The following is a 70,332-nucleotide window of genomic DNA, read 5'->3' on the forward strand; positions in this document are numbered from 1 at the left end:
TGAATCTTTGCCAACTTGCTCCAAAGCTCCTTGGCATCCTTGAAATCTCCAACTTTAGCCAAAATATTGCTTGGTAATAAATTGACCAAAAGCTTGGTCACTTTATCATTTGCCTTGCTCCTTTGAACTTGTTCTTGGCTCAATTTGCTCTTCTTTAGAACTTTGCCCTTGGAATTTGTTGGAGCCTCAAAACCTTCCATTAGAGCAAACCATTGTTCTATCTCCATCATCAAGAAATTCTCGATCCTTGATTTCCAAAGATCGAAGCTTGTTGAAATAAATGATGGAGGCACCCTTGTATCGAAACCAAGTCCGTCTTGGAATTCCATTGAAGTTGAGCTTGATAAAATCTTTGAATTGAAGAATTTTGCTCCAACTTCTTCACCCTCTAGCTCTTTTCCCTTTCCGGCGATGATTCCGGTGAAGAGCAACCTTGCTCTGATACCACTTGTTGGAACCGATTATGTAGCTAGAGGGGGGGTGAATAGCTCAGTGCGCTCGTCTTGCTCCTCGTTGCTTATTTCTTCAAAGATATGCAGCGGAAAATACAAAGGAAACAAACACAACGCTAAGACTAAGGATTTACTTGGTATCCACCTCAAGAAGAGGTGACTAGTCCAAGGATCCACACACTCACGCACCCTCCACTAATAAACCACTCATTTTCGGTAACTACCGAAGGCGGAGAAGCCCTACAAGTTCACACTACAAGAAGAAAGAAAAGGGTACAAAATACAAGCAAGAGCTTACAAGTTTGCACAAGGAAACCCTAACCCTAACTTTCTTCTTCAGCTGTAGATCCGCCTCTTGACTTGGAAAAACCTCCCAGAACCTTCAAGAACTGGCGATCTGAAATTTTTGGAGAGCTGCTGTGAAGATCCGGAGTGAACAGTGCAAGCCAATTGCGAAGGAATCGCATGCCAACGGCTTTATCCAGCGCCAACGGTCTGATCCCGATCGATTGGATTGCTCCCAATCGATCGGGGAGGCTTTGGATCGATCTGCTGATCGATCCAGAGCGCCTCTATGCTCTCAGGAATTGCCTGGATCGATCGGCTGATCGATCTAGGGCTTATCGTGCGAAATCGCAGCTCCCAATCGATCCACTGATCGATTGGGGACTCTGGATCGATCGACCGATCGATCCAGCGCTGTTCTGTGCGATCGCACACTCGTCCCAATCGATCCACTGATCGATTGGGAGGAGGCTTGTCGCGAAGACTTGCCCAATCGATCGGCCGATCGATTGGCTCACGATCGATTGGGCATGAGCCAATCGATCGACTGATCGATCCAGCTCATGATTTCTCCCTAAAATCAAGTCTAAAGCCTCCTAAACCAACATCTGGTCAACCATGACTTGTTGGTCCATCGTGCCTAGCATCCGGTCACCCTTGACCTGCTAGGACACCCTCACCAAGTGTCCGGTCAATCCCTTTGACCCACTTGGACTTTTCTCCTCGTGCCAAGTATCCGGTCAATCCCTTTGACCTACTTGGACTTTCCTCCTCGTGCCAAGTATCCAGTCAATCCCTTTGATTTACTTGGACTTTTCCAACACCAGATGTTCGATCAGCCTTGATCCATCTAGATTTCCTCGCCTGGCTTCACTCACCAGGACTTCCCTTCTGCCTAGCTTCACTCACTAGGACTTTCTATCTGCCTGACTTCACTCACCAGGACTTTCTTCTGCCTAGCTTCACTCACTAGGTCTTTCACCTGGCTTCACTCACCAGGACTTTCTTCTGCCTAGCTTCACTCACTAGGTCTTTCACCTGGCTTCACTCACCAGGATTTCCTTCTGCCTAGCTTCACTCACTAGGTCTTTCACCTGGCTTCACTCACCAGGATTTCCTTCTGCCTAGCTTCACTCACTAGGTCTTTCACCTGACTTCACTCACCAAGATTTCCTTCTGCCTAGCTTCACTCACTAGGTCTTTCCATCTGCCTAGCTTCACTCACCAGGACTTTCACCTAGCTTCACTCACTAGGATTTCCTTCTGCCTAACTTCCCAGTTAGGACTTTCACCTGGCTTCACTCACCAGGACTTTCCAGTCAAGTATCCAGTCAATCTTGACCTACTTGACTCTTCTTCACACATGAACAATTTCACCTGCAATCTTCATGTATTGACTACATGTATTGTCAAACATCGAAACCACAACATCAAGACTCGAGCTTGACTCAATTTAAGCTCAGTCAACACGATCAACCTTGACCTAGGAAATATTGCACCAACAGATTTCCCATTAATTTGGATCTAAACCTACTTTGGAATTACTCTAGATTAAGAGTGTCAAAAATAAATTTGACCCCTTGAATCCCTCGATCATAAGAGTATTAGGTTCAAATAAGAGATTTTTTATTTTGAATTGAAAGATTTTTAGATTATATTAAGATTGTTAGGATTGACCGAGATTGATCCAAATTTAAGATTTAATAGATTAACATCAAGATTAGTATTATAATAATAAAATATTAAGATAAAAATGAAAAATTATTTTAAAAAATCAAAAAAAAATCTTTTTAATCAAATTGACCGGGTTTAGGATTTTCATATAGTGTTTGAGTGCATCCTTGCTTCAACTCCATTTGAACCATCCAAATTGACATCCCTATTTCATTGTCGGCCGAGTGATCAAAAAGGAAGAGCGTCCATGGGTTGTTTTAGCGGCCCTACATCGCTTGGAATTGGATCCTTCCAACCTCACACTAGGCCTAAGATACCAGCCAACATTCTTGTTTGTTCCTGGTGTATTCCTTTCGAGAAACTAGCAAGTTTAGGCCTTTTGACAAACTTGTTTTATGTGCTATGTGAAAATGGCGTGTATTAGGATGGTAGAAGATCCAACTACCCTTTGTTCTTTGCTTGATTTCGTATGACCACCAGTGGCGGTCGGGCGGATCTAGACAAAAAAGAAAAATGGTACTCAAAGAAAGAAGCTGGAGCTTGTCTTCCTTCTCATTGCCCCTCGGACTGGAGCATACTGGTGGAATTTTCCGGGAGCAAGGAGGTGCTCAAGCACACCCCCGCTCCCTCCTAGATCCGCCACTGATGACCACCTCTTTACTTCTCCATGGCATTTCTTCAGGCGAAGGCCTTCGGACGATAGCTCCTTCAAGAATGGCGAGCATGCTCAGGTTCAGAAAGATGTCGATGAGGCAGACACGGCGCGATATAGAAAAACACCTTACCTAGCACAAAGAGAGATTGTTAAAATAGTTTTGAAAGGGAGGAGAAGGTCTAAGCTAATGACCTTTCCTCACCACCAACTTTCTACCAAAATTGAGTATCAATGATAAAAAAAAAAAAACATATAAATGAACTAGATACAATTCCAGAAGGAAGCATACCATATCAATAGGAGGAACCAAAAGGAACCATCAAGCATAATGAATTTTCTTTTAACAATGATTTTCCTTGGATCCTTTTTGAACAAAACAGACACTGTCTTATTCCTCTTATCATGTCTCTAAGTCCAACTCTATTGTTTGGTGAATTCTAGAGCACACTGAGGGTCTTCTCCTTTCCCTAAAACACTCACTTGTAAGTCTCTAATCTTTTAATATGCCCTGTTCAATCGTTTTACAAGTATCTTCCAGCATAGAAGTTGTCGGCTGTTGCAGCATTAAATCCACTGGCGTTAATGGCGTCATCGAACATTGAATGCCTTGGAGCCTTCATGGCCAGAGAGTGAGGCAAGCTCCATGATTAATTGCAGTTGTTGGCACTGGTGAGCTCGTAGAAGCCACAGCCCACCACATTAATTTGCCCTGGCATTGCGCGGAGGTCGTTGAGAAGGTTTGCTTTGCGAGCGTCCCTTCCCTCCACCATTTTATCTACTTCGCATTTTTTTTTCCTTCTCATTTCATAAGCAGAATTAAATTCCTTGAGAGCCTGCTCATGAATGCCCACCCACTGGAAGCAATTCATTACTCCATGAGAGTTAATACACTGTAGTTTCACAAGTATGCAGCTGACCTGGAGAAATTAAATCACTATGAGATGCAGATCATTAGCTTGAATCTTACATAGATCTCAAATTTTGGTGAGCATGGAAGAGTAAGATTTTGGTGGTTCGTACATGGGATGAACTGAGCATGCAGCATGGGATCCTCTCCAACTCTGATTCTATCTGTAAAAAATTCATGTCCCAAAGTTGAATAGGTGGTAAACGAGCCAAACCGAGCCAAGCTTCGTGGTATTCAAATTTGTTTGATAAGATAACCGAGCTAAACCAAACTGAGCTTAAAATGAACCAAGTCGTTGAAATGGTTGTTCAAGCTTGACTTAGTTTCCTTTTTACAAGCGAACTCTCAGTTCAAATTTGGTTTAACTGTTTGATTGATTATTAAGCTTGATAATACAAGTTTATTTGTTCATTTAAAAAGTTTTTTTTATTTACCATATTAATGAGAGTTTTATTGATGAACATTGTTCACAAACTTTGTTTACGAATAGTTCACTATCCTTGTTCATGAATATTAATGAGCTGAACACATATGTATTCAAGCTTGTTCATTTAGTTTAATGAACTATTCGAACTTGTTCAATTAATTAACTTTATGTGTATTGAACGAACATAAACAAGTTCTTACTAAATAGAACATCAAACTTACTCATGAACATTTGGTTCATTTACGGCCCTAAAGTCGATCTCAATATACGCAACAGCTCAAGTACAATTATTGAAGATGATCCCGTATCTAGTGGGCGTTCGTACAGGGAGGTCTTAAATGGAGAGGTTTGAAGCAATTTAAGGTGACCTTCCAGTCTACAGTCTACTTTAAATGCACAGGGCTGCTCTCCTCTTAATGGCGTTGGATGAATCCACTTTAAGAACCCTATTTACTCTCCACACACGACCTTGCATGATCCCATCAATCAATCTTTGCGCACTATCTGTTCCTCCAAGTTTACCATCTCACCCACTCAATCTCTATATATATATCGTCCACACTAAGTATATGAACACATGAAAGCTTAAGAGTGAAGGAGGAGGAAGAGGTATTACTTGGATCAAACTGGCCATGGAGCACACAGAGCTTTCACTTGGCCCACCTCGATCGATGTCGCGAAAGGAATTGGATCTGAGAAAGCAACAACTGACATGGAGTAGTGATCCAGTGAGCCAAAGTAGCAACATTGATCTCCAGCTCAATGATCCTCTGCCACTGGATTGGGAGCAGTGCTTGGACTTGCAAGTGAGTTAGTTTGAGTTCAAAACTTCTTGAGTACATGAAATAGGATATAGCAAGTATATCTAACTTTGTGCAAGTCAATCAATCTGTGGCAGTCAGGGAAGATGTATTACCTGAACAGGAAGACGATGAAGAAGACCTGGGAGAGGCCCAAGGAGCGAAGCATGGAGTTGGATCTCAATGTTTTGGCGTTTCCGGGCTCGGAAGGGAAGGTCAATTGCGCAGCTCCGGAGATGAAGCAGTGCAGTTCGAGCGGTAACATGGTGGCATTAGTTTGTGTGAATTGCCATCTTCTTGTCATGCTGTGCAAGTCGTCACCATTGTGTCCAAATTGCAAGTACCTGCACATGCTGCCACCACAAGATGCACCTACTTACCACAACCTGGATCAGACTTCCAAGTCCTTGGAAACCCTCAGCCTCCTCCATTGATTGAGTTTAGACACTGTAAAACTATGTAACATGTTGCGAGCATGAATCCAAAACTATGCATGTAGGTAGTAAGTAGTTAAGAAGATGAATGTAGTAGTCCAAATTGCAACAATTCACAGTTGTTGAGTAGAATTCAGGAGATATATTCATCATAGGCAAGCTAAAAGCTAATTCTATTTGTCTAACTGAAGATAACTTATAAAAGAACAATCTTAGGTTGCAATGATAACTATTCTATGCATTTGCTTGAAACAATACTTGATTTTTTTTTTTGTAAATCAAGTTGGTTTCATCATTTGGCATAGTATATCAGTACAATACAGAACTTGTCCTAGGATAAACCCTCATTTTCTTGAAGAATAATTTCCTGTAAAATAAAAAAAAATGATAAAATTTTATGTGTGCTATTTCACTTACCAATTTTATGGAAAATGAACTGAAAGATGGAACACTAGAAATGTTTCCTGTAAACAAACACAACCAATACCTGATCACTTTAGCAACATAAACCTACAAATTTCTTTGAAATCCTCATGAAACATAAGACTTCTCACAAGCCAAGACCAAAAACTAAAGTCAATTAAGAATAATAAAAGCTTATTCTTCTAGTAGACCTCAGAAACTCTAATGTTAAACAAGAAGTTAAATAGGAGTCAAAGCAAAATATAATCTGAAACTAATTCTCTGTGAAGACATTTGACAGACACTGATATTTTTCCCCTTCTACATGAGAAAATCTCTAGGATCAGCAACGTATCCAGTCAAAGCTGAAGATGCAGCAGTATACGGCGAAGCTAGGTATATCTGCCCTTCCTTATGGCCCATCCTGCCGGGGAAATTTCTGTTTGTGGTGGATACGCAAATCTGCATAAACCAAACCAAAAAAAAAAAAAAAGTTGAAAATCATCAGCAGCACAATACCAAGCATGAAGCTGATAATTACTAGTGAAGATCAACATGAAACTTGAGGTCATGTCTAACTTGCCTGTGGCTCATTCATCCGTGCATATGTATCTCGAGGACCACCCAAGCAAGCTCCACAACTGGGACTAGTTGGAGTATCACAACCAGCCTCCTCAAATATCTGAGAACAAGTCTTCCCCCCAGATCCAGGTACAGGGAGGCTATAAATGTCCATCCATACCTGTAGAAGTTTATACGATGAGCAACTAATGTAAGCCCCCTAATCTTGATTGATGCAATAATGCTACCTTTTGTGTGGCAGGAACAAGGAACGTTGGAACTTTAACCTTTTTCCCCTGCAAATAAATATTACAAGAATCAGTGTACAACAACCAGACATCACAGCTTAGGTTTTCAAAAAAGAATAGACAATCTAAGACGGCAGTGAGATACCCAAATTCTAGTACAATACTAGAGATATTCGAAGCAGTATAAGGAGAATTTTATGCTTAATATTTATGGAGTATTTTCTGCCTCTAAACCACAACTTTTTAAGCATTTGACTTGGCAGGATGTCTTCTTTTTAGGAAACTTAACAAGTTATATCATGACACAATCAAAGTTGGTGCATCAACTTCAACATCATGGACCATGATTTTAGCACAAAGGCAGACATATTTGAAGTTTTAAATTGATATTAAAGGTTCAAGCAAAATCTCTCTTCACAACATGAGCTATCATTCTTTTTAGCTCAATATTAAATCAAGGTCAGAAGTCCTGAATCCAAATAGAAGTATTCATTTAAATTGTCACTATAACTCTAAAGCCATCCAACTGAAAACGAACAATTTTGTTGTATATGAACAATAACAGCTCTGTTTCAGGTATTTGAAGAGTCAGTAACAATGGGGGTTAAATGTTATCAACTGGAAAGACTACAAATTTGAAGATGATGAAATGTTCAATCAATATAATGTCTTTGTAAATATTTCTTGCAAGCAGAAGTCGTTCTCTCTTGAAATATGGCTGCAGATACAACTCAAAACTTATTGTTTCATGGCTAACCCCAGTTCCATAAAATAAGATCAGAAATGATTATTGATAGCAGATGTAAATATCAAGCAAAAATTCATAATTCTCTTTAGCCATCATGCTTGGCACTTGAAAACAAACTTCTAAAAAATGGTTATCCCAATTCAAGCTTTTCTTTCCAAATAGTTTTGTCTTAGTTTACCTCTAACTAGTTTCTAAATGGAAAAAAAAATAATAATAAACAGTACAACACTGTTGCCAATAAGCCATAATAACAATCCCAAGCAGCTCATCTTAGAACAAAGTTACAGTTTGCAAAGACAACGAAAGCCTAATCCCATAATATGTTTGCTTTCTCCAATTTACATATTCATATTTAAAGTAATTCATTGGCTATTAATGATTATTAAAGAGTTAATGTCTAACGAACATCCAAAAGTGAAGTGATACTGACCGTTTTGTAGATGAAAGATAACAAGTTTTCTAACTGAAGAAAAATAAATAGCCAGATATGTAGAAGCAGAATTAGTCTAAAATAGTGAATAAAACCAGTTCTTTTAAGATAAAAAGTATAATTTCGCATGCAAATCAAAAGGTAAAACTTGCTTGTACAATGTGTCAGTCCTGTTTCACGCATGGGACAGTTTACTTGGTTCAGAGTTATCTAACTGGATTTCTAAGAAGTTGATTGAAGTCAGACATAATTCATTTCTGATTTCTGAGTGTCCAAATTGGAAAAGAACCATCATAAGAACATGTGATCTAAAGCAGAGAAAGACAACTTTATCATTTTGTTAAATGACATTTTTCCAAGAAAAAAAAAAAAAGTTCCTCAGTGCATGAAGCTCTCGCCAATACGGGTCCCGGAGAAGGGTACATTGTATGCAACCTTACCTTGCACTACAAGATGTTGTTTCCGCAACTCAAATATGTGACTACAAGTCACACGACAACAACTTTACCGTTGCGCCAAGGCCCCTTCTAAATGACATTTTTCACAACCAATTAAAATTAAATAGAGAAGCTAAACAAAATTCCCCTTACTGAAGCTAGGAACACTTTAGCTGCAGCTAAGAAGTCCTCTGTCTTTCCCCCTGTGCAAGAGCCTATGTAGACTCTATCAATTTTCACATCCTTGCATTCTCTTGCTAAAGCACGATTGTCAGGAGAATGTGGCTGGATATTAGCAGCATAAGATTAAGAATAATTAGTTGGCTGAAAATGGTAAATTAACACTACAGAAGTATCAAGATTCTTGTTATGGAGAGATTTGAAATCTATGTCAAAATTAACCATGAGAAACAAAGAAAATGGACAATAGTATGTTAACTACACACCTTTGCAACCAACGGTTCCACCTTGGAGACATCAATTCTATATTCTCCAATAAATCTGTAAAGACATTTGGAAGTATATCTTACAACATAAAATTAATGCAACAATAACTGCATGTTTCAAATTAACCCAAAGTACCAAAATAACAGATACAAAATTAAGTCACTTGGGTATTTAAGGTCATGATAGTGTTTATTACAGCAGCTTCTAAGGAATATCAGTATCTATATATATATATATATATATAACTGCATGTTTCAAATTAACCCAAAGTACCAAAATAACAGATAAAAATTAAGTCACTGGGGTATTTAAGGTCATGATAGTATTTATTTCAGCAGTTTCTAAGAATTGGAATATCAGTGTGTGTGGGTACATGGAGCATCATGTTTTAAAGGACAAAATAAAGACTGGAATAAATAATTACCTGGCATTGTCATCACTGTACACTGGTTCATAGTTCTCGGAAGTTTTATCCTATGAAGTTAATAACAAGTGAGGAAAACTATACTTCAACCAAATGATTTTTGAAGTTTGAACATGCACAACTTGAATAACATGGTGGTGGTATGCATATATAAACATCCCAAAGAACAAAAGGCAAAAAAAAAATCTTCATCACAATCAACTCACTAAGAGCAATTAAGTAATTGACTTGAAACACCAAGCATAAAAAGAGTAAACTTCAAAACCTCGAGATACTTGAATGTAACTTCATCAGCAGGGACAACCCCGTTCTTACCACCAGCTTCAACAGCCATATTGCACAATGTCATTCTCTCTTCCATCTTGATGGGGAAAAAATAGATTCATCACTTCCACTCAGAATCTGTTACTATGTGAATTAGCACTTACATTTAGTCCTTGGATAGTAGAACCAACAAATTCCATTGATTTATATGTTGCACCAGCAACAGTTATTTCACCAATTATCTGGACATCAATAAGAAGGTTCAAAAGAACAGACATGCACCAATCAAGATGAAAAGTAATTTAACTTACTTGTAGAATCAAATCCTTGGCAAGTAAGTAGTTTGGCATTTCTCCATCCAGTACAAACCTCAAAGTAGGAGGAACCTAAAACTAACCAGTCAATAACAAGATAATGTCGAGGAATCATTAAGCAATTCTTCCAATTGTATTAATATGGAAAATCATAATGGGCAAAGGAAACATTGCCTAGATGAAGAACATTACACAAGAATTTAATCAAACAAAGCATTTATAAGAGGACTCAGTTCTAGGCATCAACTTGTGGCATCATGAAGGAATGATGCTCCTGACCCTGCTTATTCATGAGAGCATCTCCAATGGGGGATATTTCTCTAAATATCCCCTCCTTTCAAATATCCTCCATTGGAGGGGATATTTGTTAAGTGATTAGAAATCACCGGACACAAGTTTGTGCCCGGTGATTTCCTTCTTGTGGGGCCCACCAAAATGATGGGTTACCATTTTTCTTGTTTTTTAATTTTTTTTTAAAATTTAATTAAACTGAAAAATTAAAAAAACACGAACGTTCCAAAAATGGAACGTTACAAAAACAAACGTTGGAAAAGCAAATTAAAAAACAGGAACGTTGGGAAAAAAAAATAAAAAATGAACGTTGGAAAAAAAAAATCAACCGAATGTTAATCAACGTTCATTTTTTCGAACGTTATTTGATTGTGAAGTTGGGGATATTTGAGAGTGAGATATTTGATGGGTGAGACCCATAAATATTTGATTGGTGAGATATTTCATTATGAGATTTGGGATATTTGAATAATAGGATATTTGAAGAGTGACGTGAAAGTGGGGACCATAAATATTTGGAAGAAATATTTCCAACCATTGTGGATGCTCTAATAAACTATCAGTGGTGGTTTACCAAGCTATGTAGGAATGATGCTCATGACCTACTTATTCATAATAAACTGACAGTGGCGGTTTCTTCATGAAGTTCATGAACTTGTGGCATCAAGCAGGAATGATGCTCACGACCTTACTTATTCATAATAAGCTGACAGTGGTGGTTTACCAAGGTTAAAGAAGCCATAATGCATGTATCAGAAACATATAGGCTTAGTTAGGTGATCTGGGTTTCCTACAATTCCAAACAAGTCTGCAGGTTCTTTGCCGATTGAAGGTTTGAATCCATCATCAGAACACTCGACTGCTTTGAAATGGGAAGGGCTGTAAAGAAGGATAGAACTGCCTCACTACATCTCAGAGAGAATTGAAAAGTGCTGTGGTTTGTTTGCATGAAGAAAGGAGGGTGCAAAGTTTCTCATTAGTTTCACTTAAAAAATAGGCAGCACTCACACTTTGTAGATAAAGCATTATCAAATACTAAGTTGATGGGTCTCTATGAATAAAATAAACATATCGTGTATCAAATCTTCCTTATATGTCTAGGTGATTCATTCAATAGTAGGTAATTCCTTTTTTCTCTCTAGTTATCATAATCATAAGCAAGTATTAATTAAATAAAGCTTTTATTAATATCAGAACAAACTAAGATGGAAATTTGCTTTTGCAAATTAAGTCATTTTTATAGCCCTCATATGGAGCCCTTGTATTATTGCCTAATCAACCTATACTCCAGTTCACGTGAATCAGATTCAATCTCAACATCGCAGGAATATCATCAGATAATATCAGAATGACTAATTAGAACTTGGTACAGGGTTTGTGCAGTTAAACTACAAAAACATTAAGTTCCTAATGGGCGCTTATGATCAGCTGCACATTAGAGAAAGCAAATGTTGTTATGTGGCTGAACTCAAGTAACAGAAAGGATCAAGGATTTCTGATACAGACGTCATTTCTCTAAGCTTAGGCTTCATTTCTCTTGGCAATATAAAAAAAAAAAAATCCTAATGAACACATAATATGAACTTCATAATTCACATCAGGAGAATAAAGAATAATGATTTTTGTTGGTACCCAAGAACAATAGCTGCCTGTAATATCAATAGTTGTGAATAATGGTGCGAAAAAGGAAAAAGGAAAATCAGATTTTTTTTTCAAAATTTTGCATCCCAATTTATATGGTTAAAATGCAGAATAAAGAATTGATTGAACCAAACATACCAACAAGAACGATATGTAAAATACTTGGACAATATACAATTTTAGCTCAGCAGAAAAAAAAAAAAAAAAATTCCAGGCCATTATCAATGTTCCCTTAAGCTGCATTTTTATTCAGAAAACAAAAGGCTCAAATATCCATATCATAACAGAAAATAAATACACTGGACAACATTAAATATAATTTCTGAAAACTAATATGTAATCCAGTAAAAGAGTTTTGATACCTTCAATAGAAGTTTTCCAGTTCCCATCACAAAACCTGCATCAGTATTACCAATTCCAGTAGCGAATTGCCCAAAAGCACCAGCATTACATGTGTGGGAGTCTGTGCCGAGTAAAACCTGTGAATCTAATGATTTTAGAGTAGAAAGACACAAATTTATCAACTGCTTATCCAATGGATATTTAAAAAGTAATGCACACCTCTCCGGGCCTGCAATGACCCTCTTGTGCAAGTGCAATATGACACACACCCTTATAATCTGGATTAGCCTTCATGTTTGAATAGAAGCATAAATATAGGAGCAAGCTTAGAGGCAAAGAGTTGAGATTCAACAAATATGTGAAGATAGCTCTACCTTAAAGTTACTGAGACCTTTGATATCATAAAAATATTTAATATTCTGCTCCAAACAAAAGTCCCTCAAGATATCCACATTTCTGTTTGCACGCTCGTCACTAGTAAATATGTAGTGATCTGGTATTATAACAATCTTTTCATGATCCCAAACCTAAGAATGACATTTCAACCAGCGTTAAAATGAGAGGATATGTATCATCACAAATAAGAAAAAAGAATTGAGCAATGAACACTATCATTGTGTCATATGCCTAGCATAAAAAGGGAAAACAATAAAACTTTCAAAATTCTCATGATATATTTTCTGAACCATATAATGAGAAAAAAAGTCTGGAATTTTTCAAGCAATATTGACTGCTACTGAAAGAATTGAAGCATACAAAAAAAGAAAAGAAAAAGTTGTAACATGCAATTATGCAATTTCTAGTAGTCTGATGTCATCAACTATTATGTCAATGTCTTCATATCATGCACAAGATTATAAGAAAAAAATTTACAGGAAAGAAGGATGACATACCAATGAAGTTGATAATAAATTGACAGAATCCACGTTACCAAGAAATCATGTGTACTGCCCGCTGAATGTTTGCTCAGGTTGCAGGAAAGGGATGTCAGGTCAAGAATCTTTGTGCCCTTAAAGTTTGTTGTTTAATGTTTCGGTTCAAGTATAACAGGCACAGTTAATAAATTATTTGCTTTATTTAAAGAGTAGGAAGGCACTTCAGGGCAGGGGCTCTAAATCAGATACAGGGGAAAAAAATTCTTTTATGGCTCTCCTATGGAAAGAAAAATAAAATACCTATGATAATATCAAAGATCTCTTGGAAATAAGATGACCTGGGAAACCTAGGAAGATGAAGGAAATCACTTTGTTTGGTCCCGTATAAATAAGATAGACTGTGGCTAGCATTCAGGTTGGTGTTCACAATCAGACTATTCCAATAACAATTATCCACCTTAGTCCCTATACAACACACTATGGCTTCTATCAAGATTCAAGGTCAAAGACAACAAAAATGTTGAATGGTTGTATAAGCAGTAATTATTCTCATAAAAGCACCACTTTGTTTCATTGACATATATTTCATAAGGAGATAAACTTCCTAATACTCAATGCTTCATGCTTATGATAACAATATCAAGAGGCTTTTATAAATTACAATAGCTTACAAATATTTGGTTCACAAATGTGCCTTTGAAAGAATGATATGCAATATGGAAACTAGTTAACATCCTTCTTTGGATGTCCATATCTAATGAAGCAAATTTACTTGACTAAACGCAACGGCAAACTATAATTTTAGCAGAACGGATACCCTGGTACTTGCGTGGTTAACACAAATCATCATGGGAGGAGATCTTATATCATCACTTATTCCTTTACCAAACAGAAGAATAAAGCATATAAAAAAATATAAGTCATCTTACCCGTGCATTCTGACCAAATTCTTTCTTAAAGATCCCAATTGTCCCGGGGCCACCGACATCATGAGTCATCAAGACATCAACATTCACCCAAACATTCTCTCCAGGTTCCAAATGCGACTTCTCTGATACTCGTGCAAGGATCTTCTCCGTCATCGTCATTGCATGCTTAACCTGAATAGACGAATGTGACGAAATAAGAAATCTTCACCGCGATAAAAGCAAAAGAGGACCAGAAGAACTCAGTCGTCCAAAGTGTAAGAAGCAAATTCCCAACTGAACCGCTGGCCGAGGGAGCTCCGGGAGATCGGGCCGGCGCCACAACTGCAAGGACTTTGTTCAACGCGCGCCTTGGGAGACGATGCCTCATAATCGAAGGCGAAGAGCACGGCGCAAAGCCAAATTCCTTCTGCATATCGAAGAAAAAAGTAGTATATCATATACTAGGAAGCTCCCACCAGAATGCAACTTGAACCAGTGGAGAAAAAAATTTACCTTTGCTCCAAAAATCGCAGGGTTGGAAGCCATAACCGGCGACGCCATCTCCAAAAATCAAAATTTCTGCTTCCAACGACGAACTACCGAGAAATAATAACACAGAATCAATCGGAAAAAATGCAATTGACGAATAAAACACTACTCGATGAAGCGCAAAGAAAAAACACTTGACCTGGACGATTTCGGCGGCGGATTGGATCGATTCGATAGAGCGATGAGATGAAACAACGAAAGTGAAAGGAGAAGGAAGAGCAGTGTGTTGTGCTGGTCGCTAGCACGACGCCCACGTGTTTACGGATTCCGAGACGGGCGGGAGCCCCTCGGATCCGCTTCGAAGTTAGTTGGTAGAAGCTCAGGTGGACCCAATAACCATATCCGACCCAATAACCCGGCATCAAACTTGCGTCTGTTTACTAGAATAGTAGAATGGGATACGGGCGTTAATTCACTTTCTTTTGTCATTGGTAAAAAAAAAAAAAAAAACAAACTCAAAACGGATGTCCTGTACCTTAGTTCAGATCCTTTGTTTCTATTTTTCTCTATTCTCATATTTCACTATCGATTGAATGAACCAGATTACATCTTAATATATCATGATATCTTTAAGATGTATACAATATCCTCGTGATGTGCAAGACATTCTTCAGATGTAATCTGACCCGTCCGATCGACAGTGGGACATGGGGATAGAGAGAAATGGGGACAGAGGATCCGAACTACCTATATCCCTAGAGAAATGGTGTAACGGTGCGATGTCTTTCTAATTTTTAAATATTTAAGGATTAAATCTTAGTTTAATAAATTAGTAGATAATTTTTTTTTTAATAGATGGTTGATATAAGAATATTGAGTTGAAAGATCTTTCCAAGTACTTTATGATCGATGAAAATTTTTTATAGGATTGAATCGATCATCTCTAAAATTAATCGACATAAGTACTTGGGCAACTAAAACAAAAATTTGAAGTTATATAAATCATAAAAGGGTACTATCTCGTATCTAATTTTATTTTTGCTGCCACAATGGTAAGAAATTGCTAAGTAAATGTTATAATTATTTGGAAGTAATTTTGATTGATTTTAGTAAAATTTAAATAATTTTGACCCGTTAGTAAAAAAATATTTTTATATAATAATATTAAAGTTTAGAATTTATTGTTCAAGATTTAAAGATTCAGGATTTAACCATAATGTATAGAAGTTATTCTGTAGCTACTATGATATATGAATACTACTTGATAACTGTTATTGTTGGTGCAATCGATTTCTAGAGTTTTGATATTTAACAACGTACCTAAATATGGTCAGGTTAATTAATGGGTTAATTTAAACCAAACTTGATATTTGGAAGAGAGAAGTCTAGTCAGCATTAGATGACTAGTAAGGGTAAGTTCTAACTGAATGTTAGGCAAGTGAGAAGTCTACTAAGTGACTAGTCATAATTGGAAGTTAGGTAAAGGAAAATCCTAATAAGTGAAAACAGACTCTAATGAGTGAAGATAGGTGGTTGAAATCTTGGTAAGTGAAGTCAGTCCCTAGTGAATAAAGTTAGGTGGTTGAAGTTCTGGTGAGTGAAGCTAGATGGTGAAATATATGGTGAGTGAAGACAGACAACGGAAATCCTAGTGAGTGAAGCTAGACCATAGTAAATGAAACTAGGTGATGGATGTAATATACTAAAAATATAATAAAGATTTAAATATAATTTAAATGTGACATAATTAAATTATTTTAAGGGGAAATAAATATATTTTAGTAGACAATATATCAAAAAATAAGTTAATATGAATTTATAGAATTTTATGGAAATTTTTCAAAATTTAAATGAGTTATTTTTATATTTTATGAGGATAAAAAAGTAATATAAAAGTCTGTTTCAGATATCTATTTAAGTTAGAAATTGATTGAAATAAACTTAGGTTTTATTTTAATCAAAACCTATGTTCTTTAATTCTCCTCTCCGCCATTTTTTTCTCTCTCGCGCACATGCGTTGTTCGTTGCGCGTGATCAACAGCCAGCGATCGACCACCGTTGTTGCCCGCTGTCCTCGCAAGCAGCCAAGGCCGGTGCTCCACCTCTTGTCCTCCTCCCCTTCCATCGCTCCAACCCTGTGCACGCATGTGTTCCCTCACTGCACGATCAACCAGCGCTGCCGCAACGCTAGCAGCCATCGTCGCGTCATTCCCCGATGCCTCAGTCGGCCTTCGTCGGTTGTCATTAAGTCCAAGCAGCCGGATACAGTTGCCTTCCACCCGTGCATCTGTGTGTGAGGTCGCTGACTGCTGCGACCTCTGTTGTCGCACTTGTTTTGGTTTTTCTGTTGGAAATTAAACTTTATTTTAGATGTTGATAAAATTTGTGAAGATAAAAGGATGAGGTGGCAAGTTTGATTAGATTTCATGAAAGGATAAAATTGTTGAGTTGTCATGATAAGGATAAGAGTTTCGTAGAGATATAATTTTTTTTTTTAAAAAATATTATTAGTGTTTATCCAATAAGTCTATAAATATGTACCTCTTTTCAATGAATGAAGCAAGTTGAGTTTGTTTGTTTTATTCTCCTCCTCTTCCACGTAAAGTGAATTCTTCTCCCATAAGTCTTTTATTTTCTTCTCCATAATTTCTTTTTCCAACAAACTGGTATCAGAGTCATGGATAATGGAGGTATGGTTCCCTTCCAAGTTCCAGTACTCAAAGCGAGTAATTATGACAATTGGAGTATAAATATGAAAGTGCTTCTTGGAGCTCATGATGTTTGGGAGGTTGTAGAAAAAGGCTACGTTGAGCCACGTGACGACTCGACACTAACTCTGACTGAAAAAGACAGTCTGGGAGATTTAAGAAAGAGAAACAAGAAGACTATTTTCCTCATTTATCAAGCTTTAGATGAGGATGGTTTTGAGAAAATCTCAAGTGCGACTTCAACCAAGCAAGCATTGGAAAAGTTCCAAATCTCATATCAAGGAGAAGAAAAAGTAAAAAAGGTACGACTTCAGACATTAAGAAGTCAATTTGATGCTCATCGTATGAAAGAAGGTGAGTTAATATCTGATTACTTTTCTAGAGTCTCTATCCTTTCCAATCAACTAAAGAGAAATGGTGAGAAACTAGAAGAAGTAACTATTATTGAGAAAATTTTCGATCATTGGATTCAACATTTGATAGCATTACAACCATCATCGAAGAGACCAAGGATCTACAAGTCATGACGATTGAGCAACTCCTGGGTTCATTACAAGCCCATGAAGAAAAGAAGAAGATGGACGAAGAAATTACTCAACAACTCGTAAAGACGACTCTTCAACCGACAAAGAAAGATGAAAGCTTCAGTAACAATAGAAGTCAACGTGGAAGAGGTCGTGGATATGGATGAGGTCGTCCTAACGAGCAAGGATGTGTTTCCAACAACAACAATGAAAGAGGAGAACATTCAACAAGAGGACATGGAAGAGGGTACACAAACTCGAGGTATGATAAATCTCAAGTTAGGTGCTACAATTGTGACAAATTTGGGTATTATGCAAAAGAATGTAGATTGTCCAAGAATAAAGTATATGAAAGAGCAAATTATATGAAAGAAAGAAAAGAAGAAGATGACACCCTACTACTAACATATAAAGATGATGAAAGAGAAGAAGATACAATTTGGTATCTCGACACTGGTGCAAGCAATCATATGTGTGGGAAAAGAAACATATTCGTAGAGCTTGATGAATCAGTTGGTGGTAAGGTATCCTTCGGGGATGCATCAAAGATTGAGGTAAAAGGTAAATGTAACATTCTCATCCGTTTGAAGAATGAAAAACATGAATTTATCTCAAATGTTTTTTTGTGCCAAATATAAAGAGCAACATCCTAAGCTTAGGATAACTTTTGGCAAAAGGTGTTGGTTGTTACTCGGAAAACCTAGAGGTTCCACTGTACAAAAATTTTATACAAAGGTCTGAACCTTTTCCTAGCTACCATGTGTTCTTTTAAATTAAATTTTGGATCGCCTGCGGAACTTAACACGTTTGATCCAAAACTTAATCTATTCGTTCTTTTAGGTTTTGACTTGGGTCTCTTGCGGAACTTAACACGTTCGACCCAAATCACCTTAAGTTATTAATTCCATTAAATATTAATTTCCATAATTGGTTCCCAGTACTGACGTGGCGAGGCACATGACCTTCTTGGATATGGGAGCAACCACCACCGACTAGACAAAACCTTTTATAGAAAGCTAATATTTAATTTCCTAAAATAACTTTAGGTTAACCGAAAAGAATAATCAAATCACAAGGAAAAATAAAACAAAAGAACACAACATCGAAAAAACATATTCGAAATACTAGAACGTAAGCCTCTTGTATTTGGTATTATTTCCATAAATAACTAGTATGATGCGGAAAAGGAAAAACTACTAGTTATACCTTTTAGAAAGACCTCTTGATCTTCTACCGTATTCCTCTTCTAATCTCGGACGTTGTGTGGGCAACGATCTTCCGAGATGAGAAACCACCAACTACCTTCTTCTCCTCCTAGCTAGGTTCGGCCACAAAGAAAGAAGCTTCACCAAAGAAGAAAATCAAAATACTAACCAAGCTCCAAGAGATGCTCGCTTCCTCTCCTTCTTCTTCTTCTTCTCCAAGTAGTATTCGGCCACCACAAAAGCTCCAAGGAAAGAGAGGGGTTCGGCCACCACAAGAGGAAGAGAGGGAAAGGATGGCCGGCCACACCAAGGAACAAAAGAGGGAGAGAAAATAATAGAGGTTGTCACCATGAAGGCACCCTCACCCCTTCTTTTATATTCCCTGGCCTAGGTAAATTAGGAAATTTAATTACAATAAAATTTCCTTGACATGATTTAATTGAGAAAAATAAAATAAAATTTCCCCAATTAAATTCAAGTGGCCGGCCACATCATGAAGAACAAATTGGACAAGTTTCAATCAACAATTAAAACTTCCTAATTTGTTTCCGAAAATTTTAAAATTAAAATTTCTCTTCAAAAATCTCTTCATGGTTGATAAAAAGAAATTTTCATAATTTTAATTTTACAACATGTGAATAATTTTTAAAGAGAAAATAAAATATCTCACCAATCTACAAATAAGGAAAGAGATCAAATCTCTTTCTTTAATCTTTTGTAAATCTTTTACAAGAGAGATATTTTAATTTCAATTCTCTTTAATAAATTATTTCTTCCACATAATAAAAATTAAAATTAAAATTCTTTTTAATTTAATTTGGCGGCCCCCACTAGCTTGGGTTCAGCTAGGGCCGACCACCCTATACCAAGTAGGCCGACCCTAGCTTGATTCCCAAGCTAGCTTGGCCGGCCCCCTTTATGTGGGTATAGAAGGTGGGTATAGGTGGGTATAGTACTCTATAAATAAGAGGCTACGATAGGGACCGAGAGGAGGAATTGGTTTTGGTCTCCTGATAAAATTAAGCATCCCGTGTTCGCCCCGAACACACAACTTAATTTTATCAATAATAATTCATTCCACTAGAGAACTATTATTGAACTACCGCACCAATCCCAAATTACATTTTTGGGCTCCTTCTTACTATGAGTGTGTTAGTCTCCCGTGTTTAAGATATCGAATGTCCACTAATTAAGTGAGTTACTGACAACTCATTTAATTAATATCTAAGTCCAAGAGTAGTACCACTCAACCTTATTGTCATGTCGGACTAAGTCCACCTGCAGGGTTTAACATGACAATCCTTATGAGCTCCTCTTGAGGACATTATCAACCTAGTATCTCTAGGACACAGTTTCCTTCTATAATCAACAACACACACTATAAGTGATACCATTTCCCAACTTATCAGGCTTATTGATTCATCGAACTAAATCTCACCCATTGATAAATTAAAGAAATAAATATCAAATATATGTGCTTGTTATTATATTAGGATTAAGAGCACACACTTCCATAATAACCGAGGTCTTTGTTCCTTTATAAAGTCAGTATAAAAGAAACGACCTCAAATGGTCCTACTCAATACACTCTGAGTGTACTAGTGTAATTATATAGTCAAGATAAACTAATACCTAATTACACTACGATCTTCTAATGGTTTGTTCCTTTCCATTTTGGTCGTGAGCTACTGTTTATAATTTATAAGGTACTGATAACATCATCTTCTGCATGTGACACCACATACTATGTTATCTACAATATAAATTAAATGAACAACTACAAACAAATGTAGATAATTTAACCAAATGTGATTCTCTATTCATAATGAATGTTTACAAAGCTTATGCTTTCAGTATACACTCCAACAAAAGGATATGATATTCATCTAAAAGATGGTATGCTCATCTTGAAAGATCATATTGGTTGCTTAATTGCTAAGGTGTCTATGTCAAAAAATAGAATGTTCTTACTTAATATTCAAAATGATGTTGTCAACTGTCTCAAAGCTTGTTACAAAGACATTACTTGGCTATAACATCTTCAATTTGGACATCTTAATTTCGGAGGACTAGAATTTCTTTCAAAGAAGGAGATGGTGAGAGGACTACCTTGCATCAAACATCCTGATCAAGTATGTGAAGCATGTCTACGTGAGAAACAATTTAGAAGAGGTTTTCCAAAGGAGTCAAGTTCAAGAGCTCAAAAGCCTCTTGAACTTATACATACAGATGTTTGCGGTCCGATAAAGCCAAGTTCACTTGGTAAGAGTAATTATTTTCATAGATAATTTTTCTCGAAAAACTTGGGTATACTTATTAAAGCAAAAATCGGAGGTCTTCGGCATATTCAAGAAATTTAAAGCTTTCATAGAAAAGGAGAGCGGTCTCGAGGTCAAAGTTATGTGTTCTAATCGAGGAGGAGAATTTACCTTAAAGGAGTTTCAAGAATTTTGTGAAGCCAACGGAATACGACGATCCTTGACAGTTCTAAGATCCCCTCAATAAAATGGAGTGGTAGAAAGAAAGAATTGAACCATCCTTGACATGGCAAGGAGCATTCTCAAAAGCATGAGGCTACCAAAGGAACTTTTGGCAAAAGTAGTTGCATGTGCAGTATACTTATCCAACTGATCACCAACAAAGAGTGTGTGGGGCAAGACACCACAAGAAGCGTGGAGCGGAAGGAAGCCTGGGATTTCTCATCTAAAAGTTTTTGGAAGTATAGCCCACGTTCATGTGTCTGATAAAGTAAGAAGCAAATTAGATGATAAAAGTAAGAAGTTTATTTTTATTGGTTATGATACTAACTCAAAAGGGTATAAGCTATACAATCCAGATATTGGGAAGACAATCATCAGTCGAGATGTCATATTTAATGAAGAAGAATGGAATTGGGAATCTCGAAATGAAGATTACAACTTCTTCTCGTACTTTGAAGAAGAAGATGTGGAGCAACTAAGGGTGGAGCAAACAAGAGAGGAACCTACTACTCCACTAGTAACACCAACATCAAGTACTCAAGGAAATTCATCTGCATCAACTTCAAGTGAAAATTTAAGTGAGAGAGTACCACACTTTAGAACCTTACGGGACATTTATGAGGTAACTGAAAATCAAGATAATGTTACTCTATTTTGTCTCTTTGCGGATTACGAGCCTATAGATTTCCAAGAAGCTATAAAGAGCAAAAGGTGGAAAGATGCGATGGATGAAGAAATCAAGGCGATAAAGAAGAATGACACATGGAAGTTAATTGCACTTCCTAAAGAACATAAGGCGATTGGTGTGAAGTAGTGTACAAAATAAAGAAGAATGTCAAATGAAAAGTTGAAAGATATAAAGCAAGATTGGTGGCAAAAGGCTACAGTCAAAGATCTGGCATTGATTATGATGAGGTATTCGCTCCCGTTGCTCGATTAGAAACTATCAGACTAATCATTGCTTTAGCAACTCAAAATAAGTGGAAAATACATTAAATGGATATAAAATCTACTTTTTTAAATGGAGTTCTTGAAGAAGAAATCTATATTCAGCAACCATCTGGTTATGAAGTTAAAGGACAAATAGACAGAGTTCTAAAATTGAAGAAGACTCTCTACGAGCTAAAGCAAGCACCAAAGACATGGAATAGCCGAATAGACAAGCACCTGCAAGAGAAAGGCTTTATCAAATGTCCTTATGAACATGCATTATACATTCAGAGTAAGGATAAAGATGTTTTGATTGTATGCATATATGTCGATGACTTGATTTTCACAGGAAGCAATCCAAGTATATTTGGAGAATTTAAAGAAGCGATGACTAAAGAGTTTGAGATGACTGATATTGAGCTCATGACATACTATCTAGGCATTGAGGTGAACCAAAGGGAAGGTGGAAGCTCCATCTCACAAATAGGTTATGCAAGAGAGATATTAAAGAAGTTCAAGATGGATAATAGTAAATCTATAAATACCCCAGTAGAATGTGGAGTCAAGCTATCAAAGCATGATGAAGAAGAAAAAGTTAATCCAACATTTTTTAAGAGTTTGGTTGGCAGTTTACAATACTTGACGTGCACAAGGCCTGATATTCTTTATGCTGTTGGACTTGTTAATCGCTACATGGAAGATCCAACTACTACCCACCTTAAGATCGCTAAGAGGATTTTGCGCTATATCAAAGGTATAATAGATTTTGGATTACTTTATTCAATATCTAACCACTTCAAACTTGAAGGATATAACGACAGTGATTGGGGTGGAGATATAGATGATAGAAAGAACACTACAGGATTTGTATTCTTTATAGGAGATACAGCTTTCACTTGGATGTTGAAAAAACAGCCTATTGTCACACTTTCTACTTGTGAAGTGGAGTATGTAGCTACGACTTCATGTGTTTGTCATGCTGTTTGACTCAAAAATTTGTTGAATGAGTTAAGGTTACCACAAGAAGAGGCAACCAAGATTCGAGTTGATAACAAGTCTACAATATCACTAGCAAAAAATCCAATCTTCCATGATAGAAGCAAGCACATTGATACGCGCTTTCACTATATCAGAGAATGTATTACAAGAAAAAAGGTGCAAGTGGAATACATAAAGTCTCAAGATCAAGTTGCTGATATTTTTACCAAGTCATTCAAATTTGAAGACTTCATCAAGATGTGATATTTGCTTGGAGTCACAAAATTAAGTTTAATCAGGGGTGTTGGAAATTAAACTTTATTTTAGATGTTGATAAAATTTGTGAAGATAAAAGGATGATGTGGCAAGTTTGACTAGACTTCATGATAGGATAAAATTGTTGAGTTGTCGTGATAAGGAGGATAAGAGTTTCGTAGAGATAATTTTTTTTTTAAAAAAAATATTATTAGTGTTTATCCAATAAGCCTATAAATATGTACCTCTTTTCAATGAATGAAGCAAGTTGAGTTTGTTTGTTTTATTCTCCTCCTCTTCCACGTAAAGTGAATTCTTCTCCCATAAGTCTTTTATTTTCTTCTCCATAATTTCTTTTTCCAACATTTTCCTCTCCTCCCTTAATGTCGATAGTTATCCTCACCTAAAATGTTCTCACCGTGATGTCGTCATGCTGCCGGTGAAGAAGAAGATGGCATCGCATGTAGCCAGTCGTCGCTCTGTCTGAGAAGGTCGCGACGTTGCGCAAACCCTCGCCTTGTGTGGACCAATGTCGTCATCATTGTTGTCTCCATAACGTGCCACCGCGAACGACCCTTTGCCGCCTACAGGTGCTACCAGAGAAGATGAAACTTATGGTAATGATTTTATTATAATTGATTATCCTTGTGTTTAGTTTAATTAATCAAATATTAATTAATTAAATCAGATAAGTATGTAATGAGATTGATAAACGGATTGGTGATTGATTAATTAATCGAAGAATTAATATTGATTAATTAATAGATTAACATATAAATTAAATAATAGGTTGATAACCAGGATTACTGTTTTGCTTAGATTGGGTTCATTTCTGACACTTTAGGATTCGAGCTCGAGGCAAACTCTTTGACTAGAAGACAGTCAACACGTTATATGGTTGAGGTGGGTAGATTTGATCATAGTTCATGCTTGTTTACTGTCATGTTTGATGAGGTTATAGTTACTCGCCTACATTAAATTTGTCCTATATTGCTCCTGAATTGATACCTTATTGGTTGTCCTTATATGTTGACCTATTATCGATAGCTATGCAGTTATATTTGTTATTTATGATTGAGGTCATATATATATGCATGATATTACCAAACTCTAGTATAGGGCGACCATACCATAGTATAGAATATTGAATATTTTGCTAAACCTGTGGTTGTTATTTCATACTATGGTGTAGGATATTGAGTATCCAAATAGGCCCTTGTTGTTATTTAGGCCTATAGCTTATGTTCGTGAATTTATTTTATAATATGGTTATATACTTAAGCTTGTGCTTATAGGTCACTGATGTTATATGTTGTATAGTTGTATACTAGTGTGAGGACATATATATATATTAGTGAGATAATACCGACCTAGACTTGATGGAAATCACCCCCTAGCAAAAAGGGTAGTGTATTCCACTAGGTTTTATCCTTTAAATCAGCCCCTAGGACTACTTGATTTTGATCCCGTTGATTATTATATCGGCAATGATTCCATGGAATTAGTTGAGATATTAATACTAGGTGACTAGTAACTTGGAGATATGATTATTTATTTTCTTCCTATATATATGTAGGGTTATATCATAATATAAGGTACCGAGTATCCTTGCAGACTCTTACTTGTTATATAGACCCATGTATATACATTGGTAAAATTACACCATAGTGTATTATTTTAAGCATCCTACTGGACCCTTGGTTGCTATATTCTGTCGACTATTGTCTCCCATTCGTGATTGAGAGAGTCATCAGTGACCGTTAGTTTATCATGTCGACCATTGTCTCCTATTCCTGGTCGAGAGAGTCGTCAGCAATCGTTAGTATACCCTATCGACCATTTCCCCCCATTCATGGTAGAAAGAGTCATCAGCGATAATGATATATATATGACTGCTCACAAGACCATTTGCGGTAGAAAGTTCGCGTGCATTCCGTAGCTAGATAGCTACGTATATACCCTATCTGCCCACGAGACCATTTGTAGTAGCGAATTTACCTACAAATAGTGACTATTTACTTATCCTATCTGCCCACGAGACCAATTGTGGTAGCGAATTCGCTTGCAGACAGTGACTATTTGTTTACCCTGACTGTCCACTGGACCATCCGTGGTAGAGCGTTCTTCTGTAGTCAGCGTTTGTTGTATACTTGCTATATGTCGGTCATGTATTTGTTCGTGCAGATTTGGATGTACTATATGTACTCCTGATTTGTTGGTTATTCATGGTTGAGCAGGTTAGTGAAGTGCTATGTTATTGATTATACTTTTGGTTAACTGTGATTGTGTTGGGACACCTACGTTGGTGAGTAAGTATTTTACCTGAGACTACATCTTTTGATCCTTTGTCAGTATATTATCTATGTACTATTTTCTTCTATCCACTGAGTATTTTTTTTATACTCACTACCCGTTGTTTTTCTTTGATTCTCCAGGTTAGCAGATAAAGGATGTGTGTCGCTCAGAGGTCATGGCTGTCAATCCCACTCGAGTTCAGATTTTGAAGTTTGGATTTAAAAAACATGTTACATGGGAAGTAATAAAGGTATGCATGTCTACTCATGATTAAATAATAATAATTAAACATATTTGTATCTTAGTCCTCGCCAACCAGATTCAAAACAATGTGGATTTTATGTGATAAGATATATGTGAGATATTATTGAAGAAGTGGAAACTATCGAGAGAGATTCACTACGATCAATAGTAATATTTGACATTCTCAATTTTCTCAGATAATTGTGTTTAACATTTTGCACTTATCATCTTTTGATTATTTTTTTATTAACCTAATCTATATCTTTGTTCAGTACTCCAGAGAAGAAATTGACAAGGTGTGTTCCGAGTAGGCAGAACGCATACAAAATTATATTTATGACTAGGTATATGAAGTCGTACAATAACTTGATCTATTCAGCAAGTGTTTACATATAATGCATGTTACATAATTTGGTCCTAATAGATATTCCCTTGGGAAATATCATGATTATTAATTCATTAGTGAGTAGGACATTCAGGTAAAACATCTTATTATTATTATTATTATTATTATTATTCTGGAATGCACGAAGTGATTTCCAACATCTTAAGATTTCAAGATGTTCAACCATATATATCATTTGCTAGTCAACACATTACGGTAAGACTAACATTTTTGTAAAGGTTATTAGTTAAGTTTGTACTGATTATAAGTTTAGATGGTAGTGATTATCAGTTTAGAAAATCTTATTATGGATTGCATGAAGTGATTAACAGTTTAGATGGTTTAATGAATTAATTTGTTCTTGCTTTTTATAGAAATAAAGTAATCTTGAAATTGGTTTTGTATACTGTTTTGTGGTTTCATGCAAATTGCACATCCGCAAGGGAAAACACTAAAATCCCATGTGGAAATTAAACTCATCACTGTACAACGTTGCTTGATCCCAAAGTATTGTGTGCATTTTTGCCAATTTTCTTTTCTTCCAGTGGAAGTCAACTCAAGGATACTTATATTGTATAACAGAAGACTGAACATGCCCATCCAAATATCATGAGAAGCACATTAATTAACTAGCTCCCTTTGTTGTGCTGACTTCCTTTTACCATCATGCTTCGTTCAAGTGCTTTACTTTATCAAGATTGACTAGAAAAAGGATTAAATTTTGTTTTCCCTTTCCATTCGATAACTTTTGAATTGGTCATGACTTTCACAACTGCTTCTAAGATTTTGTTCAACTACCTTCTTCTTAAAGAATTGGACGCTCTGTAGTTGTGGGCGAAGTAATATTGGTAACCTACTTGCACAAGAAGCACAATTGAAAAGGGAAATGCGTAATTAATATAAGATAATTCTATATTGTTGTAGTGCAAATGTACTATTATTAAAGGTTAAAACAAAATGATAATCTTAAAATTACCAACTTGTGTTGGAAAGCTTGCAATGCTCCCCTTTGATGGATCAAATCAAGCTCGATTATTATAAGTTAAAGGTAATAATCTGCAACCAAATGCGATAGATATAGTTTTCCATTAGACGTGGAATGAGCATTTTTCTTGTAGGGGAATGGTTGACTGATCAAGAATCGGACAAGGAATATATATTATGTGACTTCCTTTTCTCCAAAACATAAATAAATAAAGGAAATAATGCATTCCAATTTTAAGTCTGAATTTTATTTCTTGATTTTATTTTTGATTTCTCTTACGTGCAATAATGTTTTCCGCTTGATTTTTCTGTTGGAGCAACTCATGCTAGCCTATGGTTTTGGAAGAAGAGAAACAAAATACCAAAATGAAATCTTTCATTTTAAAACTTCATTCTTCTTGCATTTATAGTCTTCAGCTTTTCTTGGTGTTCAGAACAAAAGTTAAAAACTAGTTCAGCAAGACCCTATCATTGGATTAAAGTAATATTAATTTTCTCATTGTCATTTTTTGTCATGCATGTGTGGATGTAAGTTGATCAGAGGCACACAAATTGTTCCTTAGCTAGAGACTACCTAGAGGTAGACATTGAAGATTTATATATTATTTTGAAACTTCATCTTGCCAATTCATTGTGTTCTCTTTTCCCATTTTAAGAAATTTTTTTCTAGTTGTTATATCATGCACCTTTTCTGATGAGTAGTTTTAGCCTAAAACTTCATCTTTGCTTCATTTATCTTTTTTTTTCCTCCAGTAACACAAATTTGTCTTTCTTTTGACTACTGTAATTTTCTATTGCAGAAAAGCGAGAAAGCATGATTTACAAGTCTCTGACATTCTACATTATCAGTATGCAGAAAAGGGATCGAAAAAGGTTGTAGTCTGCTTCTGTATAAACTTAATTTTATGGTCTCATCTTTTGTAGTTGTCATGATTGGATACTTGTGGTCATGTTGGGGATATTTGTAGTAATTGTAGAAATTTCTAAATTTAACTGAAGTGAATGTATATAAGTTGTGTACTTAGATAACAAATTTTGGTTGAGACAAGATATATATATATATATATATATATATATATATATATATATATATATTTCTTAAAAACATAATTGTTTATAACCATAGATGTTTCTTATCAAAGATAACAATTTTAAAATATTGTATAAAAAAACTATTATTTGACAACGATTTTTATCAATTCGCAATGCATTTTCTAAATAAGATAAACAACGGTTTTTAACCGTTGTGAAAGTATTTAAAGATAATAGTTTTAAACTAAATTTTGAACAAAGACAACGGTGTTTATATGTTATCAAAAATATTTATTGTGTGTGATCAAAATTAATGCAAAACTGTCAATTACAATGGTTTTTAACCGTTGCAAAACTATTGTTTTTGATATTCAAAGACAACAGTTTAAAATCGTTGCATGTCTGTTGTCTATTGTGTCAAAAGCTAATGGTTTTAAACCGTTATCTTTTACCACACATTTAGCAACACTGTCAATTACAACGATTTTAAAGGGTTTATAACAACGGATAAAATCTGTTGTCTTTTAATGGTTTTGTTGTAGTGTTTCTATATGACTTGTTACTTTACTTTCCGCTGCTTATAGTTTGGGTTTCCTCTTTGTATCAAATGTTTATGTCGTTGGTTATGCTTTGATTAATTTAATATGTCCACATGTGCATGCATACATACACGCATTATCATTATTGCTATTTGTATCTTGGTGAAATTATATTTCATTGGTATTTTATACTGGTTTGAATTGATTCAATATCGTATTTCCTATATTATTACTAGGGGGTACTGTCCAATTTGGTGGACATGTATACTCTTAGGGCGTGATAATGAAAATCTTGGTGAGTGAAATCAGGAAATGGAAGTCTAGTAAGTGAAACTAGACAACCCTTGGAGATGGTAATCCTAGGTAATAAGAAGTCTTGGAGGGGTAAACTTTAAGCATGTGCGATCGACTGGTTTTGGTCGACCGCGTACGGTCGACCAGACAACGAATTCTTAATACTGCTAAGACTATTTTATTTTACTATTTTGTATCTATTGTGTTAACTCAGTGTTCCAAATAAGTCTTAGTAGATCAATTTAGTTAGACACTATAAAGGACTAGGGAAAGTTCAACCATGTTTGAAAGACTAGATGTTTGGCAGGTAAGTCGAGATAAGCACTAGAGGAGAGAGATCTAGTGAGGTTGAGCCCAATGAGGTTGTAGGCACTGGTCCAACTTAGATCTATTTTAGAAGTCTAAGCTGAGACCATAATTAAATCTTGCTCTCTGTAAGATAGGATCTAAGTCAAAAATTTATTTTATTCATGTACTAACTCTATTTTGCATGATATATTTGGTATTTAGATTAATAAGTTTTGTAAGAGCTAAAATGCACAAGTTAACCTCAGATTAAGAGGTTTAAGGCGGCTCGGAGCTAACTGGAGGCGCCTCAGAGTAGCGCTTGAAGGCACCCTAGATAGGTCGGAGGCACCCTCAAGGAGATAAAGTTTGCGCTGTGGTGAGGTGTCTTAGAGTGTGTTGGAGGCGTCTCGGATGAGCTTTTTGAGACGCTCTCACACAGATAAAGACTGAAAGCTTCGAAGATGATAGAGACTGAAATATTTTAGATTAATTTTGAGGTTGGAGGCGCCTCAGATGAGGTTGGAGGCGCCTCAGATGAAGTTGGAGGCACCCTCAACACTTAAGAAAAGCTTTGTTTGACCAACAAGCATAGAATTCAAGAACAAGCTTCGACGATCCTTTTGCTACTCCAACTATCTACAATCTATTGTGTTGTTGCTGCACTCCTGATTCATGACATCTAATCGTTGCTAGCAGATTGACATCGACATAGGAGCTTGCAAATTTGACAACCCCATGTTGGTAACAAGTTGTTTTTAAATTATTTACATTATTACTAATAAGTGTAAGTTGTTATACTACCTTTTATTTTGTACTCGATTCTCTTTTCCAGCCGTTCCAAAAGATATTTTTAGTGGATTGTTTATCAATACGGTTCGAAAGATCATGGATCTTAAAATTGAAGTCACTGAAGATTCCGAATCAAGTAACCAATCACATATTCATATTTTCTTATTTTGTTTATTTAATTCCGCTATGCATTTAATTTCAAACAGTAAAGAAAGGTTTTTTAAAATCCCGTGATTGACCAACCTTTCCTATGAATCGGTCCCACAGCATAAAAATTTAATTATTTTAGCATTCGAAATTTAAACTTTATGATTTAAGATATTAAAATTTCGGATTTAATTACATTACCTAGAAGATACTGGATTACTATTATAACACATAGAAACTACTCGATAATTATTATAACGTAAAAAATAACTATTTCATTGAAACTTTAAACCCTAAATTATAAATTCTAAATACTATTATATCAAAATACTCTTTTAACAATTTACTAAACATTATTTAAATTTTATCAAACTTATTTTAAATTGATTAAAATAATTTAAAAATCATCTATTTAATAGCCGTTACAACATATACAACCTACTAAGTAGTTGTTCCCTCATAATTTATCTACTTGTATTTTATCATGAGGCCGATGATACTAAGTTGCTTGAGGTAAGCAATATTATCTTTTGCTCTAATACTAAATATCTATTACAATACTACATTATATACCCTGAATCGCATCCAGTAAGATTCAAATCTCTTGGAATTCATTCTCTTGTAGAATAAATTTCTCTCATTTTGGAGGCCGCTCAGTATCATGATTTACTTCTGACTTGAGATGACCAATAAAGAGACATCTAAAGTAAGTGTTATTATCTTTTTACATCATGATACTACAATAATATTATATTAAGTGTTATATGTTAACGAATAATTTTTATATATTGAAGTAGTTAGTTATAGTTATTATAAAATATTAAAATTAAGAGTATTCTTCAGATAAAATATATAACGAAATACATTTTTACCCCCATACTTTCTTCATTTGTATTTTTCTTTGTTATGTTTATAAAATAAACATTAAAGGTTGCACAATTTTTATATTACACCATTTTCCTCCACCGTCCACTGTCCTTATTCGTCTATTCTAGCTGTCGCTGGTCCAGATCAGACAGAGGAAGACAAACGACTAAGGAGAAAAGATATCGATACAAAATATTACAAAAATTAATGAAATATTATTTTTGCAATCATTGTTAGTAAGCCTTAAAAGCAACTTTTTTTTTTTTGTTGGGTGGCAAAAAATTTCAAAGAAATGTTTTTATCGATTTTTTTTATAACTATTATTTGGACCCAAAATATTATTCTTATTATTTTTAATTGATTTATTAATCTGTTATTAGTAATCTTTTAAACCCTAGCCTTAAAATAACCTGGAACCGCACGCACCATCCCGTCCCCAGCGTCTCGCGAACTGGCAGTGTGCATACACGGTCTCGCCTCCCGATTTTGTCGCCGTCAACTCTCCTCCCCTTCGGACAACCTTAAAAATCTCGTCTCGCTGCTTCCTCAATCCTCCTGTTCGAAGGTTAGTTGGCTATCTCTTTTTTCTCGATCTCGCCCGATCCCAATTGGTATTTGACCGTCAATTCTGGATTCACAACCATCTGCAAAGTTAACATTTTTTGGTTCGTGTTGTTAGGTTTTTTGTTCTGCTATTATAATGTGCAGCTTCAGTTCTTATAAATTCGAAGCTACTTAGCTTGCTTCTGCCTGTCAGGGTGCAGCATAATTAGGAACGATGGCTCAGATACATGCAGTCGGAATTTCTTCATTTCCCAAGATCGCTCTCCGTGGTAAACCAAAATTTCCACGACAATTTCTAATATTATGTTTTTCAATGAGGTTGGTTATGCCATCAACTACCTTTTGCTATGCGAGTTCTATTGACGATATGTGTCTCTCAAGAGGAAAACTTTACCTAACTGATGCTGGGATTTAAAAGATAAATGAAAGCTCAAGGCTTTCAGACCCATTTGTATGTTGAGCTCTAGTGGCAAAGGGATATACGCAAGATTTTGAACAGCATAAACTCAATATTTATGAAGTGTATATTTGCTATGTAAGAGATTGATGGTGATCAATTTTCTTTCACCAGTAGGGGAGCAATGTGTCGCTGGTTAGTTTACCTGCGAGTCTGTTCACCTGCTCAAAGTGACCATCCCTTTGCGTACGGTTCTTTCGTTGCCTAATCATTCTGAGAAAAGGAGTAGCATAATGTTTACACAATAAGGATACGAGCGGATGTATGATATTACTAGAAAACAATTGAAATATTTTTTTTGTGATTTTTAGTAGTTTGATATTTTACCAGCACAAAAACGGAGGAGAAACTAGTTGCAATGAAGTGGACATGTCAAAGAAGACATAGTTATCTTTGTGAGATGAAATCGTCATAAAGAGTGAATTCTATATAGTAAAACTTGTAAGAATCTTTCTCTGAAAAAGAAGCACTTTTCTCGAATTATCCAGACTCATATTGTTGCTACATTTGTCTAGTTCATGTTGATCTCATATTTTGTTTTCAAGTAGTGATTGCACCAAGCATGGCTTGATGGCTTAAAAAATTGAAGTTGCCTGCCTCTTGTTGTTCCAACTTGTACAATCAATGAACGCGATGTAATACATGCTCTTCCTCAATTTGTTATGACTACAATGCACCAATTCTTTCACTTTGATAGTCATAAACAATGCAAGTAAATGAAACATGGAGTTACTTGGATAAATATCATACTTTCTTCCACCAATTGCTCTTTGAATTTTCAATATTATAACTCTTGAAGGGATTCCAGTCCATCGAGATAATTTTGGCTGCCAGAGGAAGTCCTGCTTCAAGGAGGTATTGAGGTCATTTACCTTGATGCATAATGGTCTGTTTCTTAGATTTCTGCTTGTTGCATTTAAAATAATGTGCTAAAGTAAAATGTATTGTTTGGTAGATCAATGCAAGATCGTCTGGATCCCGTGGTAAAATGACCAGCCAATATGGTTTGCAGCAAAAACATGCAGTTAGGTGCCAAGGTATTTGACATGCCTTGAGTTCTTTCTTACATTAGATTTGAGATACACCTTGTCAGTTCTATAATCATCTGAGGAGAGTTGTGTTTTAAGTAGCTTTTTTCCTATAATGTTTGCAAGTGCAGGTATTCAAAATGTTATGGCTGATGGCACACGGGAAGATGTGGCATATTCCAAGAATACTAATACTGGTGGACTGCGTGGTAAGCTAAACAAAGTTGTTTTGGCTTATAGTGGTGGTTTGGACACCTCAGTAATTGTACCTTGGTTAAGGTATGCCACTTTTCTTACATCAATATGATTTTTTCTATTGTCTTTCTTTAGATATTCCACAGGTACATTTAGGCCTGTACATATGGCTTTTTGGAGTGTGTTTCTCTTTCCTGATTCTTCCATTACATCAATCAGCCATAAACAACCAAAAGACTGTGATCTTTTCTCAAATATTTACCTTAGTTTGCTGTGCCATCTATCTTTGTTTCCTTGTTGATTCAGCAGGAATGGGATGGGATAAATCTATCTTCCTCAATAAGCGATTGCTCTAGATCAAGGGAAATAAATGCTTGATTTTAAAAAATCCATTATTTACATCACTTGTACTCCTAAGTGCTTTTGCACTGGATGTTTAGGATAAATCCAAGGTTTCTGCACTCTTGTTGCTCCGAATCAATATCTTGCACTGACAATCTGACATTTCTTGGCCTCTATAGTATAATTGCATTATCATCTAATTGTTTATCATTTGTGATTACAGGGAGAACTATGGATGTGAAGTTGTATGTTTCACTGCTGATGTTGGTCAAGTATGTGATCAACATAGCTTTCATATTGTCTCTCTCATTCTGGTTGATGCATGTGGAATTTTGTCCTGCTCTTCAGGCTGATTGCTCAGCTGTTGGTTCATAGATTTTTCTTGCTTGTCTTCTTATATTAGCTGAATGTATTTGCTAATGTTAAATTGACCCATCTTATTTCACTGTATGTGCTAAATATTCTTCTCCCTAGGGTGATTTAGAGATGGATGGTTTGGAGCAGAAGGCCAAAGCTAGTGGTGCAAGTCAACTTGTTGTGAAGGATTTAAAGGAGGAATTTGTTAGGGAGTACATATTTCCTTGTTTGCGAGCTGGTGCAGTTTATGAAAGAAAATATTTGCTTGGAACATCAATGGCTCGGCCTGTTATTGCTAAGGTGGTGCTTAGACAGATACATACAGTTTTGGGTGCCAATGATATAATATTTGCCTTTCATGCATCAATTTTATTTAATAACCTGTTAGATCATCATCATTTGCCACCACAAATCCTTGATTTTCCATTTGTTGTGCTTCCATGTTATGTTTTTTTTTCATGGTAGCTAAATGTTGTTTGATTTCCAGGCTGGTTATGTTTGGTATGAAGAACTTGGCATCTAAATGTTTGGAACTTTTTGGTATAAAAATATGTTCCAGTAGAATGATTTTTATTTATTCCTCTCCCTATTTTTTTTCCCTTTCTTTACATTGACACTTAGGCAGACTAATACAACATGAAAAAAAGGTCAGCCTCACCTTATCTTCTATCTCATATAGGGCGGGAAATGAGCCCAAACTATTCATAGCATAGAAGCAATAATCATATAAAACAGGGAAATTGTTTGTCTTATGTAAGCTATAATAAATCAGTAGTTTTCTCGTCACCAATCAGTGGTGCTATGGCACTATGAGCTTGATAAACTAAGACTTGTACCAAACTGCCTCTGTGTTTGGCTGATACTGAGTATTAAACCACATGTGCTGATAATCAAGACTATAGTCAAATATACAAAAATGGCCAATAATCTCTATTGCTGCTGTAAAGTAAAAAAAAAAACCTCCTATACTGAGTAAAGGCAAATAATGTTATTTATAACGACAGGCAATGGTTGATGTTGCCAAAGAAGTTGGTGCTGATGCTGTTTCACATGGATGCACAGGAAAAGGAAATGATCAGGTAAATGTTTACTGAATGCAATCATTTTGTTTCTCTAAATGTACCCCTTACAACTTTTTTTGCTACTTTGCAGGTTCGGTTTGAGCTAACTTTCTTTGCTTTAAACCCTGAACTTCAAGTCGTTGCACCTTGGAGGGAATGGGACATAACAGGGCGAGAGGATGCTATTGAATATGCAAAGAAACACAGTGTTCCTGTTCCAGTTTCAAAAAAGTCTATTTATAGCCGAGATCGGAATCTTTGGCACCTTAGCCATGAGGTACATAACTTCTATTATATTCTTCTCTGGTTAACCAGAATTCAGATTGAGGATTTTCGACAACGATTTCGGTTTCTGGTCAATGTTTTTTATACTACTACTCTACTAGTAGTTGTTTGATAGCGTAATGTTAGTCTTTGATGTTTTCCTGCTTTGACTCTTGATATTCATGTCTAATTTATGTTGTTGCTAATGTGTAAGTGTCTCTTATATGCTGTCCCATTTGTTTGCTAATGTGTAATTTGAGCAGCTTTTTTCTTAGTCAACATGTATACAGCTGAAGCTCTCAAATCTGTGCTCTTTTAAGAACTATATACTGACATCACCCTCCTTGTAATAGTAGTTAACATCTGAAGGTGAATGAAGCTATTCAATATAAATTTTATGGAATCTACTATCACCATCCTGCTTAGTTCAATGTTTTTTGTCATCAAACTTGTCAATAGAAATAATCATGCCATTTGCTTAAATGCTTTTTTCTCCAAAAAGAGCCATTCATTATGTTCTGTTTTTAAATATGCTTACATTGTAAATATTTAGAATCACTAAAGAACATAAAATAATATATTTGTGCTTATTCAACCTTCTCTGCATAAATTTTTTTGTATGTTTGAAAGGGTGACATTCTTGAAGATCCGGCAAATGAGCCAAAGAAGGATATGTACATGATGACTGTTGATCCAGAAGATGCTCCTAGTCAGCCTGAGTAAGCATATCCTCTATCTGTGCATTCCTCTCACTGTTTATATTGCAACTATTTACTTTCATTTTGTATAGTGGGTTTCTGTTAAATCAATTGTGATTTCACTAGATATCATGAAATGAAATCTGTATTGCTAAGTAACTCTTCCTTCTTATATTGAAAAAATTATCAACGCTTTTTGGAGAACTATTCTAGACTGAAGATATTCCCACCTTTCAATCATACATACGTCCATTCACATACTTATGTTAAAATTTTACGAAACTGTGTTCGCTTCAAGTTTATTCTTTGCTTGACCTTTGACTACATTACTATCATCGATTGTTCCTATGATCTATTTGCAATATGTGGGCATATAACCTTTTTTTGGCTGGATAATCTCTGCAAAAGGGAAAATTTTGAAATTTTATTTTCTAAAATATTGCATGTGCATCTAGGTTTGAAAGTTTTTCTCTACCTTCCTCACCTTTATAGCTTATTGTGAAATATAGACTAATTATGAAATTTAGCCGGCATGAGCCTTGTTTCATGTTGATGTCTAGAATTAGATTTGATGTTTTGCTGACTAATTGTCTACTCTACAATTGAAAATTAAAGATTTCCGACTACACTGCGCTGCTCTTTTGCTCTGCAGAATGAAAAATGTCCACATGGTAGAATGTTAAAATACCTATTTCAACATGTGCAGTTGTCATTTTGCTGGTCATGCTCTTTCCATCCAACTTATGTTTGAATCTTGTTTTTCTCATTCTTCACCAGCCTATTCAATTATGTCATAATATCCATGAAGCCAAACCAAATAATTAGGACTCACTACTAGTTTGTTTCTATCTGCACCAGCCTAATGTGGTAACGTTTAATTTCCCCCTGCAATAAGGTAAGGTGTTGAAGGATTGGAGAGACTCTATCCAACATTTTTACCAAAAAGCAATGGGTCTTTGTTTGTGTTTTAGATATATTTGCTGCCAGCCTTATTAAAGAAATAACTAATATCGACAAAATATAGAATTATTTAGCCTAACACATTGATTTCATTCCTGAATGCTATAAGCTTTGTTTCTAAAGTCTAAACCATGTGATTATGCATATTTCATTTTTGTTGCCTTTGTTGTCCATTTTAATTGAGTTAACATCTCATGTAAACCTATTCATGTTTTAGATATTTGGAAATTGGAATTGAATCTGGCCTTCCTGTTTCCATCAATGGAAGAAAGCTTTCCCCTGCAACCCTCCTTTCAGAACTTAACAAGGTTGGTGGGAGGCATGGCGTTGGACGAATAGACATGGTCGAGAATCGCCTTGTTGGCATGAAATCCCGGGGAGTGTATGAAACCCCCGGCGGCACAATCCTTTGGGCAGCTGCTCGTGAACTCGAGTCCTTGACACTCGACAGGGAAACCATCCAGATGAAGGACTTACTAGCACTCAAATATGCTGAGCTGGTGTATGCTGGCCGTTGGTTCGACCCTCTGCGCTACTCCATGGACGCCTTCATGGAGAAGATCACAGAGACCACAACTGGATCCGTCATGCTCAAGCTGTACAAAGGTTCTGTCATCGTGGCATCGCGAAAAAGTCCACATAGCTTGTACAGGGAGGACATCTCTTCCTTTGAGACTGGGGCAATCTATAACCAGGCTGATGCTGCTGGATTCATTCGCCTCTACGGGCTTCCTACTAGGGTGCGGGCAATGCTCGAGAAGGGTTTATGATCCTTTTGTCGTCCCTGCTGGTAGCAAATGGCAGTGCTTGAAGACTTTAGATGCTTCAGTTGGTGTTTGCAATCTCTAAAGTTTTTTATTTCCTCTCCAGTGGCAGCTTTATTATAAGCTTGTGAACTTTGGTTTGGTGTTTAATGTCGTAATTTGGGTGGAATGCATATCAACTTGAGATTATTTGAGCAATCTTTACCCTCCAAAAGTAGGATCGAAGAAGAAGCAGCTAAATCTGAAAAGATTCTTGTTTCATCATAACGGACAGTCCAACATTACGAGTGATCCGATCACAGATGTCCTAAGTTTCAAATCCTCATTATATAGACGTGTGTACAAGTTTGTTGCCATAAAGAATTTGGATCCTTAGATCTCCAATCACAAAATCTATTTTGATGTCATTTCAACATCAATTTGATGTCACTTCAGCACTAAATAATTTTTCAACTTCAATTAATACACACCATTTCCTATACTAAAAGGAATATTCCTTACAATATTTTATTTTTTCATCTTATAATTTATTATTTAACATACATATTAATTTATTAAATATTTTGATTACGATAATAATTACTAATATTTTTAAATATTACTTATTTAAGTTAATAACTAATATAAATTTATAATATAAAAAATTTACATAATAAATTCAAATTAAATAATATTAATTTATAATATTTAAGAATATTTTAAATATAAATTTAATATTATATTAAAAAAAGGCACTTGTACCAAAATAGTACAAATTTTAATGTTACGTTGGAGAGTATTTGGAATTTTTTTTACATTAAAATGGTGTAAGAGGATATGCATTGGAGTTGTCTTAGTCCTTCCATTAAGGATCTTTTACCTTATAACCACACGGGGAGATTTTACTCAATATAATTATGTTAAACTGCTATAGCATTGCCCTTATAGCTCAGTGGTAGAGCGTCAGTCTTGTAAACTGAAGGTCCGTAGTTCGATCCTGCGTGAGGGCATTCATTTAATAATAAGTAGGGGTGTTGTGTTTTTTTGAAATCATATTTTTTTTAATGCTTGTTTTTTTTTTTTCTAAAATACACTTTCATTTATTTGCGGGGAAACTAATAACTGTAATATTCTCCATTAATGTATTTTTATGTCAATTATTGTTTCTTCGTAGAGGTGAAATTTTATAATTTTATTTTTACATTATCCGGTTTATTTATAATCGATTTAAAATACGATATATGATTATTTTAGCTCCCAATTGGATAACGTTGGTTCAAAAAAAGATCAACACGCGCCGAAATTTACCAGATTTGTCACGATGCGGCGGTTCATAATTTGCTCAGCCCTCCTTCGGTTAACCTGGGCGGACCCAATCCAAAGCCCGGCACCTCACGATCCATTCCGGACCTCGCCCGTCGTGGGCCCTTCGGGTCCTTTATAGAGGTACCGACGTGGGTCTCGTCTCCACGGGGCGCATCTGGCCGCAGCTAATCACCCGAAACACTCCGTTCTCCTCTCTCTCTCTCTCTCTCTCTCTCTTTCTCTCGCCTTTGAACCAGAAACCCTCCTCCTTCTTCCCTCCCTTTCCGATCTCCCTTTCCGCCTTCTAGTCGCCGGACTCCCGTCTCCGATTGCTCGCATCTCGACTCCTTGGAGCTTCCTTGCCGTCGGATCCTCGTTGAGCTTCACGCATCTCAATCGCTAATCGAGATCCAGCGGGCGCGGCGGAGATTGGCTTCATGGAGCATACGGACGCCGAAGTAAATCTTTGTTTGATCAACTTCCTGCGTGATGATTACACAATAATTGTTACTTTCTTATGAATAACCAATTGAAGGCATTTTTAGGGTTACGTTAAACTGATACTTAGTTCGACTTTTCTCTAAGTTTGCTTAATAGTTGATGTATTTTCCGTGTATGCATGATGCAATTGTTGACCAATTGATCTATTTACCGGTAATTATTTTTTCTCTCCAAAATTTGTAATTTGATGGACGCTGATTGTTTGAATATGCATGGTTATGTGAGGATTTGAATTATTCTAGAATTGCTTATAATCAATTAGGTTTACCGAGAAGCTTTAGGGAATGTCCTGGGAAAGTTACTGATTACATGAAGTTAGTTTTTCTTGCACCTTTTACAGTAATAATGTTGCTACATCAAATACAACTGTCAAATTAATGTCAGTTTTTTTTTTTTTTTCTTTCTGTGAATCTTGATGCTTGCAGTGAATTATTATAGTTAATACTGTGCTTTGTATCGAGCACAGTAGGCTTGTATATCTATTAGGACAATCATATAATTGTTTTGCAGGTCTTGTCAAATGACATTACTGTGGAAGTGCCTGTGGATGATGGTGATCCTGAGATGAATGGAAAAGAACTTGAAGTTGGAGAGCCACTGAAGGTCGGTACAAACTTGAACTCTTTCATATAAATGTTTCCTTCATTGGATGGGTATGATAGACTTGAGTGATTTCCTTCTGCTTTGGCAGGGCATGGGAAGTGACTGCATGAATGATTCATTTGAGAACAAGGAGGTATTCAGTGTCAAGGACAATGCTGCTGATAATGAGAAAATGGAGCATAATGCGTTTGATACGGATACTAAAGTAGTTCAAGAGGATGATCTAACACCTAGGCTAGGGATGACCTTTAGAACTAGGGAGGAAGTTTGTAATTTTTATAAAGCATATGCTATGACTGTTGGCTTTGGAGTGGCTGTGCAGAAGTCATCATTTGCAACTTCGGGGCAGTGTAGACGGGTAATAATTGCTTGCTCTAAGGTGGGCAAGGGAAAAACTGATCCTTGCTATAAAGCCAGACAATCTGCCAAAACAGATTGCCAAGCTAAGATTGTTGCGAAAGCTTCAGGGGACGGGATGCTTCATTTGGTGGAGGTTAATAATGAACACAACCATCCAGTCAATCCTTCAACAGCACGGTTTTTGAATTGTTACAAGAAAATGGCTGGCTCAAGGAAACAAGAATCTACAGGACAAGCAAATGTGCAAGGGAGTTCTCAATCTGATGGGATAGAATCTGGAGATCCTGCTAAAATAGGGAGATTGAAGCTCACTAAGGGGGATGACGAGGCTATTTATCAATTCTTTGCAAATATGCAGAATAAAGATCCAAACTTCTTTTATTTGGTTGATTTAGATGATCATGGTTGCTTGAGAAATTTGTTCTGGGCTGATGGTAGGAGTAAGATGTCATATCAGTATTTCGGGGATGTCATTTCCATTGATACAACCTTCTTGACTGAAAAGTATGATTTGCCTCTTGTTTTGTTTGTGGGTATGAATCATCATGGCCAGTTAGTGTTGCTGGGATGTGGTTTGATTTCTTCTGAAACTATCCAGAGTTATACATGGTTATGCAAAGCATTTTTAACCTGTATGTTAGATTGCTGCCCAAATGCTATTGTCACAGACTATTCCAAGGCCATTCAAAGCGCTGTCCTAGATGTGTTTCCTGACACTAGATATCGTTGGTGCTTGTCCAGTATTCTAAGTGAAGTTCCAAAGAAATTGAAAGGGCTTCCTGAATACAAAGAAATTAAGAAAGCATTAAAAAAATCAGCATATGATTCCTTGAAGATAGAAGATTTTGAAAAATCTTGGATGAAGATGATTGTGGATAATGGGCTTGAAAGTAATGAATGGCTTACTTTACTATATGAAAACAGACACAATTGGGTGCCAGCTTTTCTAAAACACACATTTTGGGCTGGAATGTCCATGTACCAACGTGGTGAAACTATAAACAATTATCTTAATGGATATGTCTATCCAAAGACTTCCCTAAAGCAATTCTTTAGTAAGTATGAGGTGATACTGCAGAGTAAATACAAAAAGGAGGCAGAAGCAGATTCAGAATCTCACAAGACTCCACTTTTGATATCAAAATTTTACATGGAAGAACAGATATCAAAAGTGTACACTTTTAATATGTTTAGGAAATTCCAGGAGGAGCTAAAAGCTACAATGTATTGTGATGTTTTGGCAATCCGGATAGATGGGCCAGTCATTAATTTTCAAGTCAAGGAGTGCTCGTTCATTGAAGATGGTAAACCCACAGAAAATAAGGATCATGAGGTTCTTTATAATGCAGATAAACTTGAGGTTCAATGCATTTGTGGTTCTTTTGAGTTCTGTGGCATTTTGTGTAGACATGCTTTGTCTGTATTTAAGTTCCAGCAGATCTTTGAGATTTCATCTCCTTACATTCTTAGTCGCTGGAAAAAGGATTACAAGCGACTAAGTGCTTTTGAACGCTCCCGCTCCTTGAATGACATGCAGGTTGATAATCCTGTGGCCCGCTATGATTATTTGACTATGCGCTGTCTTCATCTAGCTGAGTTAGGATTCATATCAGATGATAGGTACCAAGTTGCTTTGAAGTTATTAAAAGAGGTTGAGAAGTCGCTTTTAGATGATGTTATTTGTAGAGAGAGGCAGCCCAGACTTCTATCTTTTGAAACTCAGGCTAATGGCAATGTCCAAAATCTTTTATTAGCACAGATTGGAACCTCTGGCGTTAGTAAGAATTCGGGTTCTTTGCATGTCAAACGCCGAGGCCGGCCACCGAAAAAGCTAAAGGAGTCTGATATCGAAACTTTAGCTCGGCCCAACAAGGAACAGGTAACTTTATTTATATCAAGCAATTGTGATCGTACTTCTATGTGCATTCTAAATGGCTATGTAACCATGAGCAGGATTTTTTGAGATCATCATTGATTGGTAGCGAAGCTAGTATCCTTCAATCGGGTGCAACTGCTACTCACCTTAATGCACAGCGAATTGATTTGATGGTCTGTAGTATATTTTTTTATTCCATGCATTTACATCCTTTAGGCTCATGATTTCTATATCTTTCTTATCTAATATTTGGATTTTGGTACCTTAATTAGGAAGACATCACCACAGGTGACTTGTCATTTGGCAGTCATTTTGGCATGCACATAAATCACGAGCATCACATTGACAGTCAGCCAAGGACACAAACACACAATCTGTTGCAGGTTTGTTACTATTTTATTTTTCTGCTGATTCTAAAATTTGTTACAATTTTGCTTTGTTGATTTTGAAAAAGTCGTACAAATCAGATCACAAACTTGTATGCACTTTTAGTTGTCTTTTATCTCTCATTGACTTTTCTAGCTGTAACATCTTTTTTATGGCCATTTTGTTCTTGATTTAGAAATTGGAGTGCTTTATTCTAGTTTTGTGAATTGCAGGGTCAATATGATCCGCAAACAATAGGAAGTCAGTCAAGGATGCAGTGGATTTATCAACAAATACTTCAAGTACATATCTGTTTCACGGTTATTTTACCTCTAAAATAGGAATTCATATCTGCTGCCCATGAATCATTTATTCTGACACTGGAGAATTATTCAACAGTATTTGGATAGACTTGTATTATTTCTGGATGAAATAAGATATAAGACATACAAGTCATGTTGTTAGCTTTGGCTATTTTTATAATCATGCATCTCTTGGTACTTTTACAGAATCCTTACTTGGAAGATTAATTATCAATAAACCTATGTGCTTTGGTGCTTAAGAATCAATATGTTGAATGCTTAGATGGAAGATTAATTATCATTAAACTAATGCGCTAAAGTGACTAATCTAGACGATATCAAGGGTTAAGGAAGCCAAGAATTGTATGATGCTTTTAGTTTGCTCAAGTGTGTATTTAATCAAAGCATATGTCACTGAAATGCTTCAATTTAAAGTTGTTCCTACACAGTTGTTAGTATGTAACAGTGTAGTTCTTTCATCAAAGTATTCAATCACTACTTTTATGTAAGCTCAGTGGTGGGAAATATGAAAGTAGCCTTGCTCAATTCTCCAAAAATTAGTGTTTCTGTTTTATACCCCAACGATTATGGTACTTTAAGTAATCAATGCTTACTTACCAAAGAAGTATTCTTGAGCAGTTATATTACAGAAACATATGAAAGGTATCTGCATACATACAACCTTTTAAGATCTGCCCACTGTTCACAAACAGCGAGTTTTTGATGATTAAAGTTGGTAAGAGATCAATTTTTTTTCTTAAGATGTGCCCAGTATTCACAAACAAGTGAGTTCAAGTATTTAGTCCAAATGAACTATCCAACATGTTATAACTGAATCATGGGAATAAATTTAAATTTAATAACCAGATAATGTTGGTGGGATAACTGAAATGAAGATCTCGTGTTTTATGAACTAATTGATCAAGCTCTTATTTACTTTGATCCACATTTTACAGGATGACCATGCACCAAAAGTACCTTCTGGTAGAAGGGCCGGGTAGATATGAGAGTTACTTGAGACTCAGGTATGCTCTTGGGTTTTTACTTTCTGGATTCTAGTTTTGATACTTGTGGAGCATAAAAGAACAATAATGATGGTAATCTATAATCAATGTAAAAACTAAAAAGGAACTATCTCAGAGATAAATAACTCTAGTAATCTCCCTGGTGACTATGATGCCAATGCCTCTTTTCTCTCTTGCATTGACATCATTGTTTTCTCTCTGCTATGTCATCTTGTAATTAGAAAAACATGTTCAATCCTTCTTTCCTCCCAGTAACTCATAAACATGCTTATGCACCCTTTTCCTGGGTACATTCTAATATTTGGTGTATTCAATAATGTTACCACTTCTCTAATCGAATAAACATTATGAACTCTTTCATTATCTTCCTTTTATGAAAGTAGGAGTCAATTTGGAATATCTATTAAAGCCTTGAGAAGTGGCTATGCCAAGGAATATCTCATCTTTTGTTTCTTATCTCTAGCTAAGGTATTATTCATCAATCTTTATGTTCTCATACATGTCAACAAAATGGTGTTGTTGAAAGGGAAAATAGACATTTAGTTAAGAATAGGGACAAGTCCTACACTATTACTTTACATAGAAGTTCTTAAGGTTTAGGACGATGTCTCATTGCATGTTACTTGGAAATCACATATCTTGTTTTGCTCTTTATGGTCAAATTGCCTTCATAATTGTTTTCCATTGCATGCTTTTGGTTTCCATCTCATGTTTTGAGGTGTACTTGTTCAGTCTTGTCTCCATGTAGACACAAATTATCTCCCAAATTTGTAAAGTCCATCTTTCTAGGTTTCTTTTACATATAAGAGGTATCAATGCTACTATACTATGTTCCATGTGCCATTATTTTTGCAGAAGTGACTTTTTGTATAGTTTTTTTTTAATTTCTTCTGATCCTACTCTATTTTTGTTCCTATTTCAACATTCTTTTCTACAGAGGTTGCAACATTAGAACTTTCCACTTAGGACCTACAACAAAGGTAAAACGTTAGACGTTATCACAGTCACTCGTTGAGACTATTGCTTTTCCAATTCTATCTACCATTCCGGATTCTATCTCCGATCTTCCTATTGCTCTAAAGAAAGGAACTCATATCTTTTATTTCTATTTTTTTAATGTTTAATTGTTCTCATGATATGTTGCTTTTATCTCTAGTATTATGGCCTTGAAGATGACTTGATATTTTGGAAGAACAATAACCAAACTATTATGGCTAGGAGGCTAGGTTGAGAGCAGGAACAATAACCAAACTATTATGATAAATACGTTGTCATTTACATTGTTTCTAGTATTGTACAAGTGGATGAACTATTGAGATTGATTGTAATTTTTTTTTTTTAAAAGGTACCGTCAAAGGAGATCCTCACCTTTTTTTTTGGCAAGCTTTCAGGAGAACCTCACTAAGTTGTGAGGATTTAGAATTGAGTATATTAGTTAAATGGTTTTAAATTAGCTTGAGGAAGAGTCTTGAGGGTTAAACTGCAAATATAATAAGACTTGTATTCAGATAAAAACGTCTCAGCAATGCACAGTTGGTTACTAGTGGCATGTTCCTGGCACTAGTCACCACATCATTTACATTGTTATCGACACTTTTTGGTTGTTACTGACAAGCAAATGTGTCATTGCAGATAAAAGGTTTTGTAGCTCAGTGATTGTCGAATTGGAAGACCAAAAATTTCATTCTCATAAGATTTTGCATATTGTCATGCTGAGTTTGGTATCTGCCATAACCAACCTTTGGGAATGATAGGCAAAGTCATTCTCGAGAGAATTCTTACATCAAGCATCCTCTTGTGACAACCAAATGAAAATGGGGGTGGTCGAAAGCTGGAATCCTGATTGCAATCAAGCTGTACAACATCTTGCTGGCAATTTCTACTTTGAAAACTAGCACACGATCATGCTGTGCAACTTCTCCCCTAATTAACAGTAGCATAAGAACTTGCTTCTGGGACGATCTGTCTTGCTAACCAAATTAGTAGCTTTCGTGTATAACTTAATAGTCTTTTTATGTTGTAATTGCTAGCCATGTGCATATGACGATGTATCAGCACATTCCATGAAGTTGATATAATACAAAATCTGCTGGAATTTTTGTGTACTTGTTATTATTATTATTTGACATAAAAGATGCAATAAACAATGTATTTCTAGGTCAGTATTTTTCATTAATATGCAGTGTATTCTGTCAGCTAATGCATTCTTGTGGACCAATTTGTGGCACACAATCTTTTTTTCTTTTATATATAAAAAAAACATATAACACTTTATGTTCCACAATGCAATGCGCTATCATTGAGATTTAAATTGCGGGTACTTGTGTAATATGTTGAACTCTTTATCATTGTGGCAAAAGACGAATGCATTCGCCCCCAGCGCCGTCGTCAATCAGTCTCAAGGTCAACACGGAAGAGGTAAATTATGGATGACTACTAGCCTTTGAAATAGTAATTAGCACATAACGGAGATATTTACCTCGGATTTGTCAAGATTCAAACCCCATACCTTATTATGATAATACTTCATGCGTTAACCACTAAACCCATTCAAGAGGACGTTGAACTCTTTACCATTGCACCATGCTCAGAGGGGCACATATAAGACCATCTTGATCATAGGCATGTTGAGTTACTGCTTTTTGGTTTTATGTTTGGATGGTGGTCTAGTTATCCTAAAAGTTTAGTATTTTATTTTAAAAATAATACATGAATTGAATCTCGGTACCATGGGCTATAATAATCTAGGCATTAACAAAATTAAGAACTGGCGAATAGTCTCGTAATAGAAGTGATAATTTTGATGACAATGTCACATTCAGAATTGGAATATGAACCACAATAAAGTCCAAGGTACATGGCATCTCTTCAAAAATTTCTGTAAGCAAAAATCAGTATCCAACCGACGAACGTGTTTCTCTGCCGTATATCTCAACGGCCAGTAGGTGCATCGACCAAGCAATAAGTCCACAGAAAAAACTCATCACTTTTATAAAATAAGCAGTCCGGCAGTGTCCATGCATGCGCCACCCACAGCCTGTAACCACCTCAGTCCATCCAGAGGCATGCCGGCTTAGGCGCAACCCAACTCTTTAAAGATTGCGCTTGTGCAGACCCAAACAGAGTTTGTCTTATTTGACACCTCTATTTGGTTACTCATTTCTAGTATATTTGACTACTCACCCACTGATGGTGCCATCCTTCGGCGTAACACAACCCATCTTTGGATAGATAATACTAGGCACAATTCATTACATGCCTGGCCAGATCCAGTTTATATGAAGCCTCTATTTGATTACTCATTTCTAGCACTAAAATACACCAAGACCCCGACTCATATGATAGCTCCATTTTGTTACTCACATATTGATGGGTCAGCACCGGGGCACCGCACAACCCATCTTTGGATGGATCATACTACGGACAACTTATTCCCTATCAGGTCAGACACAGCTTATTTGACACCTCTATTTGGTTAATCATTTCTAGCACTAAAATACAAACAGACCCAGCTCATTTGATAGCTCTATTTAGTTACTGATTACAGGCATTAAAATACAACCAGCAAATAGGTACCAGAAATATAACATATTTCTACAAGTTGTATGCCACACAACACCATACAGATGAGGTGGTTGTCCAAACATTAAACCGTCACAAGTTGCGCTCATCAATTGACGCTGGTGGCCAATCCTGCATCGCTATCAGCTTTCTGGATTTTGCGCTGTAAGTCCCCAAGAAAGTCGTTCTGTGTATAATGTGCAGAAAAAATTCAAATGCATCAGAAATAAAATATGAAGTTTCAGGTTGAAGCGAAATAATCGCTTAATTTTCATGCCTGATGGGGAAGCTTGGAGTGAACCCAGGATGATCCACTGGCTCCAGAGTACACAACTGGCCTTTCTGTAAAAGAATCAAACGTAATACTAGCATTAGGGTACAACTGCATCATCAAATTTAAGACTTGGGTTCATCACTGAAAGTTCATTGTGGATGAAGATACGTTAGATAGGTTTCTCGGATATGATGTTTTGAGTTTCATCGCTGAGAATTTACTACTCAAAGTAATGAAAGATAAGCTTATATTTTGCATCTAATGAACTTTCTACTATAACTATCAGTTGAATGTGGAGAAGGAGAAGCAAGTGAAATAATCTGTGCACAAGCCTACTAGTTCATTCACCTCTTTGTCTGGGGGAAATTCATTTTTTTTAGTACCACATTTTAGAGAGAAAAACAGAATACTGGATATCGGTAACTGAATAGTTGGAACTCAAGGCTTCTTGCTGTAAGTTTTGATCTTTGTATATAGCATTCACAGTCTGATAGGTTATCTTAGTTAAGTAGTAAATTATGTGATTGGGTTATCCACAGCTGCACATGAAGCATGTATTTGTGTACATTATTGCTGCCAACTTGTTTTCTCTCCAATTTCATGGATGATCTGGTAGAGATCTGTCTTTTGTGTGCAATTGAAACACCCATTCCTTTGCTATATTGATGTTTCCATTTTTTCTTAAGCCGATCCAATCAGTCATAAGGCCAGTTTCCCACCATTTCGGTTTGAACAAGTTTACTTCTTCCATTCCCGAGATTTGCATTCCTTATTTGCCACAGGTGCTTAGGTAATGCTCCTCTAACTATTCAGAAAGAATGCATCCTTTATTTATTTTTCAAAAATACCCTATTCTGAAAGAGAACAGGAGTGAAAGAACTGAATATAATTGTTATCTTCAAATAAAAAAGAAAGAGATCTTTATTCATTCTTTTTTCATATCCATACCCATTCAAGTAGGTGAATTCTTCTTCTTATTTATCGATAAATTTCTAAGGTTATTATTTATTTTATTACACCAGTTATGTTAGTCATTAAAGGTCCTTATTTGTCTAATAGAGTTAACTTTGTTGAGCTATGTGTTTATTTAAGATGGACTATCAGTATCTACTGTTTGGTGGATAGATCCTGGATAAGTGTGACAGAATAACCAACATTGTATAAACAAAAACAGAAATGAAGAACATTTTAGTAGGCATGGTGCATATGATATCTAGTCGAGGTGGTAGACATGCACTTATATCAGTGAGACAATCAATGAACATAGTAGTGACAGCATAATAAAGAAGTGGTAGCTTATAGCATCTGTTAGAGAAGCCAAGCAACATGACAAACGAAGAAACCTTACAATAAGAGGCCCGCCATATGATTTTTTGAGGAGAAAGAATATGCATCGTTAAAGAACTATGGTAAAAAGGCAATAGGATAAACATAACTGAAAGAGACCATGAGAGTTGCACCGTATAGCAAGAAATTAATACTTCGAGTGTGATCCCACCGGGCAATAAAATACCATGCTGCTGCTTTTTTCTCTGTTTTATGATTTACTAACTATTTGCATAAAGAAAAGAAAGTCATTCTCTAAATCATGTTTCAGGAGTTCATTTGAGCAAATGATGAAATGACAGAACTAGATCATGGGTTAAGCAATTTTACAATCAAAATTGAATCAGGCCAACTGATAAGAATCTAAATATAATCCAAACAAAAATCCAAAGTAGGTGGATTCTTGTTCATGTAGTTCCCTTCATGAGCAGGTACGCTACCATAGAAAATAATAACTAAACTAATCATGGAAACAAAGTGTATATGACTCACCGTGTACATCAGTTGATGGGTCATCCAATAGATGCACAGCTGCTGCCCAACCTGCAAAGAACAGAAAATAATTTTGACCGCAGTCACTTGTCATGGATATCAATGGATAGATCAAATATTCTTTCATGACAAAGAATCCACAAAATAAGAAGAGTTTAAACAGCCAGCAAAATATGGCTGAAATACCTCCGCTGAAAAAGTAGACAAAATGGAAAATTTGTCAAGAAAAATATTAGTGAGGAAATAAATTTTTTAAAAAAAAAAAGAAAAACATGTGCCAAGAACAGAACTTTGGTTCAAAAAAGATAGGTTATGCACAAAAATCTCAGTTGAATAAGCACATCTTGGGACTTGCCCCTGTGATGCCGCACTAATTTTCAGAGGAAAATGGCTCTAATTGGCACTGATCCAGATTGTAGATAAGAACCCTCAATCTGGAATTATTTCATTTAATGAAATAATTCGTTTGAAGAATGAAGAATGCAAAATTGAAATAATGCATACAAAAATATTCGTATGCATCAAAATATTGAGAACTAGATTGATGTGTGCAGGTTGAATACCATCAGAAACAAATTTCTAAAACATGTTATTATTCATAAGGAACTGGGTGTATGATCCCCAACAAAGGATGTGTAAAAAAGAAAATAAAATAAATGATATGAAGATTGTTCAAATAAGTCCAAAATCTTTCATAATTAGAGAAGTTGAATCAATTGTTCACTAATTTACATAATTAAAGAGATTAAAAAGACATAGACATGTTGCTAACCATTTTCAGAGCTTCATAAGATGCATATTGTCAAGCTCTAATAGTGGCTCATGAGCGACATGTGTGATGTATACCAAGTGATGGTAAAATTAAAGAATTGAAGAGAACTTGAGATTTATGTGAAGGATTAGTACGACAGGCTCATGAGCAACACGCATGATGTATAACCAGTGACGGTAAAATTAAAGAAAATAGGTTTAAATGATATGAATATGTTCAAAATAAACCAATACATTTCATAATTGGAAGAGGTGATTGTGATCACAAAATGGCATGTCAACAAAGTAATTTTAGGGGAGAATATGTAAGCAAGAGGATGACAGGGATAAGAGAATAGATTGTGTCTTTTAATTCTACCTAAAGCTTAACTTATTGGCTATCAGGATACCAACCTAAAACCCACACCTCCCTATTGTAACCAAATCATGAGACTTGATTATTTCCATTACACCTATTTATTATCAATCTATGCTCATTCCTTTTCCCACATTTTAAATAATAGAATGCCTATTTGATTGCCATTCTTGCCCTCCTATGACACCCCAATTTAGTTTTGCACAGTGAGATGTAGGTTAATAAGAAGTTATAAGCCTAGAGAAGTGAGCTATTAATAATAACTTGGGTCCAATTATTTTAGGGCACTGTTTGGACTTTGACTAGTTGATGGGTAACTTTTCTCCTTTAAGCATGGAGCACAATTAAAAGATGGCATCCACACATGACCAGTTTTAAGGAGCATTCTTGAAGTACAATTTTATATTATATTCTACAGTTGTCTTGTAGGTAAGTTAAATAGTGGCACAGAGAAGACTAGCTAGAAAACATCAAATAGATCAAAGAACAAGACGTACAAGGAAGCTGGAGAGAATATGCAAACTAGTTTTTGAGCAAATTCAATATCAACATTCATAAAACGATCTTAATAGGGAGCAGATTTTAAATTTTTCAACAACGAAAGAAACAAAAGTGGAGTTTTACCTAAACATCATCAATCAGGGTAAACTAAAAAAAGAAAGAAATACCATTGAAGCACAGAAAGTATTTAAGATCTATGTTCATATTGAATAGCTAGATAAAGGATATTTAGGTTCTAATAAGTAACTTTGATGTGTTCAAGCCAATTGTGCTTGGATGGTCAATACAAATTATATGCTTATATACAAGAAGTAAAGTATGATTAAAGAGCTATAATTTCAAACAGGCCACAAAATGCAAATGCATACTTACGCTCAGCTAGAAATTGCACAGCCTCACTGGATGAACACCCCTCTAAAGGTATTAACTTAGAATGAGTGTTCACTTTTGCAATGTTACTGTGAGGAATCTCTCCTCGTTCTACTGTAGTAAAGTTTTTCGAATAAGACGCTTGACTCTTTTCCCCGTCAAGGCCATATGAGTAATTAGGTTTATCATATCTATCTGCACAAGTAGAGAGCAGTTAATTAGCCATCAGAACAGGTTGGATACAGATCAAACTCAGTTCCCTCAGATTCAGGCAAAAGCATTAAAATAAATCAACATGTTGACAGATAACATAACCATTTCTCAGACTATGAGTATCGGTTTTTGCTTGCTGAGTGGAACAAGAATCACCTAAGGAACCAAAAATAACAGAAATGTGACAAATGTTATCGGTTTTCTATTGTTGACTCAATTTACTAATGTGAAAAAGTAAATAATGACAATACTATTTGGGAACTACTGGAAAATAGAAGAAGACTAGTTTGAGCCATTTCATCCAAATTAATTTTTCAATATGTTAAGCAAGTATTGAGCTGCTCAGATACACAGATCAAGTACCATAACAAACTTTACAGATGGGATGAAAGGAGTTTAAATTAATCCAAATGAGCAGGCATGCTTCCAAAGAGTAAAACTATCTTTTTGTATTCTTTCTTTACGAATGAGAAAATATTTCTTCTAGAAAAAAAAAACTATAACACAAGCTTAACAAAAGGAGCAAGGAACATTGCAGCAACCAATTGTCATTCCACAAAGAAATTGACAAGCAACGAAAAACCACCACCCTGTTTCCGAGTGCAATACGAATTAAAATATTGGAACATGTGTAAATGCACAGCAACATCCCTTTAGTTTTGCTCTTGGAATCTAAGGGGGCGTTTGGTTCTCTCCTAGGAATCGGAATGAGAATGAGTATCATAGTATTATGGAATGGAAATGGGTATGAGCTTGGGTATCATTGTTAAAAATGATGTTTGGTTAGTTAAATATTTTCAATCGGAATGAACCTAAATTTCCTTTTTTACCCTTATAGGAAAATAAGAGAAAAAATTAGATGAGAGAGAAAGTTGAATGTGAGAGAAACATATGATGAGAGAAAATGATGAGAGAGAAAGTGTATTAGGAAAAAATGAAGAGAAAGAGAGTATGATCAGAGAAAATGAGGAGAGAGTGCATGATAGGAGAGATTGAGAAGAGAAAAAGTATGATTAGAGAGAAAGTATGATGAGAGAGAAAGAGTGATGGGAAAAAATGAAGAGAGAGAAAGTATTATGAGAGAAAATGAAAGAGTGAGGAGAGAGGAAGTATGATGAGAGAGAAAGTGGGTTGAGAGAGAAAGAGTGATGGAAAAAATGAAGAGAGAGAAAGTATGATTAGAGAAAATGAGAGACTGAGGAGAGAGAAAATATGCTGAGAGAGAAAGAGTGATGGAAAAAATGAAGAGAGAGAAAGTATTATGAGAGAAAATGAAAAAGTGAGGAGAGAGAAAGTATGATGAGAGAGAAAGTGGGTTGAGAGAAAAGAATGATGGGAAAAAATGAAGAGAGAGAAAGTGTGATGAGAGAAAATGCGAGACTAGGAGAGAGAAAATATGATGAGAGAGAAAGTGTGCTTAGAGAAAAAGTGTGATTAGAAAAAATAAAGAGAGAGTGTGTGATGAGAGAGAATAAAGAGAGAGAAAATATGATGAGAGAAAATGAGGAGAGAGAGTATGATGAGAGAGAAAGTACGATGAGAGAGAAAGTATGATGAAAAAATAAATAGAAAGTGTGTAATGGGAGAGAAAGTGTGATAGAAGAGAATGAAGAGAGAGAAAATAAGGAGAGAGAGTATATGATGGGATAGAATATAGAGAGAGAATGAGGAGAGAGAAAGTATCTTGAGAGAGAGAGAGAGAGAAAATGTGATGATAAAATAAGGAGAGAGAAAATATGATGAGAGAGAGTTTGTGAAATAAAAAAAAATTGAACAAATATACTAAGGGTATTTTTGTCTAAACTTAATTCACAATCCTATTCCATCAAAACCCAAGGGAGGGGATGAGTTTCATCCATACCCAAATTTTTGGGTTTCATTCCAAAATCTTGATTCCATTCCCATTAACCAAACACAAGTTTTGGGAATGAATCCATTCCCTCATTCCCAAACCCATAAACCAAACGCCACCTAAGTAACATATATCACTCATTAAAAAAAGAAAAAGCAAAGTGCCAACCCGACAATTACTCGAAAAAATAAAGGTTAGAAAGATGCGATACCGCCAGATTTGCGCCGATTGAGAGGCCGGTTCCTGCAAGGAGGCAAAAGGATCAACAACGCATGCTTGGAAACACCTAGTGGGCAAAGAGAAGCACAAACGAACGAACAGCTGGTGGAAGTTTCTCGATCGATCGAACGCGGCAACAACAGTACCTCGGAGGAGGCGGTGCGAATCTGTTGACGCCCTCGGAAACGCTTTCCAGCATGTTAGCCGAGCAATCCGGAGAATCCCGAGATCGAGAGAGAGGGACGCACGTCGCCCACCCTCCTCTCCTCTCACGGTGCTGCTCCGCCTGGAACTGCGACCAAAAAGGGGGCGAAAGAAAAGGAGAGGAAGTGATGAAAAATAGATAATTTTTTTTATAATAATATTAAGTTTTTAAAGGGATTTAAAAAAAAGAAAAATGTTTATGATATATATTTTTAAATATACATTATATAAATATGATAAATTAATGTAATTCTGTAAATTATATTATAAAATAAAGCTATCATTGAATTTTAATTTTAACAAATTAATAGATAAACTATCAGGAATTAAATTTTAATTTTGATGAATTAATTGATAAATTTATTTTAATATATAATTAACATAACTGATGGATTATCTATTATAAATATATTTATTCAGATGGATCGGACAGATCAGTTTAGAAATAGCATATGACTAGTCCCAATGACTGATATTTTTGTTAATTATGCCATTTTAAAGATATATATAAATTGAATAATAAAAGGAAATAATATTTTAATTTTTATTATTTTCATATTTGAGCTTCAACAATGTTTAGCTATCGCGTGATGTACACGTGCATATCCTGGAGACGCTTATAAGGGGTTTGGGATCCAGTTTTCCCGATCTGTGACGAAACCCTAATCCCATGGAGAGGGGCTCCGAGCGGGATCGAGGGAGCCGCAAATCCTCCAGGGATTACGATCGCACCCGCGAACGTGAATCCTCTGGGGATCACCATCGTGACCGCGACCGGAAGCAACGGCATCACCACCGCAGCAGCAAAAACTCAGACGAGAAGCGCTATCAGGAGGATGATCGACGCCACCGCGCTAGGGAATTCACTCCCTCCGACACTGAGGCGGACCGTGGTCCACACCGCGAGCGATCGTCGAGCCGGGCGCGCGACTCTGCGGACCGCGAGTTGTCCGAGGAGCGGCGTCACTCGAGTAAGCGAAAGGAATATTGGGACGAGGAGGATTTGGAGAAGAATGGGAAGAGAGCCAGGATCCTGGATGAGGAGAGGGAAGGCAAACGGGAGAGGCGTCGTTTTGAGGACCACAAGGAGGAGAAGAGAGACGCTAAATCCTCAAAGAGTAGGAAGAGGGAAGAAAATTACAAGGACAAGGATGAGGTAAAACAGGATGGGAAGGTGAAAGATGAAATTTTGAGTGATGGCGACGATAAAAAGAGACAACAAAAAGAGGGCAGAAAATTTACTGATACCATGAAAGCCGAAAAGAAGGAAGTGAAGCTTCAATACGAGTTACTTAATAAGAAAGAGATCAAGGATGAACGAATTTCTAAAGATAATTTGAAGGAAGAGAATCCAGAGAGTGATCAGGAGGTAAGATGTGTTCTTTGAATTCAAAGGATAGAAGTAAGAAAAACTGATGATTAATGCACAATCTAGATCTTGAGTGAAACATTTTCATTCCGACTATAACTAAGAATAACCAATCAATTTCACTGCTATAGAATATTGATAAACCTTTTACTTTTTCTACATTTACCCTTTTGCTTTTACAGATATTTTGCTCAGTGTAGGGACATGTGTAGCCTGTTGTTTATGAGGTGTCCTAATTTGCTTGTTTTCTAAAAGAAGATTCATCTCGATCAAATTCTCTGATTTGCTCATGTGGCTTATAACTAACATACTTGAGCAGTTTTTGAAGTAAAGTAGAGGGTATAAATAATATGAATAAGTTAAAGAAATAAAAACTAAAATGTTAATGACAATTCATAAGCATGCAATCAGGCAATATTTGATCACAATTATTCTCTTTGATCATGCCCTTGATGAAGCATGTGCCTGTGGTCTATTGCCATCTGATATACCCAGTCAGGTGAGCTAAACTTTATATGAGCATGCTTTGAGTTTTAGTATGGAGTTCAAAGTTCCTTGATTTATTGTGCTTGAAGATGTAGTCGTACCAATAAGGGCATAATTGTTATTGGTACAATTTCCTTGCAATGAATAATTCCCCCCTTAAGTTCTTGCATTTGACAGTTAGGCTTCAGTCTCTTGTTTGGTTTTCTAATGATCATATTTTGTCTGAAAATTGCATCATGTAGTGTTTTTTTTCTTTTTCTTTCTAAAGCCTTTTGTAATTAAATCATGTTCTTCTTATTACTATTATTTTAAAAATTTTATAAGTTGTTATCTCGTAATTTTGGTCTATTATGTCTTTTGAAATCAATAAATTTTGATGGCATAAGGGTTTCATATCAACTTTTTTGTGGGTTATACAGGCTGCTGCTAGGGAATCATTCTATTTGGATTCAATGGTTTCTACGAATTCTGATGCATCTCATTATCCCCTGCTCACCAAGGTATCTTCATTTAATACCCCCAATGAAAATGAGGGAGTTAGTATTAGATCTGATGAGGTTCCTGGAAAATCCAGTACAGATGGCTCAGCAACTTCAGTTGCTATCAAAAGTGGCAGCTTGTCTCTTGATGCTTTAGCAAAAGCTAAAAGAGCTCTTCAGATGCAGAAGGAGCTGTCTGAGAAGCTGAAAAAAATCCCTGCGGTAATTATACTAGAGTGCTTTGTTGATTTACTTATCATTGTTATCAACTTGTTCTTCATTCCTTCTCAGCAATTAATCTAAGTAACCTTCCTTTTGCTTCTACAGCTAAACAGAGTTGTTAGCTCAAGCACTGTTAACACACAAGTTTTGTCTGATAAAGCCGGAGTTAAATTTTCTGCAGCAGGTGCATTCCAACATGCTCCCTCTGGTTCTCTGGCTTCTTCGTCTGTAGCCCATGTTCAGGCAATGCCAAGTGCACCAGAGGTTGCACCATCAGGGAATTTGTCTGCAATGGGAGGGGCTGGTGCCCTTCCTGGGCTGTCAAACATACGCAATATTGAAGCAGTAAAGCGTGCACAAGAACTTGCTGCAAAGATGGGTTTCCACCAGGATCCAGAATTTGCACCTCTTATTAATATGTTTCCCGGGCAGTTACCCATCGACATGGCTATTTCTCAGAAACCTTCCAAGGCTCCTGTTCTCCGCTTAGATGCACAGGGTAGAGAAATTGATGAACATGGGAATATTATCAACATGCCTAAGCCAACAAATCTTAGCACCCTTAAGGTAGTTTTAGTTTTTACTTTCCTCTCTCTTCACTTTCTTGATTCAAACATGCTACAACTGTGCGCCAATGATGGACAAACAATTCTTGTTATCCTTATGTAGGTCAACATTAACAAGCAAAAGAAAGAAGCTTTTCAAATAATAAAACCAGATTTAGATAACATTGCAGCAACAACTTCTCATTTTGATGAGAGTATGGGAATAAATAAAACTAAGCTGTTGAGGCCCAAAAGGATGGCATTTCAGTTTGTGGAGGAAGGCAAATGGTCAAAGCAAGCAGAGATAATGAAATTTAAGGTTTGTCACACTACTTTGCTTTTTTTCTTTATATGAAAGTCAACTTTACTCTGGATGCACTGCTTTATTCCGCAGAGTCAATTTGGAGAAGCACAAGCTAAGGAGTTAAGGATTAAGCAAACCCAGCTTGCAAGGGCAAAAGCTGAGCCGGAGAGCAATCCAAACCTGATAGCAGTAGGAGTGAGGATTAAGAAGGAGAAACAGAAGGATGAAATACCTGAAATTGAGTGGTGGTAAGTTGTTGCTTTAATTTATGATCTGTTTAGAGGAAAGTCTTATAAGTTGGGTTTGTATCATGTTATACATTCTTGTGAAAAGCATCTTCATATAGAACAGTTCATTATAGTCCTTCGAATCGCTTAACTGATGTTAATTTACATCCAGGGACAAACCTTTACTACCTGGAGCATCTTATGATGATGATGATGTGGAACAAAAACTTAATATAGAGAAAATTACAATTTATGTGGAGCACCCTAGACCAATTGAACCTCCTGCAGAGCCAGCCCCTCCACCACCACAGCCTCTCAAACTGACAAAGAAAGAGCAAAAGAAGCTTAGGACCCAGAGGCGTCTAGCGAAAGAGAGGGATCGGCAGGAGATGATCAGACAAGGCCTCCTAGAGCCCCCCAAGCCTAAGGTTAAGATGAGTAACCTAATGAAAGTTCTTGGTTCTGAAGCGACTCAAGACCCAACAAAACTTGAAATGGAAATTCGTAGTGCTGCTGCTGAGCGTGAACAAGCACATGTGGACAGAAACATTGCTCGCAAGCTGACACCTGCTGAACGACGCGAAAAGAAAGAGAAGAAGCTTTTTGATGATCCAAGTTCACTTGAGACTTTTGTTTCTGTATACAAGATCAAAGACCTCTCACACCCACAAACACGTTTCAAAGTCGATGTGAATGCACAGGAGAATAGGCTGACCGGATGCGCTGTGATATCAGATGGCATTAGTGTTGTGGCTGTGGAAGGAGGTAGGAAATCGATAAAAAGGTACGGGAAGCTGATGCTAAGAAGGATCAACTGGGCTGCTGCAGTGGGCAATGAGGAAGAGGGGGCCGAGGATGCAAATGCCCCAGCCAACAGTTGTGCTTTGGTTTGGCAGGGCAGTGCTGCTAAACCTAGCTTCAACAGGTTTCTTGTTCACCAATGCAGAAGTGAAGCTGCTGCTAGGAAGATATTTCTTGACGCTGGAGTTCCACATTACTGGGATCTGGCTGTTAATTTCGTGGAGGAACTAGCGTGAGCAATCTGACGGGGCAAGTTATTTCACCTGATGTGTCAGGTTCTCGAGCACAATATTTCCATACTCATTGTTTGTGTGGTTGTAGGACAAACTACTGGTCATCTGTTGCTTCCGTGGCTTTAGTAGACGTGAGATGTGGTATTGCTTGACGATTTTCTTCCATTGGAAAATACTTGCCGTCTCTCATGCCAAGTCTACTGTCATATATATATATATATATGGGTGTATGTGATTTGTCATGTTTACGTTGTACACTCCGTGAGCACTATGTATACGTTGCACATCTATTGTGTGTAATGGGTGTGGACGACTATGTGAGTTGAGGACGTCCGATGCTCCCCAACTATGCTGTAAATCAGGATTCCGTGCCTGTGCTGTGGACCCGAGTGAGTCAGGGCTGTCTAGATTCGGAAGTAATTTGAGCGTTGCAAGTGAGTCCGAGTTGGGATGCATGGATCACTTCTGAACATCCCGACTCTTAGGTCCACAATATATATATATATTTCATATGTTGTGTTCCAAGTGAGTCAGAGTTGGGATGCATAGATCAGTTCTGAATGTCCCTACTCTTAGGTCCACGAGATATATATATATATATATATTTTGTAAATCAGATTTTTGCGCATGTGCTACAAACCTGAGTGAGTCGGGGAGCTCGGATCACTTATGAGCGCCTTGACTCCCAAGTCCGCACCGTAGGTTAGCATGACCCGGTCAGCAGTGTGTGTCTCGATCAACCGTCTGTGTTTGTGCATAATGCGTACCATTTTTTTTAATCTATGAGTTTAGTCATTTAGGATTTCAGTTTTGGGGATTAGGAAATAATATTAAGTCTAAAAAAATTTTAAATAAAAAAAATTACATTGGGTATTCACGAGGTGTGCGGTGTAAGGAGTGGGTAATATTCTTATATATAGAGAGAGATGTTATCTTGTGTATCAACCCGTGCACAACGGCATCCACGACTCACTGAGAAATCAAGGCGTCCAGATCAATTTTGAGCGTCTCACCTCACTTTCGGGCGCTTGACTTACTTCTGAGTGTCTGACTCACTTTTGGGTGTCTCTAGTCACTCAATCACACTTAACAATCGTAGACAGCCAGTCAGACAAGATATTAAATTTGTATATATATAGGCGACTATGCCACCTCCAAGGAGGGAAGCATGTGAGGATTGCCACTCTGGCAGTCGCAGGTGAACGCATATATATATATATATAGATATAAATATATAGATATATATATATATATATATATATATTTATATATATATATATATATATATATATATATATATATATATATATATATATATGGTTTGTAAAAATTAGTACTAAGGTGGTGCTGATTTGTAGAAATCAACATAAGGGCACTATCTTGGTACTTGTATTTAAAAATCATCACCAAGGTGGTGCTGATGACGTTGACAACACTAAACTAGCATCATCCACCGAAATAGTATTGGTTTGTAGTGGTGTTGGTTTCTACAAACCATCACCAAGTAAAAACTAACACAAAGGTGGATGGTGCTGGCTTGGTTTTGCTAGTGTCATCTTACATGCAATCAAAGGAGAGAGAAGAGAGTTATTGTATGCAGATAAGAGAGATTTAAAAAATTATATTTTAGTCGCATCAAATCGGTGTGTATGTGTGCGTGTATATATATATATAAAATTTTTGGTATCCTGCACATCCTTATATGGGCGACTGTAAGCGACAACATACGTGGGCTGGTGATGCGGTGTAAACTTGAATTTTTTATCTCTTTTTTCTTTCGCGTGGGTTTATTTTTGTAATTTCTCTTCCTTCACTTCCCTCTCTTCCCTAAAATGAAAGTGCTAAACCCTCTTTGTCACTTATCCACTCCTCTCTTCCCTGCTTCTCTAAAACAAAAGCCCTAAACCCTATTCGTTGCTCATTCACTCCTCTTTTCCTCTACTTCCAACCATAAATACAGATCATCTTGTTCAACTCTCAGCTCGCGCCAAGTGAGTTAGGGTTTAGGCTCACACCTATACTGGTCATCTCCGTCTCCTTTTCCTACTCGTGTTTCAGAATGATGCAAAAAGGTGTTGCCAAGGTATGTTGAGTGTTTATCTTTTACCCATCGTAGTTTTTAAGAATCAGCTGTTTAAAATTCATTACGAGAATACTTTGGTACTTGATTTTGAAGAACATGATGATAATGATTTTCAAAAATTGCAACATTAGTATTGGTCTTCAAAAACCAGCACCAACGCTGGTGCTAGTTTTCAAAAACCCATTGACTACACGTTAGTGTTGGTTTTTGTAAACCAACACCAACGTTGGTTTCTAGTTTTCAAAAACCCATATTGACTACATGTTGGTGATGGTTTTTGCAAACTATCACCAATATTGATGCTAGTTTTGAAAGACTAGCACCAACATTAATGCTGATTTGCAAAGGCCAGCACCAACGTTGGTGCTGATATTGCAACATCATCTTTGTTATTTGTATTCTTCAACATGCTTACTGATAAAAGGTTTCATTAACTAAATTATAGCTTAAGAATGGTGAAGTAACTACTTTAAATTTTTCTCTAGATAAATTGGAGTTCATATCTGGTAAAGAATTGGAATACTGATGAGAATGAAGACTTGCAGTTACTTGTTATATCTTGTCTGTTAATCACGGTGTTAGAATTCAACCCTATAATTAAATATTTTACATTCTATTTAATAGTTACAAGTTATTGTTAGTTATTCTTCACAAATTGAAATATATTATGATTTTTCTATATGCTATTTGTCTTGAATCTGAGTTTATTTAGTTAGATAAGATCACTAACTTATTATGTTTATGTAAAAATAGAGCATTCTTGTTTTTTATGATTACACATGCAAAACTAAGCCTTTTACTAGTTAAGAAGTATATTGGTTTAAGCCTTTTATGATTCTATCTTAGTGTATCTGAATGTAAATATTTTTAGGCTCATAAAGGATACAGACTTTAAAAATTCATTATGATTTGAAGAATGAGTTTGAAAATTCATTATGTAATTTATGTATAAACCATGCATTTTTTTATAGTCATTACAATTTGCTTACATGGATTTGCATCACACACAAGTTTATATATAAGGAGTAGACATGCCCCATATATTGGTGCAATTTGCACTAACGGTCTAATTCAAGTTTTGATGAATGACAAATGAGTTAAGTTAGGTGTATTTGTGATCTAAGTACTTTACCAAGTGTGCAGGAATTGACGGGTCTGAAGGACCTGACACCAGGCTGAAATATTCCAGCTAGGTCTGAGAAACCATATAGCTAGTGCGAAGTCCAGATAAGTCAATGGGTCACCCTGATATCTAGCGGGAAGTCGATTGTGTTTGCGGGACCTGACAACCGGCAGAAGTCCAGTTGGATCTGCAGACCTGACAACTAACATGAAGACCTAGTGGGTCAAGAAGGCATGAGATTTTATCCAAATAAAATATATTAAAGATGAATATAATAGAGTATTAATAAACGATGGAAAAATAAAAGAGCGGTGGAAGAGGTATTTTCATCAACTTTGTAATGAAGATTTAGGTGACCAATTTAACTTAGCTAATTTAAGCAGGTCGGATGAGTATAAAAATTTAAATTTTTATCGTAAAATTTAAATTTCAGAAGTAGAACAAGCTTTAAATGGGATGCACAATGGAAAAATCCTTGGACCATAGATATTTCGATAGATGTATGGAAGTGCTTAGGGAAATAAGATATTAATTAACTTACAAAATTATTTAATAGGATATTGAAAATAAAAAAATACCTGATCAATGAACGGTAAGTATTCTAGTTTCCTTATATAAGAATAAGGAAGTCGTATAAAATTATGTAAACTATAGGGGTATTAAATTAATGAGTCATACCATAAAATTTTAGAAAAAAAAAGTAATAGAAAAAAAGATTAAGGAAAGAGACCATAATGATCGAAAATCAATTTTGGTTAATACTTGGAAGGTCAACAATAAAACCTATACATCTTTTAGACAACTAATTGAAACAGATCGCGAGCAAAAACAAGATCTACATATAGTATTCATTGACTTAGAAAAAACTTATTATAGAGTCTCAAGAGAAATTTTATAGAGAATTATAGAAAAGAGAGATGTTAGCATAACATATATTGAACTAATTAAGGATATGTACGAGGATGTAACGACCAGAGTAAAGACTTCAGGTGGAGTAACTGAAATATTTCCATTAAAGATAGGGTTACATCAAGGATCAGCTCTAAATCCCTATTTTTTTACACTTATTATGGACGAACTTACTATATATATTCAAGACACAGTACTATGGTGCATGTTGTTTGTAGATAGTATTATTTTAGTAGATGAAATACGTAAAGGAGTAAATACTAAACTAGATTATTAGCTGAAAATACCAGAAGGGAAAAACTTTAAGCTTAGTAGAATAAAGGCAGAATATATAGAATTTATGTTTATCAATATTAGACGTAATGAAACAATTATTAAGATAGGAAATAATAGTTGCCCAGAACCGAGAGCTTTAAATATTTAAGATTATTTTTGTAAAATGATGGAGAAATTGAGAGATATGTCTTATTTAGAATACAAATATGATGTTTGAAATGAAGGAGAGCATCATGTGTTTTATGTGACCGTAAAGTGTCTCTAAAACTTAAGGAAAGTTCTACAAAATCACAGTTAGACTTGTTGTGTTATATGGAGCTAGATGTTGGGTTATGGCTCGAGCACATGAGCAGAAGATGAGAGTTTCAGAGATGAGGATGTTAAGGTGCATGTGTGGACATATAAAGATTGACAGAATAAAAAATGTGAGCATTAGAGAGAAAGTTGGAGTTGCATTTATTGAGGGAAAACTTAGAGAGACACGTTTATGATGATAGGAGCATGTACTTAGACCACCAATAAATGCTCTAGTTAGGTGATGTGAAATTATGACAAACACACATGTCAAACGAAAAATATGAAGACCAAAAAAGACTTGGTTAGTAACAATAAAGTAAAATAAAATTTATCTAAGTATAGATGATGATATAGTAGGAGATAAAGCTCAATCACGTAAAATGATCTATATAACCGACCCCATCTAGTGGGATAAAGCTTAGTTGTCGTTATTGTTTATGAACATCAAATCATCTAGAGAAAAATTTAAAGTAGTTACTTCATCATTCTCAAGCTGTAATTTAGTTAATGAAATCTTTTACTAAAAGACTAGCACCAACGTTGGTATTGGTTTGTAAAAACCAGCACCAATGTTGGTGTTGGTTTGTAAAATCCATCACTAACGTGTAGTCAATGAGTTTTTGAAAAATAGAATCAATGTTGGTGCTGGTTTGTAAAAATCAACACCAACTTGTAGTCAATAAATTTTTGAAAACCAGCACCAACAAAGCTATTGATTTTTGAAGACCAGTACTAATGTTGTAATTTTTGAAAACCACACCATCATGTTTTTCGAAATCAAGCATCAAAGTGTTCTCGCAGTGAATTTTAAACAGTTGATTCTTAGAAACTATAATGGGTAAAAGATAAACATTCAACGGACCTTCGTAACACTTTTTTGTGCCATTTTGAAACACGAGTAGAAAAAGAAGAGGAAGATGACCAATATAGGTGTGAGCGAAAATCTTAACTCACTTGGCACGAGTTGAGAGTTGAACAAGATGACCTGTATCTAGGGTTGGAAGCGAAGGAAGAGAGGAGTGGATGAGCGATGAAGAGGGTTTAGGGTTTTCATTTTGGGGGGAGTGAGGAAGAGAGGAGTGGATGATTGGCAAAGAGGGTTTAGCGTTTTCATTGTAGGGAAGAGAGCGATTCGAAGGAAGAGAAAGAGTAAAAATAAGTTCACGCAAAGGAAGAGAGAGATTAAAAAAATTCAAATTTAAGTTGTATCAGCAGCTCACGTATGCTGTCACCTACGGTCGCCTATATAAGGATGAGTAGGATATCATAATTGTATATATAGCCAAATTGAAAAGGATGGAGGATTATGTAAAAATCAAGTTGAAGTAATGTTTTGAAAATAAGAGATTATATACAAAATAGATAAATTTATAGGGCTAAAATGATAATGTATCCACGGGAGTGGAACAAAAAGAATTCTGACTTCCGAATGGTAATTTTGCGCGCATAATTTTGGAAAAAAATGGGAAGAAAAAGAAAAAATTTAAATAATATAGAAGCGATTATAATAATAAAGGGAAAGGGAAAACGAGAAAGAATGAACCAATTTCGGCCAACGCATCACATTGGCGATTGGAAACGGCAGCATGATCGCCAAATTTCTTCGTATAGAAGGGAAGTGACTGCTGAGAGTTCGAACCCTGGAATATACCTGATACGGTGCAAATTTGGGATCGACTTCGTTAGTAGAAGGGCTACTTCGATCCTCTCTTGCTCTGCTTACATTGCTGAGATCCCTTATCTACGGTCTGTTCTTTCATTGATTTGGGTGTTGAAGGTATCTCTCTCACTTGTAGACTCTTATGGTACTCTTTGTGAAGTTGTTGCAAATTTGTTCTGTGAAAACAGCATTATGCTCGATTCTCACAGGATTTGACCATTGAATAAAAAAAAAAAAGAATTTTTTTTTTCGGTGTAGAGTTAAGGAATCTTTATCGTTGGTGCTTAAAGAGGGATTTGGAATAGTTTCCAACTGTATGCTAAATTTGTGTGTGGAAGTGTGGGTATTCAACTATTGTTTTGACTTGTTTTCTTTTATGCCTTTGTGGTTCCTGTTGCTGGTTCACAATCTAGACTTTGTCTTTCAGTAAGGTGATAGCTTTCAGTTGCATTTGGAACTGGTGCATGTACATATTATTTGACCTGTAAAATTAATAAGACAATTTCTTTTGTATATCTTTTCATGTTCAACAAATTCCTTCTGGGATCTATAGCTGAGGCTTCTAGAAATCCATTGACAGGTTCATTCATATAATGTCAATGAGAATTTCTGAAGCTATGATGTTCCTGGATGATTAGTTCCACATGGGCAAGTATGGTTGTGCATCATGTCTATATATTACGAGGTCTCCCCCTTCTAAAATGTGTATGGATATAATTGTCTCTAATCTTTTATAATTTTAATCATCATTGATTTGGGAACACCTTTCTCAATGCATAATAGAATAGATGAAACAAGTTGACGATTCCTAAAAACAAATAAGAAAAATATCCTCTATTTGATGACAATGCTTATTTCACTTCGTTAAAAATTGAAATGAAATGACCAAAAATCTCCTTGTCAAATGCTTTTAACATAGAAAAATTTGTCGTCGAAGGGAAGATAACTTTTAGGTTTAATTCATTTTTTATAATAAATTAGGTATAATTTCTAGAATATTGGGCTTAATTTAAGTTTTTAATAGGTTAGATTTGCCTTTAGTTGGTTAGATTTAATTTTAATGGTTATTTCTGATTTTTAGAATTGTGTAAAATAGGATTCATATTGAATCCTATTAAATCAAACTGAATTTGTGTGGTTCTTTTCACTTCTGATTCATATGTAAGATTATATCATTTTATATATGAATCACATCGTATAAGTATGTATGAATTGTGAATTGCCTGATTCTAACAACTATGATCCTGAATCGTACATATCTTATCATAAGTAACATTTTGGATAAGCCCCCATGGGTTGGCGCCGAGGTTCATGTAGGGGTGTTGCCATAGATAAGCCTGGGATTGGTTCCTAGTGAGTGCGGAATGTCTCGTTGGTTGCCTCACCCCTCCTACATGTGCTACTGTTGTTGGGTAAAGTCATCCGTGATTTATCCTCTCCAAGAAGTGCGGGGTAACCCTGGAGGGGCTACTAAGGTGATAAATTTTTACCTTTTGCCACAGATAAGTAATATTTTGGATGAATGTACATGATTTCCGTTTTTTATTTAAAGCTTTTGCTTATTACATGATTAAGAAATATGTTTTTGATGTGATAAGTACTGGGAAAATGACTCTTGCCTTGTGGATGGGCTCAATCACATTATTTTAATGTGTTGATAATATGATTTAAAGTAGGTGTTTTCTGATTTAATATGTGCATGAAATGTGTAGATACATTTGATAGTGCACATGATGATTTTGGAGATTGTGTGCTCAAGGGTTGGAGGTCTAGATAGAGTGTAGCAAGGAGCATGATGAACTTAATGGGATTGAGGGGGTGTTTGGTTTAGGGTAATAGGAGTGGGGAATGGGAATGAGAATTATTGATTCTCATTGTTAATGTTTGGATTATAGGAATAAGAATACAAATAAGGGAATGAATCCTTGAAATTGGGTAATAACTCATTCCCATGTACACCCCTTCAATGAGTCATTACCCTATTTTCATCAATCAAAATATTCCCTTATTCCAAAAATACCCTTGACTTAAAACTAAAATTTTCTCCATTAATATCAAATATCAAAATATATTTATTTATTTTTTCTTTCATATCACTTATCTCTGCTTATTCTCTCTCATTATATTTTCTCTCTCATCATAGTTTCTCTCTCATCATTTTATCACACACTTTCTCTCTCCTATCACACTCTCTTTCCTCTTTTTTCTCATTACACTTTCTGTCTCATCATATTTTCTCTCTCCTCAATCTCTTCCATCGCATTCTCTTCCTTCTTTTTTTCCTCATCACACTTTCTCTCTCATCATACTTTCTCTCTCCTCAATCTCTTCCATCGCATTCTCTTCCTTCTTTTTTTCCTCATCACACTTTCTCTCTCCTCAATCTCTCCCATCACACACTCTTTTTTCTCATCACACTTTCTCTCTCATCATACTTTCTCTCTCCTCAATCTCTCTTATCACACTTCTTCCTTTTTTCCTCAACACACTGTCTCTCTCATCATACTTTCTCTCTCCTCAATATCTCTTATCACACTTACTCCTTTTTTCCTCAACACACTTTCTCTCTCATCATACTTTCTCTCTCCTCAATCTCTCCCATCATATTCACTGTTCTCTTTTTCTCTCACCATACTTTATCTCTCCTCAATCTCTCTCATAACACACTCTCTCCTCATTTTTTTCTCACTATATTTTCTCTCTTCATCCTCTCCTATCATACTTTCTCTCACATCATATTTTCTCTCATCATGCTCTCTCCAATCACACTCTTTTTTTCATTTTCCTCATCACACTTTCTCTCTCTTCATTCTTTTTATCACACTTTCTCTCTCATAATACATTCTCTCTCATCATTCTCTTTCATCATATTTTTCTCTCACATTTATCTTTCTCTCACATCTAATTTTTTCTCTTATTTTCCTTTAAGGGTAAAAAAGGAAACTTTGATTTATTCCGATAGAAGATATACAATTAACCAAACATTGCTTTTAAGAGTGATATCCATGCTCATACCCATTCCCATTCCACAATACAATGATTCCCATTCCGATTCCTATTCCTAGGAAAGAACCAAACGCCCCCTGAGTTTTCGATGTTGTGATAGTAGATAGTGCGTGCACCAGAGCTTTTCTTGGATCAAGTTATAACACTGGAGTTCAGGGAAGAGCTTGGTGGGATCAAGAGTTGAGTGGCTCGGATTAAGGTGCTATTTGATTTAGTTGAAGCACTGAAAACGCAATGGACTGAAGGGGCTGAAGGCCCAATGGCATGAGAGTTGTGAGTCATTTACAAGTGTGTAATCTTGACTTTTGTTTTTAGCATGTAACGTTGTAATAGTGTTCAATGTTACATTGTAATAGTGTTACAATTGCTTAGGTATTGGTGAACTACCTAGGGCTCAATGGTTGTGAAGCCTTCAATTGTGGGATGTGCTACCAAGTCATGTTTTGTCTGTAGAGATCTAGTATGCTAAACATGCGAAAAGCGCAGCGGAATATTTAATAGATCCTCTCCAGAAGATCCATGCGAAGGGAAAACTATCATATACTAAGTATTTGTTGAGAGATATATCTTTGCTGCGTGCCCTTCGCAATCCCAACAGCAATGTTTCTTTAGATGCATATCTCAGCGCAATCAAGTAGCTGCACCTCTATAGTATCCACACGAACAAGCCTTCGTTTGTCTCATAAATTCACAAAGTGGAGAAGGAAACCACCTAAGGTTGTGCTAGCAACCAAGAAAGGAGGTTTCGGCAATGGAGAAGAGAAGAGAAGATGAACACAATGAACAATCACATTCAATGGCCGAAAATCACCCTTTTTGTACTCTCACGGAATACTAAAGGTCCTTTGATCTTTCACCTTCCTTCATGAATTGACTCTTTGTCATCTTTCATGAAGAGGCTTTTCATCTTCCATGAAGAGCCTTTTAATCTTCTTCTTTTACATGATCAAATCATTTAAAAGACCTTTCCTCTTCCTTGGTGAATTCAAGTTCACCCACTCATTGATTCTCATGCAATTCTGAATTTAATGAATCACCATTTCATTAATTCGAATTGACTCAATGAGTCTAGTTTGAATTAGACTCAATCCAATAATTAGATCCAATTGAGTCTAACTCAATAAGTCCAATTCGGATTAGACTTAATTCAATGATCCATCATATGAATACATCTCCAAATCTGCTTGTTCTTTGTGTGTGACCTAATACGTTCTCGTAACGTTGGCAATGTATCCAAATCTTAGATACATAAGCAATGAGTGACATCTAGCAAGGCATCATTGCTACCCAAGTGGTGAGAATGTCGAGATCCGACATAACCTTTCCGTATTTATTATCTTGTATGACTTAGTTCTTCTATCCTTGATATCTAGATTAATCAATGAGGCATAGATCATGTCATCCTCTTATCAATTTTTGTGTTTCTTGATCTCTAAGTAGACACACTCAATCAAATAAGCTCAATATCTCATATTAACTCATTTGAGCATGGTCATGCTTTCTTGTGTCATACTAATCAAGGGGCCCACATATATCACTTCCGTCATATGGAAGGGATAGATCCCATCTATATCACTCACATCCCTCCGCATAAATTATTGCATACCTAGTGATCGACTTTATAGTCCACCCTGTTACGGGTGACGTTTGCCGATACCCTTATGTAGGGAACCGTAGTGACTTCGGGTCTAAGGACCATTCATACCAATAGTCACATGAGAATATTTATGACACTTATATAACAATCCATGAAATATTTTCATGGCGGGT

General features: G+C 36.0%; 6 protein-coding genes, 1 long non-coding RNA gene and 1 other non-coding gene across 13 annotated transcripts; 5 read left to right on the plus strand and 3 right to left on the minus strand.

The window, feature by feature from the left end:
- Window positions 1–2,676: 2,676 nt before the first annotated feature.
- On the minus strand, window positions 2,677–5,430 carry LOC122045298. The gene is made up of 5 exons (XR_006129967.1): window positions 5,317–5,430; window positions 5,017–5,231; window positions 4,087–4,137; window positions 3,356–3,983; window positions 2,677–3,191 (listed from the first exon to the last, which is right to left on the minus strand). It is a non-coding gene; the product is annotated as an uncharacterized LOC122045298 (long non-coding RNA).
- LOC122045297 lies at window positions 5,033–5,750 on the plus strand. The gene is made up of 2 exons (XM_042605455.1): window positions 5,033–5,206; window positions 5,299–5,750. Exons 1-2 carry the CDS (start codon window positions 5,033–5,035, stop codon window positions 5,632–5,634), a joined length of 510 nt encoding a protein of 169 aa, XP_042461389.1. The 3' UTR covers window positions 5,635–5,750.
- Window positions 5,751–6,129: 379 nt separating this feature from the next.
- On the minus strand, window positions 6,130–14,755 carry LOC122045296 (3-isopropylmalate dehydratase large subunit, chloroplastic-like). 3 transcript variants are annotated; one of them, XM_042605454.1, is made up of 16 exons: window positions 14,655–14,755; window positions 14,480–14,562; window positions 14,262–14,393; window positions 13,988–14,158; window positions 12,558–12,710; window positions 12,403–12,471; window positions 12,204–12,320; window positions 9,907–9,981; window positions 9,760–9,837; window positions 9,597–9,692; window positions 9,332–9,381; window positions 8,907–8,961; window positions 8,614–8,745; window positions 6,846–6,893; window positions 6,620–6,778; window positions 6,130–6,498 (listed from the first exon to the last, which is right to left on the minus strand). In XM_042605454.1, the coding sequence occupies exons 2-16, from the start codon at window positions 14,525–14,527 to the stop codon at window positions 6,358–6,360; spliced, it is 1,524 nt and encodes a 507-aa protein (XP_042461388.1). In that variant the 5' UTR covers window positions 14,528–14,562; window positions 14,655–14,755; the 3' UTR covers window positions 6,130–6,357. The 3 variants fall into 3 exon arrangements, with proteins under 3 accessions (XP_042461388.1, XP_042461386.1, XP_042461387.1); XM_042605452.1 differs by having other exon boundaries at window positions 14,480–14,545; window positions 14,655–14,731; XM_042605453.1 differs by having other exon boundaries at window positions 14,480–14,729.
- Window positions 14,756–31,802: 17,047 nt separating this feature from the next.
- LOC122045299 (argininosuccinate synthase, chloroplastic-like) lies at window positions 31,803–38,277 on the plus strand. 2 transcript variants are annotated; one of them, XM_042605457.1, is made up of 11 exons: window positions 31,803–31,963; window positions 32,156–32,231; window positions 33,219–33,274; window positions 33,375–33,456; window positions 33,579–33,726; window positions 34,208–34,256; window positions 34,459–34,641; window positions 35,346–35,420; window positions 35,494–35,679; window positions 36,297–36,385; window positions 37,542–38,277. In XM_042605457.1, exons 2-11 carry the CDS (start codon window positions 32,177–32,179, stop codon window positions 38,092–38,094), a joined length of 1,476 nt encoding a protein of 491 aa, XP_042461391.1. In that variant the 5' UTR covers window positions 31,803–31,963; window positions 32,156–32,176; the 3' UTR covers window positions 38,095–38,277. The 2 variants fall into 2 exon arrangements, with proteins under 2 accessions (XP_042461391.1, XP_042461392.1); XM_042605458.1 differs by having other exon boundaries at window positions 31,811–31,963; window positions 32,163–32,231.
- A 728-nt stretch (window positions 38,278–39,005) lies between these two features.
- Window positions 39,006–39,077, plus strand: TRNAT-UGU. The gene has a single exon. It is a non-coding gene; the product is annotated as a tRNA-Thr (tRNA).
- A 461-nt stretch (window positions 39,078–39,538) lies between these two features.
- LOC122045300 (protein FAR1-RELATED SEQUENCE 6-like) lies at window positions 39,539–46,510 on the plus strand. Its single transcript, XM_042605459.1, has 8 exons — window positions 39,539–39,830; window positions 40,384–40,476; window positions 40,565–42,715; window positions 42,790–42,885; window positions 42,985–43,095; window positions 43,312–43,380; window positions 44,337–44,405; window positions 46,038–46,510. The coding sequence occupies exons 1-7, from the start codon at window positions 39,810–39,812 to the stop codon at window positions 44,379–44,381; spliced, it is 2,586 nt and encodes an 861-aa protein (XP_042461393.1). The 5' UTR covers window positions 39,539–39,809; the 3' UTR covers window positions 44,382–44,405; window positions 46,038–46,510.
- A 1,387-nt stretch (window positions 46,511–47,897) lies between these two features.
- LOC122045301 lies at window positions 47,898–54,677 on the minus strand. Its single transcript, XM_042605460.1, has 6 exons — window positions 54,485–54,677; window positions 54,331–54,362; window positions 52,058–52,249; window positions 50,059–50,109; window positions 48,244–48,308; window positions 47,898–48,153 (listed from the first exon to the last, which is right to left on the minus strand). The coding sequence occupies exons 1-6, from the start codon at window positions 54,535–54,537 to the stop codon at window positions 48,076–48,078; spliced, it is 471 nt and encodes a 156-aa protein (XP_042461394.1). The 5' UTR covers window positions 54,538–54,677; the 3' UTR covers window positions 47,898–48,075.
- Window positions 54,678–55,167: 490 nt separating this feature from the next.
- Window positions 55,168–59,403, plus strand: LOC122045302 (protein RDM16-like). Of its 3 annotated transcripts, XM_042605462.1 has the most exons (7): window positions 55,210–55,911; window positions 56,817–56,897; window positions 56,972–57,098; window positions 57,204–57,665; window positions 57,768–57,962; window positions 58,038–58,195; window positions 58,347–59,403. In XM_042605462.1, exons 2-7 carry the CDS (start codon window positions 56,869–56,871, stop codon window positions 59,209–59,211), a joined length of 1,836 nt encoding a protein of 611 aa, XP_042461396.1. In that variant the 5' UTR covers window positions 55,210–55,911; window positions 56,817–56,868; the 3' UTR covers window positions 59,212–59,403. The 3 variants fall into 3 exon arrangements, with proteins under 3 accessions (XP_042461395.1, XP_042461396.1, XP_042461397.1); XM_042605461.1 differs by having other exon boundaries at window positions 55,168–55,911; window positions 56,817–57,098; XM_042605463.1 differs by lacking the exon at window positions 55,210–55,911 and having other exon boundaries at window positions 56,818–56,897; window positions 56,977–57,098.
- Window positions 59,404–70,332: the final 10,929 nt, after the last annotated feature.

This window comes from Zingiber officinale, chromosome 2B (genome assembly GCF_018446385.1).
Source record: "Zingiber officinale cultivar Zhangliang chromosome 2B, Zo_v1.1, whole genome shotgun sequence".
NCBI classification, from domain to species: Eukaryota; Viridiplantae; Streptophyta; class Magnoliopsida; order Zingiberales; family Zingiberaceae; genus Zingiber; species Zingiber officinale.

What these genes read in the sequence shown, in the direction of transcription:
- LOC122045301 (XM_042605460.1), bottom strand. Translation starts at nt 54,537, where the DNA reads ATGCTGGAAAGCGTTTCCGAGGGCGTCAACAGATTCGCACCGCCTCCT. An exon ending in TTCGCACCGCCTCCTCCGAG is followed by an intron (nt 54,363 to 54,484) that starts GTACTGTTGTTG and finishes GCCTCCTTGCAG; the next exon opens with GAACCGGCCTCTCAATCGGC. An exon ending in ACTCCAAGCTTCCCCATCAG is followed by an intron (nt 48,154 to 48,243) that starts GCATGAAAATTA and finishes CATTATACACAG; the next exon opens with AACGACTTTCTTGGGGACTT.
- LOC122045300 (XM_042605459.1), top strand. Translation starts at nt 39,810, where the DNA reads ATGGAGCATACGGACGCCGAA. An exon ending in TGGAGCATACGGACGCCGAA is followed by an intron (nt 39,831 to 40,383) that starts GTAAATCTTTGT and finishes ATTGTTTTGCAG; the next exon opens with GTCTTGTCAAATGACATTAC. An exon ending in AAGTTGGAGAGCCACTGAAG is followed by an intron (nt 40,477 to 40,564) that starts GTCGGTACAAAC and finishes CTGCTTTGGCAG; the next exon opens with GGCATGGGAAGTGACTGCAT.
- LOC122045296 (XM_042605454.1), bottom strand. Translation starts at nt 14,527, where the DNA reads ATGGCGTCGCCGGTTATGGCTTCCAACCCTGCGATTTTTGGAGCAAAG. An exon ending in CTGCGATTTTTGGAGCAAAG is followed by an intron (nt 14,394 to 14,479) that starts GTAAATTTTTTT and finishes TTCGATATGCAG; the next exon opens with AAGGAATTTGGCTTTGCGCC. An exon ending in CTACTATCCAAGGACTAAAT is followed by an intron (nt 9,693 to 9,759) that starts GTAAGTGCTAAT and finishes TTCCCCATCAAG; the next exon opens with ATGGAAGAGAGAATGACATT.
- LOC122045302 (XM_042605461.1), top strand. Translation starts at nt 55,213, where the DNA reads ATGGAGAGGGGCTCCGAGCGGGATCGAGGGAGCCGCAAATCCTCCAGG. An exon ending in ATCCAGAGAGTGATCAGGAG is followed by an intron (nt 55,912 to 56,816) that starts GTAAGATGTGTT and finishes TGGGTTATACAG; the next exon opens with GCTGCTGCTAGGGAATCATT. An exon ending in AGCTGAAAAAAATCCCTGCG is followed by an intron (nt 57,099 to 57,203) that starts GTAATTATACTA and finishes TTGCTTCTACAG; the next exon opens with CTAAACAGAGTTGTTAGCTC.
- LOC122045299 (XM_042605457.1), top strand. Translation starts at nt 32,177, where the DNA reads ATGGCTCAGATACATGCAGTCGGAATTTCTTCATTTCCCAAGATCGCT. An exon ending in GTAATTGTACCTTGGTTAAG is followed by an intron (nt 33,727 to 34,207) that starts GTATGCCACTTT and finishes TTGTGATTACAG; the next exon opens with GGAGAACTATGGATGTGAAG. An exon ending in CTCGGCCTGTTATTGCTAAG is followed by an intron (nt 34,642 to 35,345) that starts GTGGTGCTTAGA and finishes TTATAACGACAG; the next exon opens with GCAATGGTTGATGTTGCCAA.
- LOC122045297 (XM_042605455.1), top strand. Translation starts at nt 5,033, where the DNA reads ATGGAGCACACAGAGCTTTCACTTGGCCCACCTCGATCGATGTCGCGA. An exon ending in AGCAGTGCTTGGACTTGCAA is followed by an intron (nt 5,207 to 5,298) that starts GTGAGTTAGTTT and finishes AATCTGTGGCAG; the next exon opens with TCAGGGAAGATGTATTACCT.